We start from the raw sequence: 72,089 nt of genomic DNA, 5'->3' as shown, positions 1-72,089 counted from the left end.
TTTGACTGCCTTTTATGTATCCAAATTTATAGTTAAAAGCGTTTAATGTTGCTAACCATTTAGTATGTCTTTCAGATAAATCTTTTCCATTATGTTTTGCAACTAAATATTTTAATGGCTGATGATCACTTAGGATTGTGAAAGATCTTCCATATAAATAGGGATGAAAATATGATACTGCCCATACTACAGCTAAAAACTCTTTGTCAATTGCTGAAAAGCTTTGTTCGTATTTATTTAATGTTCGCGAAATGTAACAAATAGGCTGCGATTCCTGTGTAAGCACTGCGCCCAACGCGACATTAGATGCATCAGTTATTAAAATAAATTCCTTTTCAAAATTGGGATACACAAGTATTGGGTGTTGTGTAATCATCGATTTAAGTTTCTCAAATGCATCTATGTAATCGGGTCCGTTTTAATAATTTTCGTGCCTTTTTTTAGATATTTTATCATAAGATAAGCTACTTTAGAATAATCCTTTATAAATTTCCGATAATACCCTGTCACTCCAAGGAAACTTTTAATTTGTGTTATTGTAATAGGTAATTTAAGATTTTTTATTACTTTAATCTTATCTGGATTTGGTGCAATGCCACTTTTAGTAAGAATATGACCTAAGAAAGGAGTTTCTTTTCTCATAAATTTACATTTTTCAATTTGTATTTTTAAATTATGTTTTTCTAAGGCATACAATATTTCTTTTACGTTTACGATGTGCTCTTCGAGTGACGTACTGAATATAAGTATACCGTCCATATAGTATATACTACACAGTTTCGGTTTATAACGTTTCGAAGTACATTATTCATTAGCCTTTGAAATGTTGCAGGTGCGTTTTTTAAACCAAAAGGCATCCGAACAAATTCGTACAGACCAAAAGGGGTGACAAAAGCTGTCTTATGCCTATGTTCTTCTTTGACCACTATTTGATGATATCCTTTGGCCTGACTGTTGAGTGAAAGTTTTTTGAAAATTATTGTTGTAATAATTTTGTCTACCATTATTGTTATTTTGGTTGGTAGTAGGTTGTGTATAATTTTTGTTGAAAGTCTTATTTTCATAATTATTTATTCCTTGATTGATAAGCTTGTTGATTAGCATTGTTGATGTGATTTTGTTTGCTTTTGATTTGGATATTTACATTATTTTTACTCTCAAAAATACGGAATTCGCTTTTTATACAATTGTTTTCAAAATTCGCTGTTTTTAGTTCTTCAATAATATTATCTAATTGTGCCATGTTTCTGATTGCATACGCTAAAGTACCCTGAGATATTCTTTTAATTTTATTAACAAGTAGTGAGTCTACGCCACTCAAATCAACATAACAATTATTCTTGTAATAAATTTCCAATTCATGTTTTAAGCTTCTAAATTGCTTAACTTTTTCAAGTAACTCACTTACGCTACTAGCCCTGACCTTTCCAATATTTTCATAAAGCTCCTCTGGTTGGACAGCCGGACGATAAAGACTCCTCAGTTCATTCTTTACGGCCTCCCAGTCATCGTAGTTTTCCAGATGCAATAATGCTGATTTAGCTTCTCCTTGAATCTTCTCCAAGTAAATAGTTGCTACTGCTAACCTCTTTAGCTCGGGATCCTCAATGCGATTGAGATAGTACTCAGCTGCATGTATAAATGCTGCGACGCTGCCTGAATCTCTTCCCGAAATAGGTGTGAGGTGCTTTACCTCTCTTAATTGACGTTCACGTTGGCTCATCATCTCTCGCATTGACGATGCTTGCAAATTAACAAGAACTCTAAGAGAGTTTTGAGTTTCGTTGATTGCTTGAGCGAAGTTTTGCATTTGCTCTTCCATGTTGATAACGAAATCGTTGTTTTAATTTTTGTCTCTAATTTATTTCTTTATCACTTTAAAACCGCTATGCTTACCTTAGTGCTACACATTCCCTTTTGCTTTATTTTCATATGTATATTTTTTCGGCGTAAGGTATGTACATATGTACAGCCACGTTTTTTCTTTCGAGCTCAATAGTAATTGTGTTAATTTATGCATTTATAACAACAATATTTGTTACTTTTATTGTTCTTCCACTGCACTAAACTTTAATTAGGTTCGATTAATTAGCAGTTTAATGTTTCCGTTGACTTTTGCTAATTACCACGACTGCGCCAATAATGTTATGTTTGTGCAGGGTTTGTTACACGAAAAATGAACATGTCTTTATTTAATTTCAGGTATTCACAATTATTTTATACATTAATGTTAAATATTTAGTTTTACTGATCTGAGTCGTATTTGGAGGTGCTTAACCCACGACTTTATATGACGTATTTGGGCAAGGTACTCCACGACTTTTCGCTCTGGTTGCCGATCTTCTACTACTTAAAACGTTTCTTATCTCTCTACTTCGGAGTCATTATCAGCTTAACAAACATTATGTTACTCGCGTTCCGCCTACGAGTAGGTGAGCTGGAGTTATCACCTCGCCGTCGTTAGGATTTGCTCCGTCCATCACGATTGGCCGCGAATTGAGGATGACCTCCACCTCTACCAGGACGGTTGCCAGCTCGTCCTGCTTGGCGCTTCCTATTGCCTTGAGGAGGAGTCCCTTTGACGACTTTACGGCCGCTTATCATAGGCCGCCTAAATGCGGCGTTCGAGGGGGAATAAACTCGAAAGTTATTCCCTTGGTGGCAGAATACGACGTGATTGCATCCTGGTTGCTGATAAACGTGGTCCGAAACTCCCCCAGCAAGCGCGCTGCACCCACAAAGTTGGTGACATTGTCGCAGTAGATTCGACTGACTGCTCCGCGGCGACCCACAAACCTGGAGAGACACATAATAAAGGATTTAGTAGATAAATCGGAAAGAATATCAATGTGCAATGGGCAATTGGTAAGGTGCAAGTACCGCAGATATAAATTACCAAATCGCCATCCTTTTGGCATGAGTAATGGGAATTTCGCATTGTGGGGCAACGCTTTGAGTAAACGGTCGCCAACTCGTACCAGCATCAAAGTTCGCTTTCCATACTGATAAGGACTCAGAAATTAATTAAGCTTCTGGTACGACGGTTGCAGGATTACCGACTTGTCCAATTTGACTATTTCGGCTGCAAAAGCCGTATGCTAAACTACGTGCACAATGGCCAAAAATGCGAAGTGCAATTCAACCGAAGTTGGTACAAGTGATTTGTGTCCTGACCCCTTTGAGTTTATAAATCGGAACATGTACGACACTATGCGGAGAAATACGACGACGACCCTTCAATTAAATCCAAAATTGGATTTGAAGCATTATCGGCCGCGATGAGAACCGTCGCATTCTTCCGCTTCTCCAGCACTGATTGCTCTTTGGTCAACTTAATGTGAGAATTAGTTGGCCAAAGGTTCTGGTCACATTGTAAAAACTTTGGACCACCAAACCAATGTAAATCAATCAATTCTGCAGTGGTATAACCACGCGAATCTAAGTCAGCTGCAGTCGGTACATGGCGCCAAGTGGCGTCTGATGTCAATTCCTGTATGGTAGCAACTCTATTGGCGACAAATGTATTCAAATGTGAAGGATGAGTTTGCAACCAATGCAGGACTACCTCTGAATCAGACCAAAACACGATTTGATCAATAGGCACATGGAGAAGATGCCGAACTTTCTCCCACAAATTTGCGACCAAGTGTGCTGCGCACAATTCTAAGCGTGGCACCGACTTTGTTTTCAGAGGCGCTACCTTCGACTTTGCAATCAGCAAATGCACAGATACTGTGTGAACCTGGCATTTGGTGACGCCGACATATCGGGGAGTGCATATCGCCTCAATTTCATGAAATGACAGCAAATGGTCAGAGAATTTGATCATCCCAAGTAGATTTGTGAAGCCAAATTTCTTGCATCCGAATTTTTGGTCGAGTGATAATCGGACAAAGTAGACCAAGCGGATTGTACAATCTGGATATAAACGATAAATTCGAATGCTTGGTGGGGGCAATATCTATCGATATGTTTGATATAGAATATTTATTTGCTTCTCATCACCCAACGACATTAGCGATTCATAAATTGTCCTTACATTATCTATTAAGGAGCGCAAAGATGAAGCAGAAGGCCCTTGCATTTTGGGCAAGTCGAACAGCTTGGAAACGCTGTCGAAAACAATTAGGCAACTATTGTCATAAACTCGTTTTAATGCAGCTAGCGCCTTTGGATAATTGGCATCAATCACTTGATCTTTTTCCAAACAAGATAGTAAGTGATTAAATTTTTCTATATTTGTCAGAGATGCGTCATGGTCAACCAAGTTTTCGAACAGAGCAATGAAATTTTTGTACTCCGAATAGTCGCCACTGAATTTTGGAAGTTTCATCGACGGCAGCTGCTTGCTATGGTAACCTGATCCAAACATTGTAGTTTGTCAGGCTATCCCTATGAGGCTTAGGCCGAACACCTTTACTCATGAGCAGCGTTTCCGTCGCGACGCACAAATTTTATAAATCTGCTCTTGAGGTTCAGGCCGGATCAATTTGATCCAACTCTTCCTGCAGATTGCTCTATCAATATACCTGGCTAAAATTCTAAGCCGGCTCTCCATTTCAACTGACTCAATGGGCTTAGTGGAATCTTTTATGCGTTCTATGTCTCTGACAACATTTGTATGGGATTGCAATAATGCATCGAACCTGCTTGACTCCAAATCATCCGACAGCTTGCCATAGGTTTTCTTGGTCCCTGAGCTGTAGAGACTATGTAGACGCAGGCTCCACAAGCGCTCATGTTGGTATCGCTAAAGCCATGGACTTCATTAGTTGCGTTAGGAATGAGCACCAGCCGTAGAAAAGTGAGCTTTGGCATACGTTTAAAATTTGAGCAGAAACTAATCGAAGTGCTTGGTCTAAAGGTGAGAGCGAAAACAAAAACTGATCGGAAGCCGGATCCCAGACCAAGCCCAATGTTTTGGTGATGTCGCTACCATCATCAAATTTTAGCAGCGATTCCTTATCTGCATCAGGGACACCTTGCAGTACTGCAGAGTTGCTTGAGCACCATTTCCGCAATTTGAAACTGCCCGTCGACAGAAGATTACTCGTCAAATGCATGATCTCCATCACCTCCGGAACTGAACTGTCTCCAGTAATGAGATCATCCACATAGAAATCACGCTGAAGAATTTCGGCGCATTGTACATACTGCGAGAAACGAAGCAGGTTTTGTGCCGTATGTTACGGTATCCAACTTATAGACTTGCACTTCTTGCTGCGGTGTATCACGCCAAAGAATACATTGCAAGAAAGTGTCGGGCTCTGCCACCCTTACACAGCGATACATCGCTTGTGAGTGCAATTGCAAGCGAACGAAACCATAGCAATGTGTTGAAGAGCTTGCTTTGAATGGTGGGACATGCCATCAAAACTTCGTTCAATAAGTAGCCAGAAGTTGTTGCCGCAGATCCATCAAACACAACTCTGAGCTTCGTAGTTGTACTATCCTCCTTTAGGACGCAATGATGCGGTAGATAGTACTTGCATTTATCCCTTGAGTCAGTGCTGATAAGAGACATGTGATTCAAATCCTTGTACTCATTTATGAAGGCCGAGTTCTGGACCTTTAAATTGGGGCTGCTGTGTTTCGGAGGCAGCCGCACAGAATACTCGCCACTAGGTAGGCAAACAACGTTGGCCTTAAAATTCGCTTCGCACTCCAACTCCTCCTTGGTAGGCAGCATTTCCGTGTCGATGCAGATCTCCAGCTCCCAGAATCTGCATATGAGTCTTTCTATGCGAACATTCGACTCTGTTTCCTAATCTGCTACAGACTGAAATGAAAAGAGTGCTGATTTACGGATTTGTGAACCACCTCCTGTTATGATCCATCCCAGGCAAGTCTTCTGAATCACCGGAAATCTGGGAACCAGTTTGATCTGCCCAACGCAGAGCAGTCGAAGAACAGTCTGGCGCCGATCAGCATGTCAACTTGTTGCGGCCTGTTGAAGCTAGGATCAGCCAAACGAATATTAGATGGAATTTTCCAACCGACCGAGACTCCAGACTAATGTCAACCGCGAATCCATTCGAAATGAAATTTTCCTCACCAAGGCCAGTGACGCAAGTTGTTGTTTTCACTTTGAAGCTGATGAACAAGTCGATAAGTAACTATATGCACCTGCGATATAGAATCGAGCAAGGCACGACAAGGTACCAATGTTCCAGCGCGACTCCTCACGTTGACAACGGCGGTGGCGAGAAGCACAAAATCAGGGCTGAGATTCTGGGCTGAAATGGGCGAATGCGGAGATGTGGCAGTCATGATGCTTGGAAATGACGACGATGTTGGCAATTACGTTACTGCTTGCTGAGAGGAATCAGAAACTTGGGCATCAGATGCAAACACGTGCGCTACGGATCCTTCAAAATGCAGAAGGCTGTGATGTCTTGCACCGCAGACTCTACAGGATCGAGCCTTGCAGATTCTATATTGATGGCCTTTTTGGAGACAATTGAGACAGAGGGAAAGCTTTCTGGCCTCCTTATGGCGCAGAACTGACGACAGATTTGCGAATTGGGAGCAGGTGTGTATTGAATGGCCCGTGGTATCACAAAATACACAGACTTTCGTACTAGGGTTAGTAGCAACAAAAGACCTTCTATTGTTGTTAGTATTTTTGCTACTCTTTCCCACCTGCCATCCAGAATTGTACACTGCGGTAGCCTGTTCACATATTTTCCAACTTCTGACATCGCTTTTCCAGAAATGAAGTGAACTGTTGTAGCGTCGGAGCCGTGTCAAATGGGACAGTTTCTTCTCATTTGGTCTGAGTCGCATTGTCTAATCTCTGCAGCAGCGTATGGATGATGACACAATCGGCGATCTGCTCCGAATTTCCCATTCCATGTAATGCCCGCACGTGCGCGTTCAGCTTGTCCGAAAACTCTCGCAATCTGGCAGTCGCACCAACATCAACCTTCTTTAGCCCCAGAACCTCAGCAATGTGTGCCTGAAATATAAGACGGCGGTTATTAAAACGTCGATTCAGCAAATCCAATGCCACTGTATAATTTTCCGTCTATATCTCTAAAGAGCGAATCGCATCTAATGCATTGCCCTTGAGACACGAGTGTAAATGCTGCAGATTTTCCACTTGGGTTAACTCCAAATCCTTGTCGATCATTGTTGAAAAGAGCGACATAAAATCAGCATAATCCGTGTAACTTCCGCTGAATGAAGGCAACTTTAGCTCGGGCAAGCGAGACCGATTTTAGACCACCACAGTTTGAGTCCGTAACTCTACTTCCAGCTTGGCAGCTACAGACGCGGATTTTTTGTCAAACTCCTCATGCAGAATGAAGCTATTGTCACCACAGTCGAACTCCTCCAAACTACCGAGCGCGCGGTTAAAATTAATCTTCTAATTCTCGAGCAGTTTTACAAGATAGAGCAACTCATCTTCTCTCAACAAACCAATTTTGTCATCTTTTAATTTGCATTCCATTACCTTGAGACTTTCACAAAGATATTCAGTGGGTCCATGTTCAATCTGACGCTCACACGGCGGTACAGATGAATCATCACCATCCATTATTAGTGAAGTACTCTAACACGAATGAAATGTAATGCACAACGAAACCACAAGTCTCGGTTTGGCAACGGCAGCAACAACAACAACACGCGATAATGCACTTCAAATGTTCGGCACCGAAAATTGTCACTCGCACCAAACACCGGCATATAAGCAAAGGCGAATGACCACACGGCGCTTGCTTGTACAAAAACTATGCGCTTTGTACAGTTTTATGTATGCTGATTCTGCAGCGGTATTTCTGTATGTATGCACACTAATTTTGCACACACTTAGTGCTTAGTTAGTACACCAAATATATGTATCGTTTTGGGCCACAAATTATGGCTTTTCAGGGTCACCGGTTTTTTAATGTAAATCACGTCGGGGTCACCAAAATGTTGAGGCACCGAGTTTTTTCGGTAGCCTTTTTTTATTCTGTGGGTTATCTGAAGCGGGCGTCAGACACGACAATTAAAACAACAACGATTTCTTTTCAAATGTACATATGTATATTTTGCCGCGCAGGTGCAATTATGTTCGTCTATAAACCGAATTAATATACACGAATTTAAGAGGCCACCAACTCAAATAGTTGAGCCTTTAAACAATATGCTCAAAAGTAGAAGTGCGTTGTCTCGTACAACAACACAGCGAGAAGCGTTAGATTGGGACGGCGAATCTAGGTCAACTAACTTCGATTGCAGCTGCACTGGCACCTGCAGCGACTAAGGAAAGGATAACAAAAGGAAATGTACAAAAAGAGCAATTATTGAGCGCGATCAAATCAAACATTATAAGACATTATATTATTAAACGTTTAGAGCTTCTTGCTTCGCAGAGCAAGGTACAATTTGTATATATGAATAATTATGCGTCTGCAGCGGAAGACTGCGCTGCCTGCGCCTGCTGCTTGACCAAACACATATATTTTTGGGCTTCTTTCGTTTGTGTTGTGCGCTAGACTTTGCAGCGCTTAAGATAATCCGGCTCCTCTGCCCGTCCACATTCTCACCACACCTTCGCTCTTCGGCCGTTCGTATTGCTCTCTGGCGCTCACACCCACACATATACACACAGAAAAACGTCTCGCCTGCAGCGAGCAGTACATTGGCAGCGTCAGTTTGAGCGCAGCTGAAACAATAAGCGTGTAGACTGACCGCCAGCTGTTCCTCTCCGCACCGTTAATGCATGTGCATACCCTATACGGACCGGGTGTTGCGATTTTTATGTATGCTTCTGCCCGTGCATTAAACAAGTAAAAAAGCTAAAGTCGGGTGTCCCGACTTTGAAATACTCTGTACTTATGCTTACAATAATTATTTTTGGAAAAAAAAAATAAGAAAATTAAAAAAAATTTGATCGATTTTACCTTTCTCGGTATTCGAACTCAAGTAAAGGGTATATAATTGCACATATACAAAGCAATTGCGTCTATGTGAGTGTATGTATGCCTATGCGCGTCTATTTGTGTCTGTGTAAGCATTTTCTCAGTTAACTAAACAGCAACATCAACAACAGCCGCGGGCAGCGCTGCAGCAGCGCTTGAGCAGCGCTGCAGCAGCAAATATATTTATGGCTATGGGGGTATGGGGGTATTTTCTAATTTTTAGTTCGAAATTCCAAGAATTACGGGAGTTAAAGAAAATCGCATTTGCGGGGGAGATGGGGAAGGGAGGGCAATTCCAACATATACATTTTCTGCGTATTCACACAAGGCACCTAAAATTTGGTGTTCCTAGGTCTTATAGTCTCCGAGATATAGGCGATTATACGAATGGAAAATCGGGAAAATCCCCATAGGGGGGAAGTGGGGGGGAAATCAAAAAAATAAAACAAACTCGTATAGAATACACACATAACGCATCTTTGTGCAAAATTTGGTGTCTCTATCTCTTATAGTCTCTGAGATCCAGGTGTTCATACGGACGGACAGACGGACAGACAGACAGACAGGGCTAGATCGACTCGTCTTGTCACGCTGATCAAGAATATATATACTTTGTGGGGTCTGCCACGCCTCCTTCTGTGTGTTACATACATGCGCACAAAACTAGTATAGCCTTTCACCCTTTGGGTACAGGCTATAAAAATGTTGGGTTACAAAAGCAAACCGCGTCAACAGCCCACAGCCCAAACGGTAAAAGCTAGGATGCTGAAATTTGGGCTCAAGTATCCTATCATGGTGTAGATGCGCACTAAGAAGGGATTTTGGAAAATTCGGGCTCCAAAGGGGGGAAACGAGCTCCAAAGTTTGTTTGAAAAATCCGCATTTTTCAACCGATCGACTTAAAACTTAGTTTCTAAAATCAATTAAAGAATACAAACAAAACTGCATACTCGGATTTTCGAAATTTGTGTTGGAGCTTGAATTATTGGGGTTTTAATATTTATTCACTATTTCAAATGAAAAGTTTTTGTTATAAATTTAGTCCGATCGATTTAAAATTTGGATAATGTAATCTACGTAACTAAATCTACAACTTTGCATTCAAGGATTTTCAAAATATGCATTTTACAAAAGCAGGCAGAACAAACAATACAAAATATCAAACAGTTGGGGACAACTAAGTATACATACACACACATACAAACAGCTGTTCGTGTAGTTGCGTGCAAACGATTGAAATAGCCAAAGCAACATGTGAGACACTAATGTGTGAATGTCCATACATATGTGCACATCTTTGTATGTACATATGTATCTACATATGTATGTATGTACATTCGTCTTGCACTGACAGAGCAAGAAATGTTAATTAATTGAAAATTATATAACATTTTTAACAGTAATTTTTTCTTTGTTTAGTGCATTTGGCATTAGTGTGTTCATTAATAACTTTATGCAGCAACAACAAATATCAAATAGTTGGGGACATCACATACACACACTCACACACAACAAGCAACAGTTCGTGTCTATGTGTGCGGTTCTCTACGTACGGTTGAAAAAGTAAAGAGAAACATACTTGTACATGTATGTATGTATGTATGTATGCCTGTGTATGAATATAGCATGTATGTACATTCGTATTAATGTATACATTGGGCAATCGAACACAGTTGTTTGATTGTAAAAAAAATAATGCTCTAAAAACAACAACAACTGCAAGTCATTAGCTCGCTCTTCTTCTTTCGTTTTGACCATTTAATGTTAATTGCAAAGGCAAAACGCCAAAATGTTACAGTTACCGTCGCTAGGCAACGACTGCGTAAGCGATAGTAAAGCAGAAACCGAATAACGGAGCTACGCATATTCTGCTTCGCATTGCGGGCAGATGTATGTATGTATATGATTTGTTCTTATTGATGTCAATAAATAATTAGATTTCATTATTTAAATATTCTGCTTATTGCATTCAAACTTCGATATTTTGATGGTATCGGTGCCAGTAGTTTTTGATCGTGGCTCATCGCTGCACGGCATTGACACGAGTGCCGTGTTTCATATTCCGAGTTTGTGCGTGGCCGTATTCACTCAATATGGCACGAAAAGACTCAAATGTGAATTTAAATTTGGACTCAAGTATCGTTTCATAGTATCCATCCTAGTGTAGGAGCACACTAAGAAAGGCTTTTGGAAAATTCTAGCTCCAACGGGGGGAAAACGAGCTTTAAAAAATATTAGTTATAGTGGTCATGTTCGTTTAACGAAATAGTTTGTCAAGAACAAAAATGTAACGGACTACTGAACAATTTTTTGTCAAGAACAGAAAATGTTCATTTAAATACCTTAAATGCCTTCCTACTGGTAACCTTTAAGGTGAAAACATATGGGTAGGTTATGCACACACAAAATAAATACAATTGGAAACATATTGAGCCGGGTTAAGACGGGCAATACCTGCTAGTTAAAATATATTTTCCTCGTTTTTGCCTGCGCAAAATATTTATATATTTTTAAAGCCTGTACCCAAAGGGTGAAAGGCTATACTAGTTTTGTGCGCATGTATGTAACACACAGAAGGAGGCGTGTCAGACCCCACAAACTATGTATATTCTTGATCAGGATGAGAAGACGAGTCGATATAGCCATGTCCGTCTGTCCCTTCGTCCGTCCGTCTGTATGAACGCAAGGATCTCAGAAAGTATAAGAGCTAGAATAACCAAACTTGGTATCCAGATTCTCCTAAGTCCGAGAAAGGACGAGTTTGTGTTTTTTTTTTCTGATGCACCCCTCCACTCCCCCGCAATTCGTGTTTTTTCTTATATCTTCCGTAATTCTCGGAATTTTGAAATAAGGCCATTGTTTCAAAGTTCCCGCTCACCCATGACGGCTTTGAGTCTGCTTGGGATAATCTAAAAGAGCAGTTCGAAAATAAAAGACTGCTGGTTAATAGCCAGCTAAACCTTTTGTTCGGCCTTTCCACAATCGGCCATGAGTCTGGAGCAGCTGTCAAAGGATTTCAAAAGCACCGTCCAAGGGTGTCTCACTGTTCTGGAACATTCCAAAGTCAACACAGAAAACTGGGACCCTATTTTGTGATTTTTCTGTGAACGCAAGCTTCCCAAGATCACCCGAGCTCTCTGGGAGCAATTCTTAAAAACTAAAACAGAAGTTCCAAAATGGGTGGATCTGAACATGTTTCTGGTTGGACACTACCGTACCCTTGAGGCAATGGACGACAAGAGGTCGGCGTTCAGTTTTCAGGACCAAAGCCATTCCAAGCCTCAGAACCATGCCTCAGAGCCATGCCATCCGAATGTGCCCTTGCTTTCTAGCAATGTCCATCACCGACCGGGTTTCTTGCATCAAACAGCAAAAGCCATACATTGCTGCATCGTGGTGCTCCTCCATCATCGACCCAAGATAGAACCATATCCACGCACGCTCTAGCTGCTGCAACAAGTTTCGGTATACAGTCCACTACTCTCAGTCCAAGATAAGCCTACTCTTCTTCATCGATCCCAGCTACAGGCACATCCACACACGCTGCTTCTACTCCAAATGAGAACATGCAGTCCACGTCTCCACAAGCGAATGTACAGAATTACTTCGCATCAAACATTCAAGGTGTACTTTTGGGCACCGCTGTAGTGAATATCTTTCACTCAGGCAGAATCCATACGACACGTGCACTGATCGATTCTGGATCAGAAGGCACCTTCATATCCGAGCAACTGCGAAATTCAATCGGGCTACCGTTCCAGATGATACAGGCCCAAGTATCCGGGCACAACCAAGTCATTTCAGGCGATGTTGACAAGCTGTGCAATCTTATGCTTGTTGTGCCTTCGAAAGCTGCAAATAGAGATTTCAGCCTTCGTTTTTCCCAATTTGGCAGGGAACCTACTGTCTTGTACGATCCAAATTTACCGCCAAAATTACAGTTGGCTGACCCTTTCTTCTTCCAAAGCTCGCCAGTAGATATTAAAACGACTAGAATTGACGCATTCGTCACAATGTTAAAGTAATAATGGATCCAAATAGGAATAACACACAAAATAGCATATCAAAAGAAATAAAAATCATTACAGTTAATGCCAACTGTCTTATAAAAACAATTAAAAAAGGTAAAGTCGGGTGTCCCGACTTTGAAATACTCTGTACATATGTTTAGAATAATATTAGAAATTAAAAAAATTAAGAGAATTAAACAATTTTTTAACGATTTTACCTCTCTCGGTATTCGAACTCACGTAAAGGGTGTATAATGGCACATATACAAAGCAATTGCGTCTACAAGTATGTGAGTGTATGAATATCTATGCGCGTCTATTCGTGTCTGTGTGAACATGTTTGCAGTCAACCAAAGCACCAGCATCAACAACAGCTGCATGCAGCGCTTGGGCAGCAAATATATTTATGGCTATAACTTCTTCTTATATCGGTCTATCATAGTGAGACTTGGCATACGGAAACATAATCACTAACAGCGGTAAAATTTGAGTTCGAAATTCCAAGAATTACGGGACTTAGAGAAAATTGCGATTTGCGGGGGAGAGGGGGGACGGTGGGAAATTCCAAAATACACACATTCTGCGTATTCACATAAGGCATTTTGGACTAAAATTTGGTGTCAGTAGGATATATGGTCTCCGATATATAGATGATTATACGAACGGAAAATCGGGAAAAACTCCATTGGGGAGGAAGTGGGGGGGGGGAAATCAAAAAAATAAAACAAACTTGCACAGCTTTCACACATAACGCATCTTTGTGCAAAATCGCAAATCTAATATACTCTTGTACATTTCATGTACAGAGTATAACAAACAGGAGAGTAGATCTGCAAAACTTATAGAGGAACATAATCCTGGCATAAGACATAGGCATAAGACATAGACATAAGTTATACGTTAAGAACTATAAAATCATTCGGCAACATAGAATTAACGCTAGTAGAGGAGGAGGCACAGCCATACTTGTCAAAGATACAATTAAGCACAAAGTACATACCAATCATGTATTAAATTCTCTTAAGGTGTTAGAAACATGCATAATTGAAATCCCGATGTCAAACAATAAAATTTTGTATATTATATCAGAAAACTATCCAAGTGGCAATAATAACGAAAACTTTGAAGAATATACAAGTATAGATAAACTGAAACTTGAAAATAACAAGCACTTTTAATCACGTAAAAGCAGGGGACCTTAATAGTAAACACACTGATTGGGGCAACAACTCAAATAATCAAAAGGGTAATATACTCAAACGCTGTAACCTATTTGCGTCGGATAAACCCTCTTTCGATAGAGCACAGTCCTATTTAGACATATGTCTGTTAAATACAAGATTACACATAAATTCCGAAAACGATACTACAAACTGTTTAAAAACATTGGAGTACGACAGCGAGCATTCTGTGGTATAAATAATTTTTTTCAAAAACTGCAACAAATATCCCCTTCAAATATTAAAAGCACAACAGCCAAGCAAATATGAGTACAAGAAAACAGACTGGAGGAAGTTTAGGAATAAAATAAGTATTCTTATGTCATCCCCTGCTCAGAGTTGCAACTTCAAAAAGCCAAATTAAAATTAATAAGAAAAACTAATATACGTAAACTTGAAAATATCAATAAACCAACGCTACGAGCAGAAGCTAAAAGAAATTAAACCTCAAGACTCTCAAAACATGTTTCTAAAGTTTAAAAAATTCTAAAAGGAAAAGTTGTCGATAGAAGTACCAATGTTAAAAATTCCTAATGAGCTAGAAAATCTATTAGAAATAGCACAAGTACAATCAGATCTCATTTTAAAAGATGATAGCACAAAGGACATGATTATTACGGATGATGAGAATATTTTGAATACAACATGTGTGTATTTCCAGTCAGTGCATTCTCCCAAGGAGAGCAACTCAGACAACCTCACTCAAAGGCTGGAGACAACATGTTTCCGTCGCTTTTCACAAATGAAAACGAATTCGAAACACAACAAACCAGGAAAATCACCTTCAATCCTACAAGGAAAGCCAACTCACTAAACATTGAGCAAGGCGAAAATTACTTTTTTCAATATAGCGACCTAAAATATATATTTTCTAGCTTGAGGAACAAACACTCTTCAGGGATAGATGAAGTACCAAACATAGCTTTGAAACACTTCCCAAATAGCGTTATACGTTAATGTTATATGTTATATGTTAAACAATGCATACTGTTGGAGGACAACACAATAATATAAGCGCTATTTGATATGTAAAGTAAAATCATTCACTTTAGTTAAGTAGCCCATCTGGCAACTTTATTGTTCTTCTGTTTTGCTTATGTTTTCACTCAACTCTTCTGCGAAAGAGAACAAACGCACTTATCGCTGCATAACGCATTATTAGCTATGCCTTTTTGTAACAAGACTCACTCGCATTACGGACTTGCATTGTATCAGTCATTTCGGCACGCACGCCACAGAAAATACACACATACACACAAACACCCTTGGCGAACCTTAAATTAATTGGGAAAAGTACAGCAGCATCATATCGGCTCAACAAAACATATATCAAGTTTATAGAATACCCCTCCGGAGCACGTCTGGAACACATACTTTCCTAAATATTGGAAAACAGCTAAACAGCTATTATCCAAAAAAGATAACGATCTATATAATATCCGAAATCTACGTCCGATAAGCTTACTACCGAATATAAGTAAAGTTTTCGAGATATGCGTTAACATGATATTCATAATAGGCAATTCGGATTTAAACATAAACACCCTACAATACATGCCATCAATTGCTATGTATTGTTAATAGTACTACATTATACATAATATGATAAGAAATTTTTAGTTAACTCGTCCTTTCTCGGGCTTAGAAGAATGTGAACACCAAATATGGTTATTCTAGGTCTTATTTATTTATTTATTTATAAAAAAAATCAACAAATTTACTGTCAATAAATAATTGGTAATATTAGAAAGTAAAATAAAAATATTTATAGTATTACATTATAAGTTAAACTTAAAAGATAAGAAAGCCTAAGGGAGAGCTATACAATGACGTCTATTAATGCCTCCGACACGTTGGGGGAATTTTATTTGCCAGTTGGCCAGCTATGCCCCGATTCACAGCCAAATGTGGTCAGAGACATTATAGACCTAACAAACTAAACAAATAGCAAGTAGAAGAGAAGAATTAATTCTACTTAAGAACTAATTAGAAAAAGTAAGGTGTAGAAAGAGGAAGAGGAAAAAGAAAAAAATAAGAGGGAAAGAGAGATACAAAGACAGAGAAAGAGAAAGAGGTAAATCTCCAACCCGGTGGGGGAAAATTTAAATGCCAGTCCGGCTAGCTATGCCCCGACTCACAGCAGAAGTGGTCAGAGATTTTCCCGAAGATAATTATAAAGAATAATCTTTACAGAACAGAGAGAGAGTTCTGTCGAAAGTAAGTGTGAAAGATCATTATAATTACTGCAAATGACCCGAAAACGATTGTGCAAAGCATATACTTTCTGAGATCCTAGCGTTCATACAGACAGACAGACAGACATGGCTATATCGACTCAGCTTGTCATCCTTATCAAGAATATATATACTTTGTGGGGTCTGCCACGCCTCCTTCTGCCTGTTACATTTTTCAGCTCGCGCAAACCTAATATACTCTTGTACATTTCATGTACAGCTGCATCGTTTAGAATTACACTTATAGATTAAGGTTTACACAGCTGCATACAACACTGTATTAGTTAAGATAGGCTAACCAATAGAATTACACGTCCTCATGTGGCACCCTACAATCTCAGCATGCGGACCATCCTTATTATAGATGTAAAGTTATGTTAAGTACAATATATTTAAATAATGATACAAATTATAACAATAGTTCAATTAATTCAGTTCAATTCAATTCAATATGATTAATATGTTCACGACGGTTGGCGTTGACAACTTCTTCGACTGACGACCATTAACGACGACTCTCTGCAACGACTGTTCTCTCTCGACTGCTTCTAACGACTGTTGATTAACGACTTGCTCTTCTCTTGTGTCTGTTGTCCCTCTGCTTTGTAGCTTTGTCGCTTTCGGTGTGTCGCCTGTTCGCCTGTAACTTGCCTGCTTACATTCGGCCCTCCTGATTCTCGTCATCTGTCCCAGATGACAACAGATTCTCGTTTTCAGACACATACCTCCATAACTTCATATTGTCATCGCTTGTAGCCGTAACATTTGGCCCTTCGACGTTTGGTGCTTTCTTGACTTTATAACGGCCGTTTCTCTTAGCCTTCGTTACCTCGTACGGACCCAGGAACTCTGTGGCTAGCTTGCGACCGGCAACAAACTGCGTTCTTTTTACTGCAACAAGATCGCCGACGCTATAGCCATGCTCTCGTTTACGCTTTTCGTCGAAATTGTGCTTATAGGTTCGTTGTGCATCTTTAATGTTATTTTTAACCAGCTGACGCAATTTTAGGTGCTCATCATCGAACTGCTTGATGTTGTCTTCATTTAGTATCTCCAAAATGCGATCCTCGACTTTGTTGTTCATCTTTGTACCAAACATGACTTTAAACGGAGATGCCTTTGTGCTTGCATTCATGTTTGATCATCAATCGACAATTTTGTGATGACTGACAAAATAGAACGATTATCTGCCCGTTCCCTCTGGCTACTCCTGTAGTACAACGCACGTGGTCAATCTGGTATTGGTTCAGAAACTCGCTGAATGCAACTGATGTAAATGCCGATCCTCTGTCGCTTACAATGCGCTTTGGAAACCCAAAAACATCAGACCAACTTTTTAGCTTACGTACGACTTCTTCTTGTCCAGTAGATTTTGTGGGAAACAGCCATACAAATTTTGAAAAAGCATCCACCATTGCGAAGATATATTTGTACTGTTTAGACGTCGCATCCAATGGCCCCAAGTGGTCAACGTGCAGCGTATGGAGGGGCGTATCTCCTTTGTCTATACAGTACAACAAGCCTTCCTGCTTTCCCAACTTTCTGTTACTTATTATGCACTTTATGCAATTGGCAACGAACTTTGCAGCTTTATGCTCTAAATGTGGCATCCACTACTGCTGTTGAATATAGTGCATGGTTTTTTGCGCTGCGAAATGACCAACTTCGTGAGCTTCTTGGATTACTTCGCGCTCCATCCCTTTTGGAACCACGAACAGTTAATTTCCGCTGACGCACTTGTAGTCTTGGTAGGGGCGTTCTTTAAAGACTTCTGCGACTGTCTATATGTGCTCATCATTCTGCTGCGCTTTCTTTAACTGAGGTAGAATCTCTGCACTAGCGACATAGCATGATTGTGGGTTGCGGCTGAGGTAATCAACATGTTTCATTCTATCACCTGAGCGGTGTTCAACATCAAACGTAAATTCTTGCATGTACAATATCCATTGCGCGACTTCCCTTGGTACATCGATCTTGGACGTTGTCTGCTCAAAGGCAATACAGTCTGTTACCAACTTAAACTGTATTCCTAAAATGTAGTGTCGAAATTTCTTCAGGGCGAGGTAAGCTGCTTTCACTTCTAGGATGTAACTGTGCCTCTTGCAGTCTGCATCAGACGTCTTCTTGCTCCAGAAATATACCGGGTGGAACTTGGCATCAAACTTTTGCAGCAACATCGCACCGAATCCGTCTTTGCTAGCATCTGTGTGAACTTCTGTTTCGGCATTTCGGTTGTAGATGTGCAAAATTGGCTCACTACTGAGAGCCTGTTTTAGCTGCTGTAGCGACTGCTTTTCTGCTGGACCAATTATAAACTCAGTATCCTTCTTTAGAAGATTCGTTAACGGGCGAGCCATGTGAGCGTACTTAGGAATGAATCGCCTGAAAAATCCGGTAAGCCCAAGGAACCGGCTTTAAAGTTATGCGGCTCAGCAAAATTAATAACGGCTGTAGTTTTCTCTCTTCCGGGCCATATTTTCCCATCTGCGACAAAATTTTCAAGAAAACTTATACGCGACTGAAGAAAGCTGCATTTTTTCCATTTTATTTTCAGCTTATACTGACCATCTTAGTTTTCTGCATACATTCGTCTGGTGTTTTGGCGTAGACAATAATGTCATCCATATACAACTGCATTATGCCTTCGTTGATCAGCTCTTGGAATATGTAGTTCACAAAGCGAATGAAAGCGGCTGGTGAGTTCATAAACCCAAATGGCGCTTTATTGAACTCGAAAAGGCCCTCTCTGGTTACAAACGCCGTGAAAGCTCTGCTTTCTTCTTCCACTGGTACGTGAAAGAACCCATTCTCGAGGTCCATGATGGTGAAGTATCTGGCAGCTTGAAGCTTCTCTAAGACCTCCTCCATTAGTGGCACAGGGAAACAATCGTCGAGTACCATCTTGTTCAGCTTTCTGTAGTCGACGCAAGCTCGCAGTGTGCCATCTTTCTTCTTCACAACGATTACTCTGCTTGCCACGTTCGAAGTTGACTTGCGCACTACACCTTGCTCAAGCCACTCGTCCACTTGCTTTTCACTGCATCTGATTTATCAGCCGATAGACGACTTGGCGAATGACGGAACGACTGGACAACTGTGTCCGGGACAATTTTCAGAGCTTCACTTTGGTTTATCTGGTGGCATCTGGGTGCTGCTTTCTATTAACTGCTCTACACTCTTCAAGAACTGAGGCGGAGCTGTAATAAATGGGACTTCAATAACATTGTAAATGCTTAGGTCATACTTATCGTCAGAGATCTGCTGCGCTTCAAGGGCCTCAAACGCATAGCCCTTTTCCAAAAAATAAAATAAACTCGTCCTTTCTCGGACCTAGGAGAATCTGGATGCCAACTTTGGTTATTCTAGCTTTTATAGTTTCTGAGATCCTTGCGTTCATCCAGAGGGACAGACGGACAGACGGACGGACAGACGGACGGACAGACGGACGGACAGACGGGCGGACATGTCTAGATCGATTTCTCTCGTCATGCTGATTCAGAATATATATACTTTAGGGGGTCGGAGATGCTTCCTTCTGCATGTTACATACTTTGCACAAGCCTAATATACCCTTTTTACCCTACGGGTACAGGGTATAACAATAGTTTAATTAATTCAGTTCAATTCAATTCAATATGATTAATATGTTCAAGACGGTTGGCGTTGACAACTTCTTCGACTGACGACCATTCACGACGACTCTCTGCAACGACTGGTCTCTCTCGACTGCTTCTAACGACTGTTGATTAACGACTTGCTCTTCTCTTGTGTCTGTTGTCCCTCTGCTTTGTAGCTTTGTCGCTTTCGGTGTGTCGCCTGTTCGCCTGTAACTTGCCTGCTTACATAGATATTGTCCAATAGAAATCAAGTTCGTGTGACATCACGAGTAGTACAAATCAAAGAACCGACGCGTATTCATTTCAAGTGTAAAAGTATCTACATTTTTTGGTCCTTCGAGCCGGATTCCCTTATTCTTGTGAATATAAGGTGATAATTAAAAGTAATCAGTGCTTTATAAGAGATTAAAGTTTACCTGATTATTATAAGCGCTTCTGTGGCTTTAACAACAGAAGGTAGTGCCTTAAAAAGTGATTTGGGGTGCTCCACTAGCGAAAGCAAATTTGTTAAATAAAGAGTTTACGTGTGAATTGGTTGAGTCAGCTGTGAGTCGAGGCACAGCCTCAACCAGGCGACTAAACTAAATTTCCTCTAAAGATTCTACCAATTTTTACACCAAAACCTTTAAAAACAAATAATAATCGCAATGCTGTCCGATAAAGTGGTCCAAAGGCAGGTAGATCTCCATAGAGAAATATTTAAAATAATATCTCTAAAAGGATACCTGTCTAGGATTGAGTCGAAAACGACGGAAATCGTTTCAAACAACTCAACCCGCGTCAAAGGTGAAGTGATCGACCACCAGTATTTCAACGAGAGGATCTTCGACACCACCATGGCTCGCATCAAACAATATACAAGTAGGGAGTCATTGATGAAGGTCGAAGAGATGCGTCAGCCCAAAACCTCTGTCAGAGAAATTCCAACCGCTTCAAAAGTACCTGAAGTGCCTCAGGCAATACCTTACACAGGTGCACAAATGACTAATGGGTAATGACATCGAGGAGCTTCTAGATGCCAAGGACCGGATGCAAATTTTATGGTAAACTATCCAAAGCACGCTCGACAAATTGGAAAGCAAATATGAAAGTTTCGCCTTTAATATAGACGAAATCGATTTGCTGAGAGAGGTAGTTAGCCTTGTTTCCCGAAAAATTGACAGGAAGGCAAGTAACCTCAAGATGCAGAAAGAAGAGATTCCAGAATTGCCCAAAATAGAGCTTCCCAATTTCAACGGGAACTCGAAAGACTGGCCAATATTTTTCGAGATGTTCAAGGAGGTCATACACGAAAGGAAAGATCTCAGCAACGCAAGGAAACTCAATTACCTCAAGACTTGCCCCAAGCGAGAGGCCAAGCTGGTAGTTGGAAACCTGCTGAATGGATCAGCAGCAAATTATGACTCATCATGGGAGCTAATTTTCAAGCGATATGAAAATAATCGCAAAATAATCGCACTGAATCATGAGTCAGAGGAAAGCATACGCAAGTTTTTGGATACAGCATTGGAAAGTACAAAGAGTTTTCCAAACTAAAGAGGACGTTTAAACAAAACAGAACAAATGGTTTTCTCGGCAAAATCAATTTATTTTATTCAAAATAGTCTCCTTCTGCTTCAATACAGCTTTTTGCACGATCCAAAAGCCGATCCAATGTCGAACGAGTGTTTTAGCTCGTTGGCCGGTATGGCCGCCAGTATGCCGGTGTAAGCCTTTTGAATGGCATCTACGTCTGCATAACGCTTTCCTTTCATGGGCAAATGCATTTTTCCGAAAAGGTAGAAGTCGCACGGTGCCATATCAGGTGAATACGGCGAGTGGTTAATGGTTAAAATGTGATTTTTGGTCAAATAATCGGTCACAAGCGTCGATCGAATGTTGGATTCTGAGCAGTGTTTGGTCGTCAGTCAATTTGTGCGGAACAAACCGTGCACACACCTTTCGTAAGCCCAAATGATCGGTCAAAATGGGATAAATCGATGTTTTGGAGATGTTCAATTCCATTTCCATCAATTTCAATGATAGTTTCGGCTGATTTTTGATGTATTCACGCACCGTTTCGATGGAATTTTCGGTGATCACGAATTTTGATTGGCCCACATGTTGATCGTCATTTATGTCCTCACGACCACTTTGCAAACGTTGAAACCACTCGTGCACTCTGCTACGGGTAGGCAATCATCGCCATAAACTTGTTCCATCATTTGAAACGTTTCTGTAAAAGTTTTACCAATTTTAAAACAAAATTTAATGTTGGCTCTTTGTTTGAAGCTCATTTTCGCACCGATAACACAAACATACTGACACTTAAAACGCAATAACTTCAATTCCAATCGATGAAATATCATGAAATTCTCACTGGACAATCGATAAAGATAGCAGATTCTAAGGCACCAGTCGACATATAGATAGCGCCACCAGGGGGCGCTAGATTCAAAAAGATTCCTGTTTACTTTGGAACGCACCTTGTATTTCGTCAAGGTTTAAGTTATCACAGTATTCATATAGTAGCCTATGGCCAATATTCCTAAAGTCCCTAAAAGAGATTGCATGGTTACTTTGATCTTTGTAAATGTCATACGTCAAGAAAATCATGTCGTGTTTAGAAAAGGCTAGTGCTGAAAGCTGGTCAAATAGGATAGCATTTTTGGTGTCTTTAACAAAAAATACGTCAAGGAGGGTATCACAAGTGTTGGAGAAGTGCGTCGGTAAAGTAGTATTTACTAGTCCCATGCCAAGAGAGATCATATCGTCCCTGAGGTGATGATCAGTTAACAGATTGCTGTTAAAACACAACAGCTAACACAAAATTGTTGTGTTTTAAAGAAACCGAGTGAAAGGTGTTCATGAAATCGCTATAATCCGTTAACCTGTTTGGTCTATAAGCACATCCGACAAGAATGCTTTCAGTATTGCTGCGAGTTGTTATTTTCAAGAACAGATATTCAATATTGCTGCCCAACGGCTGTTTGCTAATCATCTGACATTTTTTACATATATGGCCACACCCCTCGCATGCCCATCACGATCAGAACGATAAACATTATACCCATCACAATATATAGATTGATCACTAAGACTAGAAACAAACCACGTTTCAGACACACAAACTACATCAACATTGGAATTGACAAATAAATGTCTAAACTCTTCAATTTTTTTAACAAGACTTTGTGCATTGAGGTTGCACATATGTAGACCCTTCTTTTGCTTGCACAGTCGAACCATTATTCGAGTTAATCGTTCGACTGTTCGCTGTGGACACATGACTTAGGACATCTGGCATGGATTCAAAAAAATTCAACGCCCACGCATTGTACAACATACAAAAGCACTAATGAATCTGCCCACTATAAATACATTTACATTTACAATTAAGAGTACATAGAAAGAGCAATTTAGCAATTTGAAATGAAACATAAAACGTATATTATCAGTAAAAGTTAGCATTGGTTTCCAGAGCAGAATTACGGTCAGAGGGAGAGCGAAACTCACGCTCATTACACTGGGCGAACTTTAAAAGCTCGTCTCTGCTTAGTATGGGCTTCGCACTCTCATTATCCCTATGCTTCACGTGTACTGGGCCTCTTCGTGAGAAAACAGCAACCACATGCTTCTGCTTCTTAAGCTTTAACGCTTCTTTTAAGATATTATAGTTGTCCTTGTCCCTTGTTAGCTGGTCATTAATGTATATGGGGGCCGGAGAGTTGAAGCCTAACATTTGCAAGTTCAGTGGCTTTATATGTTCGCGACGGTAAGCTGTGGCTGCCTTCAGCAACGTGGATTTTTCTCTCCAATTTTCGAATTTAATAATAATGTCGGGATCAACTTCAGATACCTTTGTTTTCCGAGCACGAAAGATTTCGCGTATTCTCGGCGGTGGTGTGATGTGGATAGCAAAGCAGACGGTATTGTACAATGTCCGCATATTTTGATAGGCAGCTCTCCGATCTCGCGCTCTATAATGTTCATCCGCTCATTTAGTCTGTCCACCCTGTCATAAAGTTGCTTCATTTCATCGGCCAAGTGGTCAAATCGTTCCAGCAGCGCGTTGAGGATGCGCTGCTCTGCATCTCCCATATTGGTGGTGAGTAGGCTGGCCTGCTCCTCAAAACGAAGATTGATCATGGCCAGTATCTTTGCTGATATTGCTTCTGACTGGCGGCCTTCCTTGAGGTCAGTGGTGGTGTTTTCGCATGCGCGTTTGTTCGGTTGCGGTGCCATGTTGTTAGGTGTAATTTGAGTTGGTTTTTACGATGTGTTTTCTTGTTATAGCCTGTACCCAAAGGGTGAAAGGCTATACTAGTTTTGTGCGCATGTATGTAACACACAGAAGGAGGCGTAGCAGACCCCACAAAGTATATATATTCTTGATCAGGATGAGAAGCCGAGTCGATATAGCCTTGTCCGTCCGTCCGTCTGTCCGTCTGTCCGTATGAACGCAAGGATCTCAGAAAGTATAAGAGCTAGAATAACCAAACTTGGTTTCCATATTCTCCTAAGAACGAGAAAGTACGAGTTTGAGTTTTTTTTCGATGCACCCCCCCACTCCCCCGCAATTCGTGTTTTTTCTTATAACTTATATCATCATTTATCAATTTTGGTAGGTACATCCAGTTAGTACTAATGTGTCCGTATGCCAAATTTCATCATGATAGGTCAATTCTGAAGAAAGTTATAGCCATAAGTAAAATCGCTGCTCATGCGCTGCCTGCAGCTCTGTCGGCAGCGCTGCCCGCAGCTGTTGTTGTTGTTGCTGCTTTGGTTCAACTTTGTGCTGCATACATACACGCATATAAACACGCATAGGTACGTGATGTAAATGTATGCTGTTAAAACTGAACATAAACATGTATTCTAATTTAATTTAATTAATTAATTAATTCATTCATTTTTTTTAATAATTTAATTTTTTTTTTAATTATTTTTTTTTTTTAATTTTTCTTTTTTGTGGAGAGTACAGGCTATTTTACTGTCGGGCTTGCTCGACTGTAGCGTTCTATCTTGTCTTGAGTGATTTGTTGAGTGAATGGTTGAGCGCTAATGCAATTATGTTTTGTGTGACTTTAGCTAAGTGTTTACGTATTGGTGTTGTAAAGTCTGTTTGTATAGCTTTGCGGGCTTAAAAAGCACTTTCTGTTGTTGCTGTGAGTCTTTTCTTTAAAAAGCCTTTATTGATTTAAAAACAAACAATTCTTTAGGGAGCGCAATTAAATTGTGATAACAACTGCACACGTTTTCAAAAGAGTTCTCCGTGAATATATAAAGTTGTATTTAATTTTATTATTTATAAATTTTCTCAGAGCGAAAGTAAAACACGTCTGCTTGCTGCCAACTTCGATACTTTACTTGTTTATTATCGTTTAGCTTGCCTCAGTTAACAAAATAGTTGTTGATGACCTCCCGAATTTGCTTAATAGTGGTGAAATTAACAGGAGCTTTGCTTTTCAGTAGTTAACGGTGTTTAAGTCCAGAGCGAGCATATCTGATACAAGCTGTTTCGCTCAGTTTGTAACGGCTACCAAGAGAAGATATACGGAAACAATATTCCTTCACCGCCTCCTTCGGATATCGGACCGCCCTAGCCAGGCTTGATCAGGGTCTAACCCAAATTCAGATTTCAAGATGTCAGCGAAATTTCGCCATGATTTATAAAAGTCTTGCGATGAATCCAACCACATTCATGCAGCTCCTTTCAATCGCGTATATATAGCTAACAATACGAATTTTTCATCCCATTGGTAAGCGTCGTTTACGTTGTTTACAAGAGCGATGAATTGGTCAACGGTAATTCCCTCAACGTTCGTTGGATCAAATATGGGCAATGTGTCGGCGATCTCTTTGATGGAAGCATGGCGTGTTACTAAATGTGAAGAAAGAGTTTACATTTTGTGCTTTCAGAGTTGTGCTACCATTTCTTGTCGTTTCTTCATGTCGTTTTTAAGTTGGCATGCTTCCGAATTTTCACCCATATCGTTGGAAGATGTGGCGTCGTTTTTGGTTTGCCGGTAATTCTGGAAGTTACTGCGTTTGCTAATACTCAATATATATAGAAGGTCAACGTTTTATGTATATATATGCGTAGTGATCGTTTGCCTTCGATTTGTGTATACAAGGTCAACGTTTTATGTATTAACAGAACATTCGGCATGTCGAAACGGTACATACATACACTGCGCGACACCAATTAGCACACCCCATGCATCCTGCTTTTGAAGCTCAATATCAGCCAATCGTATAAAGTTTTTATACTCTGTACATTAAATGTAGAAGACTATATTAGGTTTGCGCGGGCTGAAAAGTGAACAGGCAGAAGGAGGCGTGGCAGATCCCACAAAGTATATATATTCTTGATCAGCATGACGAGACGAGTCGCTCTAGCCCTGTCTGTCTGTCTGTCTGTCTGTCTGTCTGTCTGTCTGTCCGTCAGTCCGTATGAACACCTGAACACAAATTTTGCACAAAGATGTCTTATTTGTATACGCTGTGCAAGTTCGTGTTAAGGATCACGTCGGGGTCACCAACAATACTTTGTTATTTGTAATGTTAGCCACTAGTGTCGACCTAGTAGCTGAGATTGTACACGTGAAATTTGCAGTACTTGTACTTGGATATACTGAAAAGAAAGGTGAGGCCAGAACAGCACGAATATTCTTTTTGAGTGTGCGTAGGTCAAAATATTTCTAATAATAATTGTGTCCAAGAATACAGCGTCCCTGGGGTGATTTATGCAGCTCGCTGTATCGGTGCGTGCGTATCATAACATCCAGCGTTAGACGTTGCAGCCGGATGGTGGTTGTTATATGCACATGCACGGCTGTTATTTTCACATTATCTAAGAAAAACTGCTTGCGTTGGCTTCGTGTGCACATGCGTGGCCCATGCGTAGCTCATAATACGGTCAAGTGCGAGTGACATTGACAATACATTGTTATGGGACATAAATTAACACTAACAGGTATCTATACTATTATACAACGTACAAAAGTAAAAGCCACAATTTCATTATATTCCTCCTGAAGCCTAGGAGAAATGGTTTCAGACTCGTCACAGGCCTACTCATAGATGTTGGAAATCTATACCACTGACCAAAAGTACTGACTAAAATAACGGCTGGCTTCATTGAAAGAGGCAGTAAATATATCCAATCGCACTTGTGGCATGCTTTTCAATCTGATATCTTATACCCGGCAGTACTAAGAACCAACATCGTCTAGGAGTGACAGCCAACGGCGATCTATCTAATCTAACCTATTTACTTATTCAGAATTTTGTTGAACAAGTAGTGTTTTTATTGAGCTCTGCTGGTGTCGCTTGTATGTATGGTAAATTTAAGCTGAACCATACTTTTATTCTATGCACAGGGGGACTCTACTGGCTTTCTTTGTAGAAGATTTACTAACCATTTAAACCACGATTTACATGTAGTGTTACTGTGAGAATAGAAGAATCATGCTCCCCTAGCTACTACTACAAACAACACAAATATCTGATATAAACATATAACAACCATTTCACGAGCTAAGTATGACAAGACAATATCGGGTGTAATTAAATAATAGGAACACAAATTGTTATACAATGACAATTTATTAGCTTAATATATGCTTAATAAAGCCAAAGTACTAAAATCAACTGCACATTATTTGGATTGAGTGGTGTAATTTTAAAATTAATGTTCACCACGACCTGTTAAACTGATACATTTAAATTAATGTTTTCTATACTTCTTCCTCTTCTTCAGCATCTTCATCAGTAATGTTGAGGTGATCTGATGATACATTTTTAATATCAACGTTTATATCTATTATCGGTTCCTGGTAATCGTGATCAACATGTGTTTCGGGATCGTCAATAATAGGTTCAAGTTCTTCACTTATCGATTTTTGCCTGATGGCTTGCTCATGGGCAGCAATTTCTGCTTCTTCCCGAGCGATTATGGCCAGCTCAGAAGCCTGCCGAGCAAGTTCAGCCTCACTCTCTTCATCGGCCTGCTTTTCGATTTCAGCTAGTCGGTTCAAGGAAGCCTCTCGTAATTTAATTTCTTCATTTAAACGTGCTTCTTCAGCTAAACGTGCTTTTTCGGCTAAAACCGCATCTTCGATCAATCGCGCTTCTTCGGCCAATCGCTCTTCTTCAGCTAATCGTGCTATTTCTGCTAATCGTGCTTTTTCTGCTAACAGCGCTTCTTCAGCTAAACGCGCTTCTTCAGCTAAGCGTGCTTCTTCAGCTAAACGCGCTTCTTCAGCTAAGCGTGCTTCTTCAGCTAAGCGCGCTTCTTCAGCTAAGCGCGCTTCTTCAGCTAAGCGTGCTTCTTCAGCTAAGCGCGCTTCTTCAGCTAAGCGTGCTTCTTCTTGCAGGCGCACCTTTTCCGCCAAACGCGCTTCTTCGGCCTTATGTGCTTCTTTGGCCAACCGTGCTTCTTCGGCTAATCGCTTTTCTTCGGCCTTACGAGCTTCTTCTGCCAAGCGCTCTTCTTTGGCCAAGAGACCTTTTTTTTCTTCTTCGGCTACTTGATTATCATCCTTCACAGGTCTGTAAGTTTAAAAATGATCATTTTATATGTTTTAAATAATGAAAGTATCTTACTTTTGAAAAGGCTCCTCGTTTACCGTCAACAGCCGCTCCTTACGTAAGCGCTGCTTTTCCTTTGATTCCAAGTCAACATTGTCTTCGAGTGGCCTTGGTGCAGAAAACTTTCTTGATGGACGATTTGGATCCAATTCAGCATCTGGAATATAATATTTTTCAAAACATATAATGCTTAATTTAATTGAAGGCTCATACGTTTTATAAATATTTTATACTGTTGGGATTTTGATTTAAAAATTTTTTCTATCCTGATATCTACGAGGCCATTCTGAAATATTTCGATCCCGGCCATGAAGACTACATCGGTACTGTGATTAGGTATCTGTAGTATGCGCACATAAAGAGTACACACTGTACGCAGTGCATTCATAAGAATACACACTGCAACACTTTGTTGCAGTGGTTACGTAAACTAGCATATTTCAGGCGCGACGTAACATCGCACTAATGCAGCGTCTGCGTCTTTATCAAAATCACTTCATGTGTGCATGTTATTCTCTCTCGCGCTCTCGCTGCTAACAGCGCTAAGTATATAAGTTAATATATAATGCGGCCGCTCTGCTGCCGGCGTTTCAGGCAGCGCAGCTACGCGGCCTTAGCTAAGTTTACTTTAAGTAAAAAATTTAAGAATCTGTTTATATTTGGACTTTGAATAAAGAGTTGAATTAAAACAACACCTCGAGGTTGTCATGGTGACCATGACAGCTGCTATCTTTGCACCTCCGATTGCAACTACAAAAATTATAAATTTCTGCATTATTATGATTAAAAGTTGGGTGCATACGAAAAAAAAAAACGAGAATAACAACGGTCTATACATCTGTCGGACGTGCCATTGCTAGTCAATCACACTAGCATTATGGACTTTGACGTGAAGCGCAAGTACTTCCAAACCGAGCTGGAGCAACATCATGCAGGAGACGGGCAGAAGACACACACACTGCAGGCACGTGAAAAAAATCTGTCACGGTGGCTTTAAGCGATGCTGATGTACGAAAACAGTTCAACATGGAGAAGAGACGTCTCGTCCAGCAACAGCGTCTCAAAATTATGGAATACTACGAGAAGAAGGAGAAGCAGGTCGAGTTGAAGAGGAAAATTCAAAATTCATGAGTGTGAATCATCGTCCTGGACGACGCAAGCAAGCGTCTCGGTGAAGGCGTCACCACCTGTTCCCGTTCCAGAAGTTATTGATGACCGGCACCGGCACCGCCAACCGTTTCAAGGTGACCAAGCTTGTGCGATGACCAGCACCGGCACTACCTGAGCCCATAGGCTCTAAAAGACCGGGGAGGAAAACGACGAAGCGGGAAAATTAATGGTTAAGCGAAAATAAAAACTTGTAATGCCTAGTTAAGTTAAAATATGTATATGTATGCTTCTATATCTGTAAGAAATATTATAATTATGAACTGTCCCTGCAAATGACCCGTAAAGATGCATAAAAGTAGGCAGGAATCAATGTTAAAACAAGTAAAAAATTATGAAAAACAATAATAAGCAAAGAAATAAAATAAAACATATATGCAATTTAAGCATACTGTAAGTTTAAACAAAGTCATGTGAAAAAAAGAAATTAAAACAAGTAAAAAAGCTAAAGTCCGGTATGCCGACTTTGAAATACTCTGTACATATGCTTAGAATAATTATAGAAATTAAAAAATTTAGAAAATTAAAAAAAAATTGGATCAATTTTACCTCTCTCGGTATTTGACATCACGGAAAGGGTGTACAATTACACATTTACGTAGCAATTGCGTCTATGTGAGTGTATGTATGTTAATACGCGTCTATTCGTGCCTGTGTAAGCATGTTTGCACTCAACCAAAGCATCAGCAAATATATTTTGATTATAACTTCCTGCTAAATTGGTCTATCATGATGAAACTTGGCATACGGACACAGAATAACTAACTGGGGGTATTTGCAAAATTTTAGTTCGGGGGGGGGGTGTAGGGGAATTCCAAGAAATACATTTTCTGTGTATTCACATAAGGAATCTGGGACTAAAATTTTGTGTCCTTAGGTCTTATAGTCTCCGAGATATAGGCGGTTATACGAATGGAAAATCGGAAAAAGGCCCATAGTGGGGAAGTGGGGGGGAAGATCAAAAAAATAAAACAAACTTGCACAACGTACACACATAACTCATCTTTGTGCAAAGCTTGGTGTCTCTACCTCTCATAGTCTCTGAGATCCAGGTGTTCATACGGACAGACAGACAGACAGACAGACAGGGCTAGATCGATTCGTCTCGTCATGCTGATCAAGAATATATATACTTTGTGGGGTCTGCCGGCAAAGCGCTGGAACATTGGCATCAACGCAAGCAAGTGCGCATAGGTGACATGCACTGCCCAAAAAGAGCTGCCCTGGCGTCACTTTGCAGGACCAGCTGTTGAATCATTCTAACAGCTACAAATATTTGGGTCTCGATGTGCTGAAAGTTGATGACATGCTAAATGAGCAGGCTGCTCAATACATGGTGCGCCTGCGAACCCACGCAAATGTGTTAGCAAGGAAGGAAGAGGAATAATGAGGAGGAGTAGGCTGAAAAGATCAATCTTGCTAATCGATTTATATAAAGTATATGTATAGTTGAATGTTTGTTGCTGCTAGCACATAAACTAGCAGCAGTGTTATTGTCGCAACCGGCACTTGTAACTAGGTGGACTATGATTTGTAGTCTTTATTGTTTATTCAATATTTCTACAACTGATTTGCTTAAAGATAATTACGCCATTTATATCTAAATGAAGTTGGTGAGTTCCGCCGTGTCAGCGGTAGCGGACGGTAGCAGCGAAGAACGGCGGTAGCGTAGACGGCTGACGAATACAGTGGCTTGGGTGCAGTGAACGGCACGGCAGCGACGTACTGTATGTTGACGATGCACTAGTTAGGTCAGCATTTACGGAAGTGTGGCACTAAGTTTGCGAATCGGGCTGACTTTGTAATATATGCTAGCATGCAATTATTTAGCGCACATCTGACCTGATTTGTATTATTGGCTAATATGCGGATTTTTAAGGCATACACCAACAGTATAAATAATATAAAATTATATAAGACTAAGCTCCTAGCTTAAGCTGTATTTGAATTTAGCTCTAGGTTTAAATTAAGTTATAAAAAAACAGTATGATTAAAGTGGCAATTTCTAACAAAAAACAAGTAAAAAAGCTAAAGTCGGGTGTCCCGACTTTGAAATACTCTGTACATATGTTTACAATAATTATAGAAAATAAAAAAAAAATTAAGAAAATAAAAAAACAAATTTTGAACGGTTTTACCTTTCTCGGTATTCGAACTCACGTAAAGGGTTCATATAGTAATTGCACATTTACATAGCAATTGCGTCTGTGTGAGTGTATGTATGCCTATGCGCATCTATTCGTGTGTGTGTAAACATGTTAGCAGTCAACCAAACAGCAACATCAACAACAGCCGCGGGCAGTGCTTGGGCAACGCTTGAGCAGCGCTGCAGCAGCAAATATATTTATGGCTATAACTTCTTGTTAAGTCGGTCTATCATAGTGAAACTTGGCATACGGACACATAATAACCAACTGGGGGTATTTTAGTTCGAAATTCCAAGAATTACGGGAGTTACGATTTGCGGTGGAGAGGCGGAAGGGAGGGAAATTCCAAAATATAAAATTTCTTCGTATTCACACAAGGCATCTTGGACTAAAATTTGGTGTTCCTAGGTCTTATAGTCTCCGAGATATAAGCGATTATACGAATGGAAAAAGGGGAAAACCCCCATAGGAGGGAAGTGGAGGGGGGGGGGGGGGGAATCAAAAAAATAAAACAAACTCGTATAGCGTACGTACATAAGGCATCTTTGAGAGAAATTTGGTGTCTCTATCTCTTATAGTCTCTGAGATCCAGGTGCTTATACGGACGGATGGACAAGCATGGCTAGATTGACTCGTCTTGTCTTGCCAGTTTTTGCTGGGCTCAATTTTTGTGCTTACAAATTATGCGGCGCTGCGAAAACTCGAAGTGCTGAAACATTTCTTTAAATTCTTTTATACAAGAATTGCCGTGATGCTATCTCCGCATGAAGGGCCTTGTTCAGCTGTACTGTGTGTTCATCCGCAGACAATATGGTCAGCTGCAATGGCGGTGACCGTATAAAGAAATGCAACATGCAGTGCGATACAGAGATGAAACCTAGCATCGGATGGCGCTGCTAAAGATGTAAGAATTTGCCTTGGGGAATGGCGCTTGAAGCGCAATATTGTGGCGAATTGGTGACATCAGCGTATAATGAAAGGACACATGCGGAAGCAGCGGAAAAGCAAGCGCAGGAGAATGTTAAGGATCTCATGAGGCTGAGGAATGCTTTAGATGGCCCAGCGAGAAACGTAGTGAAAACTCTCATGCTAGATGCGCAATCTGTACATCAAATAATCTCTACTATGAAAATAAGATTATCATTGAGGTGATGGGAATAAAGTTGAATAAATTTGGGCCTCTTCGGGATGACAGACTCGATTGAATTGTTGATTTCTTGGATGCAACAATAGAAGAAGCAGAATGGAAGAAATGGCAGCGTCGGGTCCAACACATACCAGACGTAGAGAAGATGAAAATACCGAGGTCCACTGAATGATTCAGAAGTGGAAATGCATATGTTTGTAGATTCGACCGAAAATGGTTACTTTGCGGTATTCTTCATGTTGCGGAGACAAGCAGAGTGGTTTGGTGGGCAGCAAGGCAAAAGTGGCGCCGCTAAAACAGATGTCAACATCAAAGCTTGAGTTGCAGACCGCAACGATTGGAACACATTACGCACAGGTAACCGCATCAACAATCAACACGAAATTTACCACACGAGTGTTCTGGGTAGACTCTAGCAGGCGGTACCGCCAGTTCGTTGGATTTCGGGTAAGCGAGATATTAGGACTAACCGAAATATCATAATGGCGCTGGGTTCCAAGCAATAAAAACGTTGCCAAGAAGATACCCGAATTTTCGAGTAGCAGAAGGGTCATCGGGGGGGGGGGGGGGGGGGGGGGGGGAACTGATAGTATTGCCGAAAGACAGCCGTATCACCATACTGTTTGTTCTTCTATTCTAGCTATTCGTGAGCAGCCAAGAGAGCTATGGCGTGGCAATGCTACGAATTTGCAAGGCGCTAATACCGAACTTCAGCAGACACTGAGACGCTAGAGGCAGGTAAGATAGCAGAAGAATTCACTGGGTCGAGAATGAAATGGAAGTTCATACTACCTGCTTCGCTACACATAGGTGGCGCATGGGAGGGGGCGCTTACTCTTGAGAGTTTTGTAAAAAAATATTCGCCTACATCAACACTAAGTCCAAAGGTAATCGGTTTTGTAATTTTCTAAAACCACTTCTTGGAGCTCACCCACACTTAAACAGGAAAATTGTGTACAAATGTCAGCTTCTTAACGCCATTTGGGCTGTGGGCTGTTGATGCGGTTTCCTCTTGTCCCCAACATTTTTTTTACAAGAAAACTCCCATTTTCAGGTCCCAAAAAAATTTCAAAAACCAAGCAAGCTGTTTTTCTTGGAATTTTTCTTAGAGTATACAAACTAAGTTTGAAGTTTATCAGATGAAAATTTTAGATTTTTGTACTGTCTAAATTAGAGTTGGGCACGGACTGTGTTTTCGGTCGTGGCACTTCGTGTCACGCGTGGGCCCGCGTGTTCGTGTTGCAAATTTCGAAGTCGTGCGTGGCCGTGCCTGTTCGTGTTGAGCTAAACAGGCAAGACAAAATACGCACGAGAAAACACAAATAAGAAAATTAAAAAAAAAAAAATGTGGATCGATTTTCCTCGTATTCGAACTCACGTAAAGGGTGTATAATTGCACATATACAAAGTAATTGGGAAAACCCCCATAGCTATGGGCGAAATGAAAAAAATAAAAGAAACTCGTATAGCGTACACACATAAGGCATCTATGTGCAAAATTTTGTGTCTCTGTCTTTTACAGTCTCTGAGATCCAGGAGTTCATACGGACGGACAGTCGGACAGACAGACAGGGCTAGATCGACTCGTCCTGTCATGCTGACCAGGAATATATATACTTTGTGGGGTCTGCCACGCCTCCTTCTGCCTGTTACATTTTTCAGCTTCCGCAAACCTAGTATACTCTTGTACATTTCATGTACATAGTATAAACAAGTAAAAAAGCTAAAGTCGGGTGTCCCGACTTTGAAATACTCTACAATAATTATAGAAAATAAAAAAAATTAAGAAAATAAAAAAAATTCAATGATCGATTTTACCTTTCTCGGTATTCGAAGTCACGTAAATGGTGTATAATTGCACATTTACATAGCAATTGCGTCTGTGTGAGTGTATGTATGCCTATGCGCATCTATTCGTGTGTGTGTAAACATGTTAGCAGTCAACCAAAGCACCACCATCAACAACAGCCGTAGGCAGCGCTTGAGCAGCGCTGCAGTAGCAAATATATTTATGGCTAAAACTTCTTATTAAATCGGTCTATCATAGTGAAACTTAGCATACGGACACATAATTACTAACTGGGGGTATTTGCAAAATTTTAGTTCGAAATTCCAAGAATTACGGGAGTTAGAGAAAATCGCATTTGCGGTGGAGAGGGGGAGGGAGGGAGGGAAATTCCAAAATACACAATTTCTGCCTATTCACATAAGGCATCTGGGACTAAAATTTGGTGTTCCTAGGTCTTATAGTCTTCGAGATATAGGCGATTATACGAATGGAAAATCGGGGAAACCCCCATAGGGGGGAAATGGGGGGAAAATCCAAAAAATAAAACAAACTCGTATAGAATACACACATGAGGCATCTTTGTGCAAAATTTGGTGTCTCTACCTCTTATAGTCTCTGAGATCCAGGAGTTCATACGGACGGACAGACGGACAGACTGACAGACGGACAGGCAGACAGACAGACAGGGCTAGAGCGACTCGTCTTGTCAAGCTAATTTTTTTTCACATTTTTCACTTCCCGCGAACCTAATATATTCTTGTACATTTCATGTACAGAGTATAAAAATAGTCAATGCAACTTTTCTTAATTTTTTGAAACTAATATTCAAAAAAAAGAATAGATGTTGAAATATATAACTACATATATACAAGTATGTAGTGCTGTTGATCCAACAATTTGTGTGTTAAAGTACCGGAAAAAAGTAAAAAAAAAGTGGAATTGCTAAGGCAAATATCAAGACATATTGTCAATATCCCTGACAACTTTTTAAACAAGTGAACGAGTTTTTTCCACTTCTGGAGCAATTTTAAATAAGGGACGAGCTTGGCTTCTTTTAGCTCAAATAAAGATGAGTATATATTTTTCGTTTTTACATGTAATGGTTATAACAGGTGTTGGGCCGTGTTTAAAAATATTTTCGACGTGCGTGCGCGTGCGTGTTTGCAAGAGTTCATTTCGTGGCCGTGTCGTGTCGGGCCGAAAATAGCCAGCCCATGCCCATCTCTAGTCTATATATTATTGATCTCTTTTTCCTTAAAATTAAAAAAAATCAAGAGAGAACGCTACAGTCGAGCAAGCCCGAAAGTGAAATACCCTGTACCCAGGTAAACTTCCGTCCCTGAGTTATATGCGCCCATAGCAGAAGTAACAAGAGAGAACGCTACAGTCGAGCAAGCCCGACAGTGTAATACCCTGTACCCATGTAAACTTCCGTCACTGAGTTATATGCGCCCATAGCAGCAGCAAAAAGAGGAAGAAGAAGAGCGAACTTGTTGCTGCAGTTTGGGGGGGTTGTACTGGCGAGAATTTGTTTTGCTAATAACTTAGAATTGACCGAATTGAATAAAATTTTGAACAACAGTAGACAATTATATATAAATTATGTGTGCAAAGTTTGGTTTAGGTAGCATTTGAAATGTGGACGCTATCGACGAAATTCTGTAGCGGGGGAAGGGGGGGGAAATTAAAAAAAATAAAATAAACTCGTCCTTACTCGGACCTAGGAGAATCTGGATGCCAACTTTGGTTATTCTAGCTCTTATAGTTTCTGAGATCCTCGCGTTCATCCAGACGGACAGACGGACGGACATGTCTAGATCGATTTCTCTCGTCATGCTGATCAAGAATATATATACTTTATGGGGTCGGAGATGCTTCCTTCTGTATGTTACATACTTTGCACAAACCTAATATACCCTTTTTACCCTACGGGTACAGGGTATAAAAAGAGGAAGAAGAAGAGCGAACTTGTTTGGGGGGGTTGTACTGTAGAGAATTTGTTTCGCTAATAACTTTTCTTAGCATTAACCGATTTAGATGAAATCAGAAACAAAAGTAGACTATTATGTATTATGTGTGCAAAGTTTGGTTAATGTTTTTTTTTTTTTTTTTTTTTTTTCTTGGTTTCGGGTGCCCATTCGGATGGTTATCGCGGCATGTAACTCTTAGTTTGAGCTTTATCCGTCGGTTGCAGGAGAACAATCACGGGTTTAGTAACATGAGACCCACTTCTTCCCCAAAAGCCTGGTGTTAGGATCAGGTTTTGGAGTGCATCGGGTCAGCACGTGAGTATTTCAGGCAGCACTGGGAAGGCTAGAGGCCAGATCAGCCATACCGCCGCACTGATGCTTGGGCAGCAGAGCAGTGTTTTAGTATGGCTTCCTTGGTCTAACTATTTTTATTTTAATGCTTATTTCAGGTAGGGTAAATTTTTGGGTGTCACTGGTTATTTTGATTGGGTTAGTGGCATAGGAATGTGGCTCTAGGCCTCTCATTATGATTTATTTCAGATAGGTTGAGATTAGGCAATGGCCAGCAATCTCTGAGTGTTAATAGTTGCTAGTTTTGCAACTGATTGTGTTCAGAGTTGAACGTAAGTATATTCAAAGTAAATATTTAATGTAGTCAGTCGTGTTTTTTAGGCATCAATGTTATTTATTTCAGTAATTCAGTTGGCTTATTACAGTATTCATTTAGATTATTTCATTTTTCACTAGGACTTAGTCCTTTGTTTAATACGACTAACTTGCATATTTCAGCCTTTTAAGACCAAAGTACACAAGTGGTAATAATGTATTAGTGTAAGGGAAATAAGGCGGAAGGGAGGAGCTATCTCTTTGAGAAACTCTGTCCCGCAGGCCAGAGTTTCTCAAAGGAATTGTTAGTTAGTTTAAAAAATGCTATCCGCTAGTGTTCTATACCTCATATGGGCTAGGAGCAACAGCAGGTTAGCATTTGGCAGCACAGGATTTATTTCAGATGGAAGGGTGACTCTAAAAGAGTTCTATTGTTTATACTGGGAATTTCTCAGTTAGGAGGTTTTTATATAGGTTTTTAGGAGTGTGGGAGGGGGGAGGGGGGGGAAGGGTGCATAAGTGCGGATAACCGCATGCATGTTGTATTCCTATCCGTAAGAGTCAAGACCACTACAACACAAACACATGTTGCAGCATTAGTAATCATGACTCTGACCAATTATATTTCAAAACATTTAAATGGATTTTAGACAGACAGTTCACTGCATTGTAAACATACAGTGGGTAAATATAATGTAAATATCAGAGAAAAATAAGCGGACAACGGACACGCGACAAAGTGATAAAGGACAGAGTGAAGGAAAGTATATTAACGGACGCTATATAAATGACGCTGTCGCCCTTGTTGCCAACGCCAGCCAAGCCAATGCCAATTTCAGTGTATGTATATGTATATGATTTTTTATATACATATGTATTATTAATTTATTTAAATGAACAAAATTCCCTATTTTATTTATTAAAATTCTTTGGCTATGGCAGATGGTAAGTATAATTGATTTAATTTTGATTTATTTCAGCTAATATGTATGCGCATTATTATATTTATATATATGCATGTATGTATGAGTGTGTGTATGCATGCAGACCGGCAGGACAGCCGGCTCGACACACATACACACACACACACACAATTTAACAATGGAAAAATATTAATTAAACAATTTAAGTCAGAACAGACTCAACGATATAATTGAGAAGCAGTAATTAATTTAATAATTCACTGCTAGAAATATTCAAATATTTATTAAACTGTATTTATTTCGCAAATTTGCGACACATTAACACATTGGCATATTGACATTATTGTCGTTGCATATATTTATGAACACTATTAATTATATTATTTATATTTGTTTGGCACTGGCAGCCCAATTATATATTACATTTGAAGCGCGCGCGGAGCTGATGCGTGTTTAAACATATGGGAGAGCTAATTGAGACTGATTTTAATAAATGAGAAACAAAAGGAATGTAGCAGAGGCAAAGGCAAAGGCAGAGGCAGAGAGCAGCAGCAGCAGCATCAGCAGCAGCAGCAGCAGCAGAGAGCATATTTCTATTATGAGGGACTGAAATAGCTGAAAGAATGTATGCGCTATTGGTGTGAGCAGGTAAAAAGACAAACAAAACAAAACCATAATGAAGAGATCGTTTTTTAATATGCTTGAATATGTGTAATGGTAGACATCAGTATAAATGGTGTGTGCTGCAATTGCCGATTACTGCATTGTAAACATACAGTGGGTAAATATAATGTAAATATCAGAGAAAAATAAGCGGACAACGGACACGCGACAAAGTGATAAAGGACAGAGTGAAGGAAAGTATATTAACGGACGCTATATAAATGACGCTGTCGCCCTTGTTGCCAACGCCAGCCAAGCCAATGCCAATTTCAGTGTATGTATATGTATATGATTTTTTATATACATATGTATTATTAATTTATTTAAATGAACAAAATTCCCTATTTTATTTATTAAAATTCTTTAGCTATGGCAGATGGTAAGTATAATTGATTTAATTTTGATTTATTTCAGCTAATATGTATGCGCATTATTATATTTATATATATGCATGTATGTATGAGTGTGTGTATGCATGCAGACCGGCAGGACAGCCGGCTCGACACACATACACACACACACACACAATTTAACAATGGAAAAATATTAATTAAACAATTTAAGTCAGAACAGACTCACCGATATAATTGAGAAGCAGTAATTAATTTAATAATTCACTGCTAGAAATATTCAAATATTTATTAAACTGTATTTATTTCGCAAATTTGCGACACATTAACACATTGGCATATTGACATTATTGTCGTTGCATATATTTATGAACACTATTAATTATATTATTTATATTTGTTTGGCACTGGCAGCCCAATTATATATTACATTTGAAGCGCGCGCGGAGCTGATGCGTGTTTAAACATATGGGAGAGCTAATTGAGACTGATTTTAATAAATGAGAAACAAAAGGAATGTAGCAGAGGCAAAGGCAAAGGCAGAGGCAGAGAGCAGCAGCAGCAGCATCAGCAGCAGCAGCAGAGAGCATATTTCTATTATGAGGGACTGAAATAGCTGAAAGAATGTATGCGCTATTGGTGTGAGCAGGTAAAAAGACAAACAAAACAAAACCATAATGAAGAGATCGTTTTTTAATATGCTTGAATATGTGTAATGGTAGACATCAGTATAAATGGTGTGTGCTGCAATTGCCGATTACTGCATTGTAAACATACAGTGGGTAAATATAATGTAAATATCAGAGAAAAATAAGCGGACAACGGACACGCGACAAAGTGATAAAGGACAGAGTGAAGGAAAGTATATTAACGGACGCTATATAAATGACGCTGTCGCCCTTGTTGCCAACGCCAGCCAAGCCAATGCCAATTTCAGTGTATGTATATGTATATGATTTTTTATATACATATGTATTATTAATTTATTTAAATGAACAAAATTCCCTATTTTATTTATTAAAATTCTTTAGCTATGGCAGATGGTAAGTATAATTGATTTAATTTTGATTTATTTCAGCTAATATGTATGCGCATTATTATATTTATATATATGCATGTATGTATGAGTGTGTGTATGCATGCAGACCGGCAGGACAGCCGGCTCGACACACATACACACACACACACACAATTTAACAATGGAAAAATATTAATTAAACAATTTAAGTCAGAACAGACTCACCGATATAATTGAGAAGCAGTAATTAATTTAATAATTCACTGCTAGAAATATTCAAATATTTATTAAACTGTATTTATTTCGCAAATTTGCGACACATTAACACATTGGCATATTGACATTATTGTCGTTGCATATATTTATGAACACTATTAATTATATTATTTATATTTGTTTGGCACTGGCAGCCCAATTATATATTACATTTGAAGCGCGCGCGGAGCTGATGCGTGTTTAAACATATGGGAGAGCTAATTGAGACCACAGACCCACAGACCCACAAACAGACAGGGCTATATGGACTCGTATAATGTTAACAAGAGAGAACGCTACAGTCGAGCAAGCCCGACAGTGAAATACCCTGTACCCAGGTAAACTTCCGTCACTGAGTTATATGCGCCCATAGCAGAAGTAAAAAGAGGAAGAAGAAGAGCGAACTTGTTGCTGCAGTTTGGGGGGGTTGTACTGTAGACAATTTGTTTCGCTAATAACTTTTCTTAAAATTAACCGATTTAGATGAAATTTAAAAAAAAGGTAGACTATTATGTATGAATTACGTATGCAAAGTTTGGTTAATGTAACTTTTGAAATGTGGACGGTATTAACGAAATTCTGTAGAGGGGGAAGGTTGGAAAATTCCAAAAATAAAATAAACTCATCCTTTCTCGGACACAGGAGAATCTGGATACCAACTTTGGTTATTCTAGCTTTTATAGTTTCTGAGATCCTTGCGTTTATCCAGATATACGGACAGACTGACAGGCGGACGGACATGTCTAGATCGATTTCTCTCGTCATGCTGATTCAGAATATATATACTTTATGGGGTCAAAGATGCTTCCTTCTGCATGTTACATACTTTGCACAAACCTTATATACCCTTTTTACCCTACGGGTATAATAATATACCCTTTTTACCCTACGGGTACAGGGTATAATAATATACCCTTTTTACCCTACGGGTACAGGGTATAATAATATACCCTTTTTACCCTACGGGTACAGGGTATAAAAGGAGGAAGAAAAAAAGCGAACTTGTTGCTGGAGTTTGTGGGGGTTGTACTGTAGAGAATTTGTTACGCTAATAACTTTTCTTAGAAATAACCGATTTGAAACTAAAGTAGACTATTATGTATTAATTATGTGTGCAAAGTTTGGTTAATGTTACTTTTTAAATGTGGACGGTATTCCCGAAACTCTGTAGCGGGGGAAGGGGGGGAAAATTCCAAAAAATAAAATAAACTCGTCCTTTCTCGGACATAGGAGAATCTGGATACTAACTTTAGTTATTCTAGCTTTTATAGTTTATGAGATCCTCGCGTTCATCCAGACGGACTGACGGACGGACATGTCTAGATCGATCTCTCACCATGCTGATTTAGAATATATTTACTTTATGGGGTCGGAGATGCTTCCTTCTGCATGCTACATACTTTGCACAAACCTAATATACCCTTTTTACCCTACGGGTACAGGGAATAAAAACATTTCGATAAATTTTACCTCTTTTGGTATTCGAACTCACGTAAAGGGTGTATAATTGCACATATACAAAGCAATTTCGTCTATGTGAGTGTATGTATGTTTATGCTCGTATATTCGTGTCTGTGTAAGCATGTTGGCAGTCAACCCAAGCACCAGCATCAACAACAGCCGTGGGCAGCGCTTCAGCAGCAAATATGTTTATGGCTATAACTTCTTGTTAAATCGGTCTATCATGATGAAACTTGGCATACGGACACATAATTACTAGCTGGGGGTATTTGTCGAGTTAGAGATCGCGATTTGCATGGGAGAGGGGGGAGGGAGGGAAATTCCAAAATGCACATTTTCTGCGTGGGCATGTGGGACTAAAATATGGTGTTCCTAGGTTTTGTAGTCTCTGAGATATACGATTAAACGAATGGAAAATCGGGAAAACCTCCATAGGGGGAAAAATAAAAAAAATAAAACAAACTTGCACACATAACGCATCTTTGTGCAAGGTTTGGTGTCTCTACCTCTCATAGTCTCTGAGATCCAGGGTTCATACGGACAGACAGACAGACAGGGCTAGATCGACTCGTCTGGTCATGCTGATCAAGAATATATATACTTTGTGGGGTCTGTCACGCCTCCTTCTGCCTGTTACATTTTCAGCTCCCGCAAACCTAATATACTCTTGTAAATTTTATGTACAGAGTATAAAAACATTAAAAAATTATGTTTAATCCATAAAGATAGACGATCGGACATGTCTAGAATGATTTCTCTCGTTATGCTGATCAAGAATATATATACTTTATGGGGTCGGAAATGCTTCCTAGAATATTCCTTTTAAATGAATATACATTTAGTACATATTTCCCTCCCAAAATTAAACAGTCGAAATCAAAAAAGGAACGTAAAGATTTGTATATTCTTTTAAATACATCGAATTAATTTACATATACATAATAAAAAACAGTACAGTTAAAAAAGACTGAATTACAATAAATAAAAATGGTCATATACTCGTGTATATGTATGTGTCTGTTATTTCTTTTAGTAAAAGTAAGAAATTATATACATTTGGCATTTTTAGTGTAAAAAGACACATGAATAAAAAGACACAATAAATATAATAAATATAGCTGTTAGAATCTCAAGTATTAGTATCTGAAGTATTTAAATTTTTCTTTCTGAAGGGTAAGCTGGAGTGAATAGTTATCTTCCGTTCATGATACATACTCGTATACTTGTATGTCGGCTTTGAAATGATACCAAAGGTGTTTAAATTAAGCTTATTAAATAGATAGAATTGTATATCCATATCAAATTTTCAGGCTTGTTATCATTTAGGACCCAACTTCAATAGCTTCAACTGCAAAGAATCAATCAATCGTAAACAGATTATGTTATAGAAAGACCATATATAAAACAATTCAACATGCAACAGCCAAATCGTTATTTTAGTGACAAATGAGTTGAAATGAGTTCTAATACATACTTATAATCTGCACAAAACACACAAAAATCTAAAAAAAAATTGTTAATTACTTTGTTTCTACCAGGGTTCGTAAAATGCGGGCAAAACCCGTTCGGGCCCGCGAGAAATTCTGCCGCGGGTATTTTCGGGTCGCTGCCGACAGAGGCCGCGGGTACGATCGGGTCGTCATATATATGTGTGAAATTTGTATGATGGTATGCTTGTGTGTATATATTTCAAGGTAAAATGTGCGCGATGCATTTCATCCCTTATAGCCTCACTCAGCAGATTTGTCTGCGTTTGCATAGTGGTACCTGATACTAGATTTCTGAATGAATGTCTTTCGATTTTTTTGGCTATAGGAAATAAAAAGATCATTTGCAAATAAATAAACTTGTTACTAAAATATGTTATGTGAATGAAGTATACGAATTGACTGTAGGTTTTATTGGTATAGGAGTATATAGGTAAAAAAGTCCCTTTAAATTACGCCAAGTTGCAACGCCACGGATCCTTAAAAATAGTATCAGGTACCACTGTGCAAACGTAGGCAAAACAGCTGCGTCAAGCTGAAACGGAGTAGGCAGCAGGTACAGAGTGAAAGAGATCGCGCACATTTCACCTTAAAAAAATATATACACACAAGCATACCATCATACAAATTTCACACATCACACATACATATGTACATATGCCTGCCTACCACGAACGAGCGCTCTGCTACTGCAAACCGGCTCGTACGACACTGCTGCTGTCGGCAGCGACCCGCGGCGAAGCACGGCGTACCCGCACGACCCGTTACCTCTGCCAGACGACCCGATCGTACCCGCCGCCTCTGTCGGCAGCGACCCGAAAAAACCCGCAGCAGAATTTCTCGCGGGCCCAAACGGGTTGCGAGCACATTTTACGAACCCTGGTTTCTACCCTTACCTCAGTGTTATTACAGTATTAAAATCAATGTGTGGAACGTAACTTAAACAAGTAAAAAAGCTAAAGTCGGGTGTCCCGACTTTGAAATACTCTGTACATATGTTTACAATAATTATAGAAAAAAAATAAGAAAGTTTAAAAAAATTGGATCGATTTTACCTTTCTCGGTATTCGAACTCAAGTAAAGGGTATATAATTGCACATATACAAAGCAATTGCGTCTATGTGAGTGTATGTATGTTTATGCGCATCTATTTGTGTCTGTGTAAGCATTTTCGCAGTCAACTAAACAGCAACAGCAATTACGGGAGTTAGAGAAAATCGCATTTGCGGTGGAGAGGGGGAAGGGAGGGAAATTCCAAAATATACAATTTCTTCGTATTCACACAAGGCATCTTGGACTAAAATTTGGTGTTCCTAGGTCTTATAGTCTCCAAGATATAGGCGATTATACGAACAGCGTTACGAAAAACCCCCATAGGGGGGAAGTGGGGGGAAAAATCAAAAAAATAAAACAAACTCGTATAAAATACACACATAAGGCTTCTTTGTGCAAAATTTGGTGTCTCTATCTCTTATAGTCTCTGAGATCCAGGTGTTCATACGGACGGACAGACGGACGGACAGACAGACAGGGCTAGATCGACTCGTCTCGTCATGCTGATCAAGAATATATATACTTTGTGGGGTCTGACACGCCTCCTTCTGCCTGTTACATTTTTCAGCTCGCGCAAACCTAATATACTCTTGTACATTTCATGTACAGAGTATAAAAAATACTGTCAACAAATGTTGTAAATTTACTTTTTTTCTAATTTTATCTAACTCCCGTAATTCTTGGAATTTCGAACTAAAATTTTGCAAATACCCCCAGTTAGTTATTATGTGTCCGTATGCCAAGTTTCACTATGATAGACCGATTTAACAAGAAGTTATAGCCATAAATATATTTGCTGCTGAAGCGCTGCCCAAGCGCTGCCCGCGGCTGTTGTTGATGTTGCTGTTTAGTTGACTGCGAAAATGCTTACACAGACACAAATAGACGCGCATAAACATACATACGCTCACACAGACGCAATTGCTATATAAATGTGCAATTATATACCCTTTACGTGAGTTCGAATACCGAGAAAGGTAAAATCGATCAAATTTTTTTAAATTTTCTTATTTTTATAGCCTGTACCCAAAGGGTGAAAGGCTATACTAGTTTTGTGCGCATGTATGTAACACACAGAAGGAGGCGTGGCAGACCCCACAAAGTATATATATTCTTGATCAGGATGGGAAGACGAGTCGATATAGCCATGTCCGTCTGACCGTCTGTCCGTCTGTCTGTATGAGCGCAAGGATCTCAGTAAGTACAAAAGCTAGGATAACCAAAATTGGTATCAAGGTTCCTATAAGCCCTAGGCAGATCGAGTTTGTTTATTTTTTCTGATACACCCCCCCCATTCCCCCGCAATTCGTGTTTTTTCTTATAACTTTCGTAATTCTCGGAATTTTAAAATCAATTTTGGTAGGTACATCCAGTTACTACTAATGTGTCCGTGTGCCAAATTTCATCATGATAGGTCAATTCTGAAGAAAGTTGTAGTCATAAGTAAAATCGCTGCTCATGCGCTGCCTGCAGCTCTGTCGGCAGCGCTGCCCGCAGCTGTTGTTGTTGTTGCTGCTTTGGTTCAACTTTGTGCTGCATACATACACGCATATAAACACGCATAGGTACGTGATGTAAATGTATGCTGTTAAAACTGAACATAAACATGTATTCTAATTTAATTTAATTAATTAATTAATTCAATCATTTTTTTTAATAATTTAATTTAAAAAAATTTTTTTTTTTTTTAATTTTTCCTTTTTATAGAGAGTACAGGCTATTTTACTGTCGGGCTTGCTCGACTGTAGCGTTCTATCTTGTTTTTCTATAATTATTGTAAACATATGTACAGAGTATTTCAAAGTCGGGACACCCGACTTTAGCTTTTTTACTTGTTATACTCTGTACATGAAATGTACAGAAGTATATTAGGTTTGCGGGAGCTGAAAAATGTAACAGGCAGAAGGAGGCGTGGCAGACCCCACAAAGTATATATATTCTTGATCAGCATGACGAGACGAGTCGATCTAGCCCTGTCTGTCTGTCCGTCCGCCTGTCCGACTGTCCGTCTGTCCGTCCGTATGAACACCTGGATCTCAGAGATTATAAGAGCTAGAGACACCAAATTTTGCACAAAGATGCCTTATGTATGTATTCTATACGAGTTTGTTTTATTTTTTTGATTTTCCCCCCACTTCCCCCCTATGGGGGTTTTCCCGATTTTCCATTCGTATTATCGCCTATATCTCGGAGACTATAAGACCTAGGAACACCAAATTTTAGTCCAAGATGCCTTGTGTGAATACGCAGAAAATGTTTATTTTGGAATTTCCCTCCCTCCCTCCTTTCTCGCGAAAATCGAAAATCTAACTCCCGTAATTCTTGGAATTTTGAACTCAAAATTGACGAATTCCCCCAGTTAGTAATTATGTGTCCGTATGCCAAGTTTCACTATGATAGACCGATTTAACAAGAAGTTACAGTCATAAATATATTTGCTGCTGCAGCGCTGCTCAAGCGCTGCCCGCGGCTGTTGTTGATGCTGGTGCTTTGGTTGACTGCACACATGTTTACACAGACACGAATAGATGCGCATAGGCATACATACACTCATACAACCGCAATTGCTATGTAAATGTGCAATTATACACCCTTTACGTGAGTTCGAATACCGAGAAAGGTAAAATCGAACAAAATTTTTTTTTTTTTAATTTTCTTAATTTTTTTTATCTTCTATAATTATTGTAAACATATGTACAGAGTATTTCAAAGTCGGAACCCCCGACTTTAGCTTTTTTACTTGTTTTTAACGCTGGTCACTAGATTCAAATATCGAGGTTTCTTTTGAAGACACAGCATTTAAAATATTGTGAGATATAAAACAGTTTGTCCTGACTGGCTAATTGGAAACTTGGAGGAGAGTAGTTTTGAAAAATTCAAAGGTGGAAAAATGTACTTCAAACTTTATATAAAAACAAGTACAAAAGCTAAAGTCGGGTATGCCGACTTTGAAATACTCTGTACATATGCTTAGAATAATTATAGAAATTTCAAAAATTAAGAATATAAAAATAAAAATTTGATAAATTTTACCTATCTCGGTATTTCAACTCACGTAAAGGGTGTATAATTGCACATATACATAGCAATTGCGTCTATGTGAGTGCAGGAATGTCTATGCGCGCCTATTCGTGTCTGTGTGAGCATGTTTGCAGTCCACCAAAGCACCAGCATCAACAACAGCTGCGGGCAGCGCTTGGCAATTATATTTATGGATATATAATTATTATTAATTTATGTCGTAGATGTCGGACGTATTTTTATTTCGCTTCGCCGTGTGTTAAAAATATAGTGCAATTAACGCCAAATTAACCAAATTAATTCGCGAAAAGACGCTCAGGGTAAATTGATCATACTATATATTGTAATTAAAACTAAGGCAAACGAACTACAAAAACAAGACGAACGTCGACTTTCGTCACTTCGTAACAACGCGTACTGCAAGCTTATTCGGAAAGAGAACGCACTCTCGCTCCTGCGATAATAAGCTCACCCAGCACATTGCACAGTGGGTTATGGAGGGCCGTATGCAGTGTATGCAGTGTCCGTCTCCAGACCCCGACTGTCATTTCCAGTGAATACTGATAACAACGACTACCAGTACAATGCCCTCGCTTTCAACTTTGTATTCGACTTCGACAACGACAACTATAACAACAACAACAGCAATCTCTCTGCGCCCGGTATTGTCAACTCACTGCGACCTCCCCCAGACATCAGCGGTAATACAGACTGGGCTCGATCGCTATGTGCAAATTTAACGAAAACGAAGCCCACAAGCGACTAAGAAAAACAACGCACCCAAAATAACTAAAACAGCAAAAAACACAAAAAACAAATTCTATGTTACGTCTATAAAAACAGGGGTAGCATAAAAGAAAGTAAAATACAAGTCAATGATGAAAATACCTATCGATCACTGGTCAAATACCTCGACGATGAAAAGATGAACTACTACACCTACCAACTTGAAAGTAGCAAGGGATTACAAGTGGTTATCAAATGAATCGGGCAAATGGTTCCAGTCAGCGAGATAAAAGATGGACTTAAAGATAAGGGCTTTGAAGTCAAAATGGCAATGAACATAATAAATAGAAATAAAATTCCCCAACCAATGTTCAAGATAGAACTGACACCTGACTATGCCTATAAATAAAAACGAAGTTCACCCAATTTACAATTCACCTAACAAACACAAACTTTTTTCATCTCAATGGCTACAACTTCTATGCGACCAATCATCCCGATGGTAGGGCTAATGGAGGTACTGGAATCCTGATAAAGCGTCGCATCAGGTACTATCCGTTGCCATCATTGGCTACAACTTATCTACAGGCCACAAGAATTCATATCGAAATACAAAGCAGCTTGTGACTACAATTCCAAACACACACATTGGGGATCCCCACTCATCAACCCAAAATGAAGACAACTATATAACGCTATAATAACATCACGAAACAAGCTTGACTTTATTTCTCCGGGCTGGCCTACGTATTGGCCCACAGATCCAAAGAAGCAACCAGACTTGATTTATTTTGCTGTTACAAGAAGAGTGCCACAGGCTCAGATTTGTGTGGAGCACTTAACAGATCTATCATCGGATCACTCGCTAATCTTTCTTCATCTTTATGACCACCCACAGTACTCGGAGCGCCCACACTTTTTAACTTCTAGAGAAACAGATTGGCTTAAATACAGGAAGCAAGTTCCCATATTGACGGCTGCCCAAACATTAATTGTAAAGATGACATAGGTACCTCATTTGAAGACTTAGTGTCTGTAATGTCACTGGCGACAAAGCACTCCTCTCCAATAATTGCAGCTAATAAACTTCACAAAACAGTCGTGTCGTGGCATACTGAAGAAGTCAACCGAATAATCTCTGAGATACAAAATGCATTTGAAAAACGAGAGCATTGCTCCGATGTTTTTCTGGATGTCGCCCAAGCTTTCGACCACGTTTGGCTGGATGGCACAAAATCAAAATATTACTTCCATAGAACATCCATAAAATACTGGATACCCACAGCAAAGAAGTTTCGCAGTTAGATGCAAAGATTTCCTCTCCCAATAACATCCAATTGAACCTGGGAGCGTGCTTGGACCGACACTGTATATCATATACATAGCAGATATACCGACAAACAGTCATATAACAATTTCGACATTTGCTGATGATACTGCCATCCATTGTCGCTAAACAACATCAATATTCCAAAAAAAAAAACGATTTAACTTACCTTGGTGTCTATTTGGATAGACGGCTCACTTGGCGCAAGCACGTCGAAGCGAAGAGAGATCAACTGAAACTAAAAGCTATTAATCTACATTGGCTTATAAACGTCCGTTCACCACTAAAACTGGAGTACAAAGTACTCTTTTACATTGCAATTCTCAAACCAATTTGGACATATAGCTCTGAACTATGGGGAGACGGTTCCATTAGTAATTTAGAGTTAATCGAGAGAGCTCAATCGAAGATACTGAGAACCATCACTGGTGCACCCAGGATCTGTTGGATCTGTTAAAGATGAAATCGCCAAGGTGAAAGCAAAGTCCCAGCTTCAGCTAGGGAACCACCGAAATAGACTTGCGCAGAATTTAACTTGTCAGGGTAGGCATACACGACTCCGGCGAAGAGACCTCCCAATCCAGCAATAACAGTTAAGGCCGTAATTCAAATATTTAATTGTAATTAATTAAAGATTAATTAATTATCGTAAGACTCCGAGAGAAAAGATTCGATAAATAAAGAAAACTTAAAAAAATGACTGATCCTGCTAAATCGTTCTATCATAATTAAACTTGGCATACGGACACACTAACTGGGTTTGAGTTTGAGTTCGAAATTGCGTTGAAGTGGAGGGAGGGAGGGAAATTTCAAAGTACACATTTTGTGCGTATTCACATACAGCATCTGGAACTAAAATTAATCTAAATCTAGGTCTTTTAGTCTCTGAGATATAGGTGATTATACGAATGGAAAATTGGGAAAACCCCCATAGGGGGAAGTTGGGGGAGAATCAAAAAAATAAAACAAACTTGCATAGCGTATACATATAAGGCATCTTTGTGCAAAATTTTGTGTCTCTATCTCTTATAGTCTCTGAGGTAAAGGTGTTCATACGGACGGACAGACAGACATGGCTATATCGACTCGGCTTGTCATGCTGATCAAGAATATATAATAATTGTGGGGTCTGCCACGCCTCCTTCTGTCTGTTACTTTTTCAGCTCTAGCAAACCTTATATACTATTGTACTATAGATCTCATGTACAGAGTATAAATACGAATTTTTCAATTGGACGGTTTTTTGGTTTTGATACTCTCAACGTTTTTTTTTTAATTTTTCTTGGAACTGAATGAGCAGAATTTTAATTTTTTTCGTCAGATATTAGCTATTTTTGAAATCGATACATTTGGGTTATTCCTTTTTAATATACTATAACTTAATAAAACACAAGTTATTTTGACACTCATACATATGCAGTTGGTTACTTTTTTATATGGCATAAATTAATGTGATTTTTATTTATGGTTTTATTTACATGTGCATTAAAAACAATTACATTATTTACTCTTACCTTGGCCATCAGAAACATTGGCAATATTATCATTTTTTGAAGTCGGATGTCTAAGGTACCAGGATAAGAGATTAATATCGGTTCGAACTTTATCCGAATCGTACATTGGCCTTCTAATGTTATAGGATTTATCGCCACAAATCCTTACAGAGGCAAGATGACTTTTACCTTATATTTAATATTTAAGAAATAGTATTTAATACCGTTTTCAGTTTACCACAACTACTTTAGATCATTACTATATTCAATGCAATAAATATCAAAATAATGTAATGCTAATTTCACAAACTTACCTACAAATTTCACAGCTGGTTTTGGATAATGTGAAATGTTGTGAACTTCCTTTGCGATGTGACGTACTGGGTTTGTAATTCTAGCGACGTACGCATCAAGAGCTAGTTGAGACGTTGGCTCATAGCTGTACCTGTATACAGAATATAAAATAATATATAATTTATTATATAATTTTAAATAGCTAATAATATAAGCGGGGACCCTATACGCTCCAATTATTATACCCTGTACCAGTAGGGTTAAAAGGTAGGTAGCATAAAAAGGCAATAAAAACACAACAGCATTCCTTAGCATTAATTTCTTGTCTTATTACAATTTCGTTTCGTGTTTTTTCTCAATTATGTTAATTTAAAAAAAAAAAAACAAGAAAGGAGTGCTAAAGTCGAGCAGGCTCAAATCTTGCCCTGTACCACCCCACCAAAAAAAAAAAAAAAATTATTAAAAAAATTTAATTAATTAATTAAATTAAATATAAAATATTCCATACATGCATACATACATTTACATCAGAATCGTGTCTATTCGTGTTGGTGTACTTGTACATATGTATGTATGTGTGCATTGGGCCTGGTTATATGGCTATAACTTTCTTTCTAATCACCCTATCATAATGAATAATGGTATACGGATATATAATCACTAACTGGATGTGTCTACCAAATTTTAGTTCAAAATTAAGGGAGTTATAGAAAATTGCGAATAGTGGGGGAGTGTGGGGGTGCATCGGGAAAAATGAACAAACTCGTCCTTTCTCGGGCTCAGGAGAATCTGTATACCAAGTTTGGTTATTCTAGCTCTATACTTTCTGAGATCCTTGCGTTCATAAAGACAGACCGACAGACAGACGGACAGACGGACATGGCTATATCGACTCGGCTTGTCATGCTGATGAAGAATATATATACTTTGTGGGGTCTGCCACGCCTCCTTCTGCATGTTCCATGTACACTCGCACAAAACGAATATACCCTTGTACCCTTTGGGTACAGGGTATAAGAATATTATACACATAGGTACGGAGTATTTTAAAAGAGTATTTTGAAATACTCTGTAAATATGTTTACAATAATTATAGAAAATAAAAAAATTAAGAAAATTAAAAAAACAAGTAAAAAAGCTAAAATCGGGTGTCCCGACTGGCAAAGGAAATTTTTCTTTGCTAAACGAACTTATTGCAGCAACTAATTGGTCCTATTTGTATAGTGCTGTTGACATCAACATTTGATGCCTGCATCCCAAAAAGTGTCATTTCGTCTGCGTCATCAAAACCTCCTTGGTTTTCACCAAGACTTTCAAACTTAAAAAATGTTAAATCTAGATGCTTTAAAAAGTATAAGCAGTCGGGCCTATCTATTGACTTCTATAAATACTCTTTAGCGAAATCCAATCCTGTCCTTAATTCACAATGTTATAATAATTACCTTGCCCGATGCAAGATACAATTTGCACAGGACCCTAAACAATTCTATAAGTTCGTTAACTCTAAGCGTAAATCTGCTTCCCTTCCTTCGTCATTTTTCCTTGGTGACAAAAAAGTCAGCAACGATTCTGAAGCATATTCACATATTCCTCTGTCTCCATTAGTAATACCTCTTATCCTTATAGCATTTCATCTTCCCACACTATTTACGCTCCCATAATTTCTGATAGCTGTCTACTCTCTGCTATCAAATCCTTAAAATCTTCATACTCTCCTGGAGCAGACAACATTCCTAGTTGTGTTCTCAAGGAGTGTTCTAGTTCCCTTTTACAACCATTACTTAAACTTTTTAATCTGTCACTTGGTTCCTCAATTTTTCCCTTTATAAAAAGGGTGGTAAGTCTGATATTTCAAACTACAGAGGAATTGCAAAGTTGTCTGCCATACCAAAATTATTTGAAAAAATAGTTTGCAGCACTTTGCAGCACCTCTGTAAATCTGTCATATCTCCAGCTCAACATGGATTCATGAAGAGACGGTCTACTACGACCAATTTGCTGGAATTTACTTCCTTGGTAAATGAAGCATTTATTCTAAAAATGCAAACTGATGTCGTTTACACTGACTTCAGTAAAGCATTTGACTCTGTGAACCATGATCTTCTGCTCTTTAAGCTAAGTCGTATAGGATTTCCCTCCGCTTTTTTGAGTTGGATTTCGTCTTATCTAAAAAATAGGACCCAACGGATCTTGCTTAGGTCGCACATTTCTAAGCCCGTGTTTGCATCATCAGGTGTGCCTCAAGGTAGCCATCTTGGCCCCTTACTTTTTACATTATTTATTAATGACCTCCCCGCTACCTTGCCATTGCAACGTATATCGACTGTTGAAGACTTTGGGGTTCTTTCTGATTCCAAATTGAACTTTAACCTTCACATATCCAGTATTGTCAATAAGTCCAAGGGATTACTTGGATTCATTAAACGTTGGTCCAAGGAATTTAATGACCCTTATACCACTAAGCTTCTTTACACTGCTCCAGTACGCTCCGTGCTTGAGTACTGCTCATGCGATTGGTCTTCGCAGTATAGAAAGCATCAGGAAAGTATTGAGTCTGTTCAGAAGCAATTCCTTCTTTTTGCTCTACGTGGTTTAAGCTGGGATCCCAACCTCCGCTTGCCATCGTACTCTAGCAGACTGATGCTTATAAAACTTCCTTCTTTAGTTAATCGTATTTGCCATTCGTCTTGTCTAGGTGCACAACCGATTACGCTGCGCACAATCGTTTTCGAGTCATTTGTTCCAATTATAATGAGCTTTCTCATTTACTTTCAACAGAACTCTCTCTTTATTCTATAAAAGTTCTTCTTTATAGTTATCTCCGTGGAAATCTCTGACCACATACTGCTGTGAGTCGGGGCATAGCTGGCCGGACTGGCTTAAAACTTTCCCCCACCGGGTTGGAGATTTCCCTCTTTCTCCTTTTGTCTTTCTTGTTCCATCTTTCTCTTTCCCTGTTTCTCTCTTCCCCTTTCTCTTCCTCTTCCTTTCTCTCCCTCTTTACCTCTGTCTCTTTCTACTCCTTACTTTTTCTAATTAGCTCCTAAGTAGAATTAATTTTCCTCTTCTACATACTATTTGTTTAGATTGTCAGGTCTATAATGTCTCTGACCACATATGGCTGTGAATCGGGGCATAGCTGGCCAACTGACAAATAAAATTCCCCCAACGTGTCGGGGGCATTTATAGACGTTATTGTACAGCTTTTTTGTAGGCTTTCTTATCTTTTAAGTTGAGACTTTTTTATATTAATCATATTTGTATTTTTAATTTCAAATCTTAATATATATATATATATATATATATATATATATATATATATATATATATATATATATATATATATATATATATATATATATATATATATATATATATATACCTCTTTTGGTATTCGAAATCACGTAAAGGGTGTATAATTGCACATATACAAAGCAATTGCGTCTATGTGAGTGTATGTATGCTTATGCTCGTATATTCGTGTCTGTGTAAGCATGTTGGCAGTCAACCCAAGCACCAGCATCAACAACAGCCGCGGGCAGCGCTGCAGCAGCAAATATATTTATGGCTATAACTTCCGATAGATGATAGACCGATTTAACAAGGTCTATCATGATGAAACTTGGCATACGGACACATAATTACTAACTGGGGGTATTTGCAAAATTTTAGTTCGAAATTCCTAGAATTACGGGAGTTAGAGAAAATCGGGTTTTGTATTGCAGAGGGGGGAGGGGGGGAAATTCCAAAATACACATTTTCTGCGTGGGCATGTGGGACTAAAATTTGGTGTTCCTAGGTCTTATAGTCTCTGAGATATACGATTATACGAATGGAAAATCGGGAAAACCCCCATAAGGGGGAAGTGGCGGGGAAAAATAAAACAAACTTGCACAGCTTGCACACATAACGCATCTTTGTGCAAGGTTTGGTGTATCTACCTCTCATAGTCTCTGAGATCCAGGGTTCATACGGACAGACAGACAGACAGGGCTAGATCGACTCGTCTGGTCATGCTGATCAAGAATATAGTTGTATGTAGATACTTTTACACTTGAAATGAATACGCGTCGGTACTTTGATTTGTACTACCCGTGCTGTCGCACGATTTGTCCTTTTATTCAAAACTCACGCTGTGTTTTAGGGCAGCAGCGTGTGGAACTTGATTTTTATTGGACAATATCTATAATGAGGAAGGTCCGCATGCTGCGTTTGTAGGGCGCCGCATGAGGACGTCTAATTCTATTGGTTAGCCTATCTTAACTAACACAGTGTTGCATGCAGCTGTGTAAACCTTAATCTATAAACGTAATTCTAAACGATGCAGATGCGCGATCCTTGTCACTTAACCGTAATGTGTGTGCAGGCGTGGGATCGCGTTTACATAACGCAGGCAGCAATGTAACGTTCGTTGGTCTTTAAGGCAGTCGTGGGACACTTGAGCTAGTCCTTCAACGATGCCGTATGTTCATGCCTGAACAATATATGTATATACTTTGTGGGATCTGCCACGCCTCCTTCTGCCTGTTACATTTTCAGCTCACGCAAACCTAATATACTCTTGTACATTTTATGTACAGATTATAATTACCACATTTTGTGGATGGTGTCTACCTCATTTGGTATTTAAACTCACGTAAAGGGTGTATAGCTACACATTTACATAGGAATTGTGTCTACTTGAGAATATGCTAGTCTGTGAATACTGCGTGTGTCTTTTCAAAGCAGCAATAGGAACAACAGGGTGGGAGGGGAAAAAATCAAAAAAAAAAAATTAAACAATCTTGCACAACGTACACAAATGTCTCTATAGTGTTTGAGATCCAGGTGTTCATACCATTCTGATCCATCATGCCAAATGTACTAAACAAAGAAAAAATTGCTTTTGAAAATGTTAAATATTTGTAAATTAATTAACATTTATTGCCCTGTCAGTGCAAGACGAATGTATATAAATGTGTACATACATTCACACAATAGTGTCTCAAATTTTTCTTTGACTATTTCAATCGCTTGCACGCAACTACAGGAACACCAGCTTGTATGTGTGTGTGTATGTATAATAAGTTGTTGAAAATCAACACAAACATAAGTACCAATGCACGCATGTTAATATAAGCAGATAATATTCTTATTTTATCTACAAGTTATCTATCACTGTTGCATACGAGCCCTTCCTTAACAGCGAATATACATATAATCTATTCAATAGGTTATGAGCCCAGGGCATATAGGCTCATAGGAGAAGTACGAAGTATTATGAAATTGTAATCGTTCGGTGACTCAAGAAATATAACATATAAAAGTGAGTGCGCTATATCAAATAGACAAAGTGAAAGAGCATAATTATGACTCATGGATCATACAGATGCGGTCTGTTCTAGTGCACGCGGAATTGTGGAGTGTGGCATCAGGTGCTGAACCTAGTAATACTGAGAATTCAAGTCCAAAAGATGAAAAAGCATTAGCAACTATAACGCTAAGTGTAAAAGCTTCACAATTGGGGTTCATTAAAAATTGCAACACTTCGTACGAGGCATGGAAAAATTTAAAAGACGTTCATCAGCCGAGTGGACCTGTACGGAAAGTGACGTTGTACAAGAAATTGCTAGGCAAACGCATGGTTCAAGGCTAAAGCATTTCAAGTTACATACACGAATTCAACGAAATTCTGGATGGTTTGTGTACAGTTGGCATCGAATTAAACGATGAGTAGAAAACATTTGTGTTGTTGTCAAGCTTGCCCGAAGCATACGAAAATTTTGTTCGTCGCCATTGAGACGCGTGACAATTTACCGTCATTTGATGTGTTATGTATCAAGCTGATGGAAGAGGGAGAGCGCAGAGGCAATGCAGATGGAGAGAGCGAGAATGCAAGAGCATTTACAGCTACGCAGCAGCCCATCGTGCATTCCAAAGCGAATTCAAAAAAGAATGGAAAAATCGGCGTTTGGTACAACTGCGGCGAAAAATGGCACTACAAGGCACAGTGCAAACGTTAGAAAATGCACGATCAAGGGAAAAAGCAATCGACAAGAAAAGAGATGGAAAAGCAGAGCAGCTTGCTAAATGCGTTGGACAGCGGAGCAACAAGCCATATGTGTTGCAATAAGACGTTATTTGTTTGGTATATGTTTCAAGGCAAACAAAATAAATGTTTTTCCGCAACTGAATCAGATGGTACATTGTGGCACAGGCGTTATGGCCATTTAAATTTTACCAGTCTGAAGGAAATGATCAGCAAAGAGCTAGTGTGTAGTTCATACTGATGTATGCGGCCCATTCGACACGAAGTCACTTGCTCGATTCAAATACTTTCTGACCTTCATCGATGACAAGCCCAGACGTATATTTGTTTATTTTTTGCGGAAGGAAGATTAAGTGTCCAGTAAGTTCGTCGAATTTAAAAACTTTGTTGATTTTATGACAAACAGATAAAAAGCTCAAATGTATTCGAACCGACAATGGAGGCGAGTTTGTCAACACAACATTCAACGGTTTCCTGAAACACCATGGTATTGCAAGGCAATTGACCGTGGCCTATACTCCGCAGTTGTGAGCACAGTTCTGACGACAGCAGCTCCAACGCATATGATAATGCAGTCGAAAAAGAAGACTCTGGCGAGGATAATGTGAAGATTGGGCCAGGTCGGCCTAAAATTGTTCGTCCAAGAAAGCAATACAATATGCTTGGAGCATTGGTTGCTAGTGACGTATTGGTTCCTATGATGAGGCGGTTGGTAGCACATATGCAGCATTCTGGCAAGAGGCGATGACAAAAGAATATCAGGCACTACAATCAAACGAAACCTGACAGATGGCTGATTTACCCAAATATCAGCGTGCAGTTGGTTGCAAATGGGTATATAGCCTGAAACGTGACTCTGACGACGATAATGTGAAGATTGGGCCAGGCCGGCCTAAAATTGTTCGAACTGGTAAACCTGGTCGTCCAAGAAAGCAATACAATGTGCTTGGAGCATTGGTTGTGTTGGCGCAGATGCTGATTTAGATTAAGATAGTTTAAGAGAATTATTTGAATTTTAGTTTAGGACGAAAAGAGAGCGCGAGAGCGGCCGTTTGCGGACGTCGCCTCGCGCCCTTTTTTCGCCGCCTTAGGCTTAGTTTAGCATGTAAGCCGAATTTGAAGTCAGTTGTAAGCTAGAACTAAATAGGAGCATATTCGTCGCCAAATATTTTCGAAATTTCCATATTAAAGTTAAAGTTAAAAGCAAGCGTCCCATTTTTCTTTGTTTTCAATAATTTATATAAATTCATATAAATTTTCATTGGCGCCCGAGCGGGGACTTGCTTGTTTAAAATTAAAAACTTTAATTTGTGCGGAACCGCGTCGGTCGTGTTGTTGTGCTGCACTGGGGATTCTGTTGTGTTGCTGCCACGTTATTGGAGGATGAGTCAAGTCGACCAAAGGGAAGTTCCTGAGCCAAAGTCGACTTCACAGGTACTGAGCTAAAGTTTGAAAGTGAAATTTAACTAGCGAATTGCTTATTTCGGTCTTCAACTTTAAACCTTTGGCACCTACGTGACCATAATATAATACGGTAGATAGTTGAGTATAATTAACATTGCTGTCGTGTTCGTGCTTAACCTGCTGCATTTTTTGTTTGCCTGCGCTTCGCATAATACATGCATAATATTTAGCTGTTCTGCTAACGCACACAAGGCATTTGTATTAGAATTATTATTTTCGTTTGTCGCCACTTTCGCTGCTGCTTCCAAAAGTATTGCCTTCGACGGTCAGTCAACTGCAGTTCTTCTCGTTTTCGTTCGCACTGCTAGACGACCATCTGTTGCGCTCCCCTACACTTGCTGAGAACAGCATATTATTTTTGATTTCTCGTTTGTCACTCGACAATTTTCGTTCGATCAAAGCTTAAAACCGTAAATCAATATGAGTAAGGACTTGATCGAAGAACTTAAAAGGAAGCGCGAAAGCTGTATGAGGAGTATATGTCGTATGTAACGGCAATTAAAAGAAGGCTCGATTTCGTTAGAGCCAATCGAGTTAGAATGCAGGTTAGAGCTTCTAACAACTCATATAGAAACTGCAAATATATTGCAAAGCAAAATTGAAGCGAAAGATACAGAAGATGACTACCGTGAAGAGTTGGAAGAAACTTGCATTATGACCAAATTCTTATTAAAAGTTCGGCAAACGGTATTGCACCGTCTACTTCAAAAAAGCCAAGGTGTCGATTGCCAGCGGTCGCTTTTCCAACTTTTAGCGGCGAGCATTCTGAATTTAAAAATTTCATGAAACTTTTGTTCACAATGATGATACACTGCATGATATTGAACAAGATAGAACGCTACAGTCGAGCAAGCCCGACAGTAAAATACCCTGTACTCTCCACAAAAAAGAAAAATTAAAAAAAAAAATTAAAAAAAAAAATTAAATTATTAAAAACAAGATAGAACGCTACAGTCGAGCAAGCCCGACAGTAAAATAGCCTGTACTCTCCACAAAAAAAGAAAAATTAAAAAAAAAAAAATTAAAAAAAAAAAAAATTAAAAAAAAAATTAAATTATTAAAAAAAATGAATGAATGAATTAATTAATTAAATTAAATGAGAATACATGTTTATGTTCAGTTTTAACAGCATACATTTACATCACGTACCTATGCGTGTTTATATGCGTGTATGTATGCAGCACAAAGTTGAACCAAAGCAGCAACAACAACAACAGCTGCGGGCAGCGCTGCCGACAGAGCTGCAGGCAGCGCATGAGCAGCGATTTTACTTATGGCTATAACTTTCTTCAGAATTGACCTATCATGATGAATTTGGCATACGGACACATTAGTACTAACTGGATGTACCTACCAAAATTGATTTCAAATTTCCAAGAATTACGGAAGTTATAAGAAAAAACACGAATTGCGGGGGGGTGCATCGAAAAAAAACTCAAACTCGTACTTTCTCGGTCTTAGGAGAATATGGAAACCAAGTTTGGTTATTCTAGCTCTTATACTTTCTGAGATCCTTGCGTTCATACGGACAGACAGACGGACAGACGGACGGACGGACATGGCTATATCTACTCGGCTTCTCATCCTGATCAAGAATATATATACTTTGTGGGGTCTGCCACGCCTCCTTCTGTGTGTTACATACATGCGCACAAAACTAGTATAGCCTTTCACCCTTTGGGTACAGGCTATAAAAATTCAATCACTTAATATCATGTTTGGCTGGTGATGCTTTAGGCACAGTTCGCGCCTTCCAAGTGACGGAAGACAATTATAGCAAAGCCATTGAAAGTCTAAAGCGGGTGTACGATAATGACTGCCTAATATTTTTCGATAACATATCGACACTTTTCAATCTGCAAAAGATTTCCCAGCCATCTGCGTCTGCTTTGAGAAGCCTGATCGACACAGTGTCGGCCTCCTATGACTCACTTCTGTCAATTGGTGACGACAAGAAAATCGCTAATGCCATTTTAATTTATTTAGTTATGAGCAAAAATGCTAGCAGGATAAATCATTCGTTCGTTGCTGCCAAAAACGAACAGAATAACCTTTGTCAGTTTTGCAATTCAACTGACCATTCGATTGGCAATTGCCAGGCATATATTGCCTTGTCAGTGCAGCAAAGGTTTGACTTCGCTAAAGGTGCGCCTTTGTGCATAAACTGACTTCGGCGAGGCCACACAGTAGCGAAGTGTAAGGCAAAGAAATGTAGCGTATGCCAACGTTCTCATCACACACTGCTACATATTTATACTGCTAGCAGAAATCTTGCGTTACCACCACCCTCTCAGCCACCACATCTTCAAGATAGCTCTTCCACTTCACATGCCATGCATGCGGCTGCTTCGGATAGAGTGGTTCTTGCAACAGCAGTCATGTGCGTTAAAACGAAAAGTGGCGATTTCGTTTTAGAGCATTCTTAGATTCTGGGTCACAAGTCAACTTTGTGACTGAGGATCTAGCTCAAAAGCTACAGCTCAGACGAGAGGATACGTGTATGGTCTTGCACGGCATTAGAGACACCAATGCGCGTGCCAAGAAAAGAATTCATACAGTGGTGAAGTCGCGTGTCAATTGTAGCGAGTTTTCCGCAGATTTTTGGATCTTGGGATCGATTTCTGGTTATCATCCCGATCAAGCGGTGAACACCAGCGGGTGGAGGGTCCCCAAAAATATTCAATTGGCCGATCCTCAATTCCATAAGCCGCAAAAAATTGATATGCTAATTGGAGCAGAGTCATTCTTCGACTTATTGTCGGTGGGCCAAATAAAGCAAGGCCCTGAGTCTCCCACATTACAAAAAACGCTTCTCGGCTGGATAGTGTCAGGCAGATGCTCTACTCAACCTACAACGAGTATAGAAGGAGCAGTGAATTTAAGTTGCCAAGAAGAACAATTACTTTCGATAGACTCAACGATACAAAAGTTTTGGTCCATTGAGGACTTGCCTAATAATTCGAAAGTTCTCTCACCTGAGCAACAGCTTTGTGAACAACACTTTGTTGATAATACAAAAATCTTGTCGTCTGGTCGATTTCAGGTACGGTTACCTTTTAAATCTGACCCAAAAAATCTTGGCTCATCGTATGAAATTGCGAAACGTCGTTTTTTGTCGCTTGAAAGGAGGTTGTCAAAAGACCCTCAAATGAAAAGCATGTATCTGGAATTTATGGACGAGTATGTTTCGCTCGGTCACATGTCCTCAACGGACAACACAATTCCAGATACTCCACACTATTTTATTCCGCATCAGTGTGTCCTGCGGCCTCAAAGCACGTCGACCAAGTTACGTGTCGTTTTCGATGCCTCTTGCCGCACGTCCACTCAGATTGCGTTGAATGATACCTTAATGGTCGGTCCAACAATTCAGGAGGAGCTTTATTCTACGCTGCTTCGTTTTCGTTTGCGAAAGTTCGCCTTAGCGGCAGACATTAAAAAAATGTACCGTCAGGTGATGGTGCACGAAGCAGATAGAAACTATCAGCTCATAGTGTGGCGAAGAGATCCGTCTGAGTCTTTGAAAATCTTCAGGTTAAACACTGTAACATATGGCACGTCGCCAGCTCCGTTCTTGGCGGTGCGGTGTTTAACAAGGCTGAGTGAAATGGTCCGTTCCTCACATCCAACAGCTGCTGAAGTTATTCGGAGCGACTTTTATGTCGACGATATGTTAACTGGTGCTGAAAGCGTTGAACAACTAAAAAAGCTTCCAGCAGAAATGTCGCACGTTCTTCAAAGTGCAGGCTTCGAATTGGCAAAGTGGTTTTCGAACTGCTCGGAACTGTCCGCATTTGATAGCACAGTTATTCCAGTAGCCACAGTCGACTCAGACCCAACCAAAACGCTCGGCGTTATGTGGTTGCTGAAGGAAGATGTATTTCAGTTCCAGTTGGAAAATTCCTTCCTAGATCTCCGCTCGACAAAACGGAACTTATTTTCGGTGACTGCCAGGCTTTTCGATCCTCTGGGCCTTCTTTGCCCGCTGATCACCAAAGCAAAAATGTTGCTGCAAGATTTGTGGCTACAAAAACTAAATTGGGACGAATCCATCCCTGAGAATCTTCATACAGTTTGGGACTCATTTAAGCAGAATTTCTTGAACCTCAGCGGTATTCAAGTCCCTAGATTCAAATACATGCGTTCGCCGATGCCTCAATGCGAGCTTATGGCGCCTGTATTTATGTTCGTGTTTCGACTGGGAATGGTTGGAAAGTGTCACTTTTGACCTCAAAATCCAAAGTAGCTCCACTCAAGACGAAAACTTTGCCTCGTCTTGAGCTGTGTGCAGCTCACCTTCTCGCAGATCTTTTTCGTCAAGTCCGCCCGTTGCTTAATTTTCCAATAGACAAGATAGTTATGTGGACTGACTCGGAAATAACGCTCCACTGGATCAAGTCACATCCGTCGGCATGGTCAGTTTTCGTTTCGAACAGGGTTTCTCAAATCCAAGAGCTGTCCGAGAATGCAACGTGGCGACATGTCCAGACTTCCTTATGGAATCGGAAGAAAATTGGCCTGTGAATGCTCACTTCGAGCCGCCTAAAAATTCAGCTGCCCTAGAAATTCGTAAGTCTGCTGTAGTTTTACTCGCAGATCGGCAAGCCAATTACATTCTCGAAGTTATCGAAAGCTACTCGTCACATTCAAAATTGCTGAGGGTGTTCGTTTGGGTTTTTCGATTTATACAAAGGTGCAGAAAGGTCTCGAAGCCCTTTGATCCTATAGCCAAGCCAAGCGAACTCAATTTGGTATTCAACAAAATTGTTCAAGTAATCCAGGACAATGAGTTCGGTGACGAAATCGACAAGATTCGAAAAAAGAGAACACTTAACGCTAACTTACAGCGTCTGAGTTCATTTCTATATGAGTTTAGAGAAGACGGTTTCTTGTTTTCCTTGCTGAGAGTGGGGGGAAGATTATTAAATGCTCCTATCCCGTACGAAGCCAAGTTTCCGTTGTTGCTTTCTAAAAAGTCGCAATTCATAAGATCGTACGTATCTTATTTGCATGTGTCAAATTGCCATGCTGGCCCTAGATCGCTGGTGAGCCTGCTTCATGAGCGAGTTTGGCTGGTTAACGCTCAGGAAGTGTGTCGCCGAACAGTACGTTCGTGCATCCTCTGCTTCAAATGGAAGCCCCGGTTGGCCTCCCAAGTAATGGGAAATCTTCCGGCAGACAGGCTCCAGCCTTTCCACCCGTTCGAAGTATGTGGTGTTGATTTTTGTGGCCATATAAGCACAACGCTCCGCATCCGTGGCAAGCCACCGTACAAGTCGTACGTGGCTCTTTTCGTTTGTTTTGCGTCGAAAGCGGTTCACTTAGAGCTTGTGTCAGATCTAACCACTGATGCTTTTCTCTTGGCTTTTGAAAGGTTCGTCGGCAGGAGAGGTGTCCCTCGCAAAGTTTACTGCGACAAAGCAACGAACTTCGTGGGAGCCGACAGGAAGCTGCAGGAGTTCCGGGCGAGATGGGAGATGGGATGGGGACATTGACAGCCAAACCTGCTTAAGGCGATGGCGCAATGCCTCGTGTCTCAAGCACAGGTTTTGGCAGCGATGGTCCCGGCAGTACATTTCGAGCCTCCAGGTGCGAGCGAAGTGGTTCCAGGAGGAACCCAACGTCGTCATCGTGGGACAACTCGTCGTGGTGGCCGAAGACAACGTGTCGCCACAAAAGTGGGTTCTTGGCAGGGTCACCACGACTCACGCCGGGACAGACGGGAAGGTGCGGGTGGCCGACGTCGCCACGAGTAGTGGCAATCTACGGAGGGCGATTCATCGGCTGGCGCCATCGCCCGTTGAAGGACGATGTCCCTCCAAGGGGGCCGGTGTTGGCGCAGATGCTGCTTTAGATTAAGAAGCATATTCGTCGCCAAATATTTTCGTAATTTCCATATTAAAGTTAAAGTTAAAAGCAAGCGTCCCATTTTTCTTTGTTTTCCATAATTTATATAAATTCATATAAATGTTCAGGTTGCTAGTGACGTAATGGTTCCTATGATGAGGCGGTTGGTAGCACATATGCAGCATTCTGGCAAGAGGCGATGACAAAAGAATATCAGGCACTACAATCAAACGAAACCTGACAGATGGCTGATTTACCAAAATATCAGCGTGCAGTTGGTTGCAAGTATATAGCCTGAAACGTGACTCTGATGGAAAAGTGGAACATTTCAAGGCACGACTCGTTGCTAAAGGGTGTTCCCAGAGGTATGGCGTGAACTATGCAGAGACGTTTAAATCCGTTTGCAGATTGGAAACCGTGCGGTTTATTATGGCGTTAGCAGCGGAATTGAAGCTGTATCTTCACCAGATAGATGTGTGTACCGCATCGCTAAGCAATTCGCAATACATTAAAGATATATTGCGTGAACATGGATGCGAGACCTGTAGACCTACATCTACACCACTGGACCGAGAGAGGTAAAATCGATCAATATATTTTTGTGAATTCTCCATATTTTTTTATTTTTATAATTATTATAAACATATGTACAGAGTATTTCAAAGTCGGGGCACCCGACTTTAGCTTTTTTACTTGTTTTTAATAATTTAATTTTTTTAAATAATTTTTTTTTTAATTTTCATTTTTTGTAGAGCGTACAGCTATTTTACCGTCGGCCTTCATCAACTGTAGAGTTCTCTCTTGTTTAATTTTGTTTTTTTTTTGGGAGAGGTACAGGGTATTTAAGAGTTGAGCCCGCTCAAAATGTGGACAGTGGGCATGGTTTTGGAAAATTTGAACTCAAAAGGGGGGAAAACTAACTCTAACTCTAACTTAAAACTTAGTTTGTATACGCTCAGAAAGAATACAAAAAAAAAAAAAACTGTATACATGGTTTTTCGCTTTTTTCCTGGGGCCTAAATTATAGGGATTTTCCCATATGCTATCAACGCACAGCCCAAACGGTAATAACTAGAGTGCTTAAATTTTGACACAAGTATGGCAGTAAGTAAATATGAGTCCGTATGCCAAGTTTCATCATGGGTTAATTATGAAGAAAGTTATAGCCATAAATATCGAACTCCAAAATTTGTTTGAAAAATCTTAATTTTTTCACCGATCAACTTCAAATTTGGCCTTTAAGCCAGAGAAAGAATACAAAACAAGAGAGAACGCTACAGTCGAGCAAGCCCGACAGTAAAATACCCTGTACTCTCCACAAAAAGGAAAAATTAAAAAAAAAAAATTTTTTTTTAATTAAATTATTAAAAAAAATGAATGAATTAATTAATTAATTAAATTAAATTAGAATACATGTTTATGTTCAGTTTTAACAGCATACATTTACATCACGTACCTATGCGTGTTTATATGCGTGTATGTATGCAGCACAAAGTTGAACAAAAGCAGCAACAACAACAACAGCTGCGGGCAGCGCTGCCGACAGAGCTGCAGGCAGCGCATGAGCAGCGATTTTACTTATGGCTATAACTTTCTTCAGAATTGACCTATCATGATGAAATTGGCATACGGACACATTAGTACTAACTGGAAGTACCTACCAAAATTGATTTTAAAATTCCGAGAATTACGGAAGTTAAAAGAAAAAACACGAATTGCGGGGGAGTGGGGGGTGTATCAGAAAATATAAACAAACTCGATCTGCCTAGGGCTTATAGGAACCTTGATACCAATTTTTATCCTAGCTCTTGTACTTACTGAGATCCTTGCGCTCATACAGACAGACGTACAGACGGTCAGACGGACAGACAGACAGACGGACATGGCTATATCGACTCGTCTTGTCATCCTGATCAAAAATATATATACTTTGTGGGGTCTACCACGCCTCTTTCTGCCTGTTACATACATTCGCACAAAACTAGTATACCCTTTCACCCTTTGGGTACAAATTTAAAAAAACTGTATACTCTGTTTTTTGCAATTTTTGTTTGAGTTTTTATACTCTCTACATGAAATGTACAAGAGTATATTAGGTTTGCGGGAGTTGAAATATGTAACAGGCAGAAGGAGGCGTGGCAGACCCCACAAAGTATATATATTCTTTATCAGCGTGACAAGACCAGTCGATCTAGCCCTGCCTGTATGTCTGTCCGTCTGGATCTCAGGGACTATGAATTTGTTTTGTTTGTTTTATTTTTTTGATTTTCCCCCCACTTCCCCCCTATGGAGGTTTTCCCGATTTTCCATTCGTATAATCGCCTATATCTGGGAGACTATAAGACCTAGGAACACCAAATTTTAGTCCAAGATGCCTTGTGTAAATACGCAGAAAATGCATATTTTGGAATTTCCCTCCCTCCCCCCTCTCCCATGCAATCGCGATTTTCTCTAACTCTAACCGAAACGTACCGAACTAGCCCCCAGTTAGTAATTATGTGTCCGTATGCCAAGTTTCATCATGATAGACCGATTTAACAAGAAGTTATAGCCATAATTATATTTGCTGCTGCAGCGCTGCTCAAGCCCTGCCTGTAGTTTTTAAATTGAAAACATATAATAGTGTTGAATTGCAAAATCTATATATATAAATCAGTTTGTCCTAACTGACTGACTGACTGATTGGTGATCAACGCACAGCCCAAACGGTAAAGGCTAGGAAGCTGAAATTTGGACTCAAGTATCCTTTCATAGTCTAGGTCCCCACTAAGAAGGGATTTTGGAAAACTCGAGCTCCAAAGAAAACAGGCTCCAACGTTTGTATGAAAAATCCGCATTTTTCAACCGATCGACTTAAAACTTAGTTTCTAAAATCAATTAAAGAATACAAACAAAACTGCATACTCGTATTTTCGAAATTTGTGTTGGAGCTTGAATTATTGGGGTTTTAATATTTATTCACAATTTCAAATGAAAAGTTTGTGTTATAAATTTAGTCCGATCGATTTAAAATTTGGATAATGTAATCTACGTAACTAAATCTACAACTTTGCATTCAAGGATTTTCTAAATATGCATTTTACAAAAGCAGGGAGAACAAACAATGCAAAATATCAAACAGTTGGGGACAACTAAGTATACACACACACACACATGCAAACAGCTGTTCGTGTAGTTGCGTGCAAACGATTGAAATAGCCAAAGCAAAATGTGAGACAATAATGTGTGAATGTCCATAGATACATATGTATGTACATTCGTCTTGCACTGACAGAGCAAGAAATGTTAATTAATTGAAAATTATATAATATTTTTAAAAGTAATTTTTTTTTCTTTGTTTAGTGCATTTGGCATTCGGGTTTTCATTAATAGCTTTATGCAGCAACAACAAATATCAAATAGTTGGGGACATCACATACACACACTCACACACACAACAAGCAACAGTTCGTGTCTATGTGTGCGGTTCTCTACGTGCGGTTGAAAAAGTAAAAAGAAACATACATACATATGTATGCCTGTGTATGAATATAGCATGTATGTACATTCGTATTAATGTATACATTGGGAAATCGAACACAGTTGTTTGATTGTAAAAAAAAAATAATGCTCTAAAAACAACAACAACTGCAAGTCATTAGCTCGCTCTTCTTCTTTCGTTTTGACCATTTAATGTTAATTGCAAAGGCACAACGCCAAAAGTTTACACTTACCGTCGCTAGGCAACGACTGCGTAAGCGATAGTAAAGCAGAAACCGAATAATGGAGCTACGCATATTCTGCTTCGCATTGCGGGCAGATGTATGTATGTATGTATATGATTTGTTCTTATTGATCTCAATAAATAATTCGATTTCATTATTTAAATATTCTGCTTATTGCATTCAAACTTCGATATTTTGATGGTATCGGTGCCAGTAGTTTTTGATCGTGGCTCATCGCTGCACGGAATTGACACGAGTGCCGTGTTTCATATTCCGAGTTTGTGCGTGGCCGTATTGACTCAATATGACACGAAAAGACTCAAATGTGAATTTAAATTTGGACTCAAGTATCGTTTCATAGTATCCATCATAGTGTAGGAGCACACTAAGAAAGGCTTTTGGAAAATTCTAACTCCAACGGGGGGAAAACGAGCTTTAAAAAATATTAGTTATAGTGGTCATGTTCGTTTAACGAAATAGTTTGTCAAGAACAAAAATGTAACGGACTACTGAACAATTTTTTGTCAAGAACAGAAAATGTTCATTTAAATACCTTAAATGCCTTCCTACTGGTAACCTTTAAGGTGAAAACATATGGGTAGGTTATGCACACACCATATAAATACAATGGGAAACATATTTAGCCGGGTTAAGACGGGCATTACCTGCTAGTTTAATATATAAGGGTAAGAACATATCAGGGTTGCCAGACGTCCCAGTTTTGTTCGAACATGAATGTGACTCGTGGCATCGGCAAATGCGCAAAAAGGCACACATCTGATCCAAGGAACACAAACAGGAGGCGATGGATATCCTTTGTACAGACGAATAAAGGTGGACGATGCACTGTGGTGCCTTAGACCGAAACAGCTTGCGAAAATCAAAATGTTCATGAACGCTTTGGGGACAAATACAAAAGACTTAGTTTTTATAGCCTGTACCCAAAGGGTAAAAGGCTATATTAGTTTTGTGCGAATGTATGTAACACACACAAGGAGGAGTGGCAGACCCCTCAAAGTATATATATTCTTGATCAGCATGACGAGACGAGTCGATCTAGCCCTGTCTCTCTGTCTGTCCATCCGTATGAACACCTGGATCTCAGAGACTATAAAAGCTATAGACACCAAATTTTGCACAAAGATGCCTTTTGTATGTACGCTGTGGAAGTTTGTTTTTTTTTTTTGATTTTTACCCCCACTTCCTGATTTTCCATTCGTGTAATCGCGTTTATCTCGGAGACTATAAGACCTAAGGACACCAAAATTTAGTCCCAGATGCCTTATGTGAATACTCAGAAAATGTGTATTTTGGAATTTCCTTCCCTCCTCCCCCGCATATCGTAACTCCCGTTGGAATTTCGAACTCAAATTTTGCAAATTCCCCCAGTAAGTTATTATATGTCTGTAGATTAATATAAAAAATTTAATTTTAAAAATATTTTCACAAAATTTTGTTTTGTGGGAAAGGTTAGAGGCTATTTAAGAGTTGAGCCAACTTGACTTAGCATTCTTTTCTTGTTGAATTAAGTAGGTTTTAGCTGAAAACTCACTCCAGTCTTATATCGTGTACCCAAAAGGTAAAGGACCATACTAGTTTTGTGCGAATGTATGTAACACACAGAAGAAGGCCTGACAGATCCCCAAAAGTAAATATATTATTAGTCGTCCATATTAACGCTAGGATCTCAGAAAGTAGAATAACCAAACTTGGTATTGAGATTCACCTAAGTCCAAGAAAGTACGAGCTTGGGTTTTATTCCGATGCTCCCACGCTATAAATGATGTTCCATAACTCCCGCAATTCTTTGAATTTCGAATTCTTGTCAATACATCTTTAGTTCAATTATCTGATTCACGATTCTGATGTAAAAGTATGCTGTTGAAACTGTACATAAATGTATTGGTCCACTTGAATATTCGGCATTTAATTAAGTTAATTTTCTTATTGATCAAATATTTTTTTAAATTAATAAAAAAAATTTTTTGGGATTTTTGTGGGAATGAGTCCAGGGCATTGGAGAGTTGAGCCCACTCGTCTCTAGCATTCCTTTCTTGTTTTTATTTTAAGTCACAAGATAATAAACTTAGTATGTACTTACCCTGACACAGGGAAAGGCGTACAACTGCGGGCACGGCGTACAACAGGAGTGTGTAAATCCCTAATCAAAGACTGTGCCCGATTTCGAATCCTGCTCGTTTCCTCCGAAAAAGTCTAAATATTTTATACCAAAAAAATGATTTGCTTAATATGCCGACATAATACGCTTGAGGTTTAAATTAACTGGAGACTCCATTCGATTAAATGCGACAACTTACGGTAAAGGGTTCAGTGTTCATATAATTTGTTAGAGCCCGTGCGCCATATCCGGGAGGGAATCTCTTTAGATAGGAAGGTGTTACTCGCACCGGAGAGCTTTCGATCCGCACCGGTGACAGAGACCGGGCATATACACGGGTTATTTTTGTTGGATTATAGTAGTACGATGGAGTATATGTTGTATACGTGGAGGGGATATAGGTTGAATAATAGGTTGATGGCGAGTATGTTGAGGGCGTACTATATGAATATGAAGAGATTTTCTCCGGCGATGATACCACGCGCGTTGTCGTACGAACAATGCGTATCGGTGATTGCGAGTGGATGACTCGCGATACGATACGAGTAGGAGATGACACAACTCGAACGGGCGACGATACAATTCGTGTTCCAGTCACGACACGCCTTGGAATTGAATAACTCGAGTAGATTGGGTAGCTGGTTTTGCAGACCTATTCGGCAAATGTTAAAAAATTTACATTCTTTAAAAACAGTTTTTTAATATAAACATGTGTATGAGATGAAAACTAAACATTGATGTAAATCGCTCAAATAATCCGTCGGTGTTACACAATTTGAAGAGATCCACAGACCCACAGACCCACAAACAGACAGGGCTATATGGACTCGTATAATGTTAACAAGAGAGAACGCTACAGTCGAGCAAGCCCGACAGTGAAATACCCTGTACCCAGGTAAACTTCCGTCACTGAGTTATATGCGCCCATAGCAGAAGTAAAAAGAGGAAGAAGAAGAGCGAACTTGTTGCTGCAGTTTGGGGGGGTTGTACTGTAGACAATTTGTTTCGCTAATAACTTTTCTTAAAATTAACCGATTTAGATGAAATGGATGACTCGCGATACGATACGAGTAGGAGATGACACAACTCGAACGGGCGACGATACAATTCGTGTTCCAGTCACGACACGCCTTGGAATTGAATAACTCGAGTAGATTGGGTAGCTGGTTTTGCAGACCTATTCGGCAAATGTTAAAAAATTTACATTCTTTAAAAACAGTTTTTTAATATAAACATGTGTATGAGATGAAAACTAAACATTGATGTAAATCGCTCAAATAATCCGTCGGTGTTACACAATTTGAAGAGATCCACAGACCCACAGACCCACAAACAGACAGGGCTATATGGACTCGTATAATGTTAACAAGAGAGAACGCTACAGTCGAGCAAGCCCGACAGTGAAATACCCTGTACCCAGGTAAACTTCCGTCACTGAGTTATATGCGCCCATAGCAGAAGTAAAA

General features: G+C 39.5%; 1 protein-coding gene across 1 annotated transcript; it reads right to left on the bottom strand.

The window, feature by feature from the left end:
- Positions 1-27,559: 27,559 nt before the first annotated feature.
- LOC115628776 (uncharacterized protein CG45076) lies at positions 27,560-71,270 on the bottom strand. The gene is made up of 6 exons (XM_030524987.1): positions 70,823-71,270; positions 70,606-70,718; positions 51,482-51,612; positions 51,189-51,356; positions 28,580-28,721; positions 27,560-28,525 (listed from the first exon to the last, which is right to left on the bottom strand). Exons 1-6 carry the CDS (start codon positions 70,841-70,843, stop codon positions 27,712-27,714), a joined length of 1,389 nt encoding a protein of 462 aa, XP_030380847.1. The 5' UTR covers positions 70,844-71,270; the 3' UTR covers positions 27,560-27,711.
- Between the last annotated feature and the right edge of the window lie 819 nt (positions 71,271-72,089).

This window comes from Scaptodrosophila lebanonensis, unplaced genomic scaffold (genome assembly GCF_003285725.1).
Source record: "Scaptodrosophila lebanonensis strain 11010-0011.00,11010-0021.00 unplaced genomic scaffold, SlebRS2 tig00000126-arrow-arrow-pilon, whole genome shotgun sequence".
In the NCBI taxonomy this organism is placed as follows: Eukaryota; Metazoa; Arthropoda; class Insecta; order Diptera; family Drosophilidae; genus Scaptodrosophila; species Scaptodrosophila lebanonensis.
The sequence above is the reverse complement of the archived record's forward strand: the minus strand, read 5'-3'. Positions and strand labels throughout refer to the sequence as shown.

Bases quoted from the DNA above. Each gene is read 5' to 3' on its own strand.
- LOC115628776 (XM_030524987.1), bottom strand. From the start codon at position 70,843: ATGAACACTGAACCCTTTACC. The intron at 70,719-70,822 runs GTAAGTTGTCGC...TAAAATATTTAG, and splicing joins TGAACACTGAACCCTTTACC to ACTTTTTCGGAGGAAACGAG. The intron at 51,613-70,605 runs GTAAGTACATAC...TTCTGTATACAG, and splicing joins ACGCCTTTCCCTGTGTCAGG to GTACAGCTATGAGCCAACGT.